Source organism: Nothoprocta perdicaria, unplaced genomic scaffold (assembly GCF_003342845.1).
Source record: "Nothoprocta perdicaria isolate Ctin4 unplaced genomic scaffold, notPer1 scaffold_31, whole genome shotgun sequence".
NCBI lineage: Eukaryota > Metazoa > Chordata > Aves > Tinamiformes > Tinamidae > Nothoprocta > Nothoprocta perdicaria.
Window position 1 is genome coordinate 328,032 of NW_020455544.1, and position 72,089 is coordinate 400,120.

General features: G+C 41.2%; 1 long non-coding RNA gene across 1 annotated transcript; it reads left to right on the forward strand.

Annotated features, from left to right (window-relative positions):
• The first annotated feature begins 20,943 nt into the window (after nucleotides 1–20,943).
• On the forward strand, nucleotides 20,944–22,265 carry LOC112950182. The gene is made up of 2 exons (XR_003249975.1): nucleotides 20,944–20,992; nucleotides 22,150–22,265. It is a non-coding gene; the product is annotated as an uncharacterized LOC112950182 (long non-coding RNA).
• The last annotated feature ends 49,824 nt before the right edge of the window (nucleotides 22,266–72,089 follow it).

A 72,089-nucleotide genomic window follows, 5' to 3' on the forward strand; every position in this document is an offset into this window, starting at 1 on the left:
TTAATTTAAAACAAAAAAACTTTGATGAGCTCTCTGTTTTTCTTGATTTGTGAGTTTTCCAAATATTTTTGTGTTGAATATACCAACTGTATGAAACGCTATTAACTTTGTAATGAGCTTTATATGTAATGATATGAGCTTGGTAAAAATATGCAGCATGCAGAACACTTGGGGTGATAGTATGGTCTAAATAGGTGGCTTTGCAGGCCAAAATGGTCTGTTATATTTCTTCACTGCAGTGACTGAAGGACTTAGTACCAAAATGCTTGCAGTAATCAGTGCACCTGAGTTTATAAATGAACTTTCCAGAAATTTCCAAGGTTGAGCACTCTGGCAAACACCCCTTCCACGTCGCTCACGTGCTAGAGTGTTCCTGTRGCGTGAGTGCAGTCAGAGGCCACGCCAGCGGATGCAGATTGGGCTAAAGCCCCGGCTGAGTTAACACCTTGGCATGCGGTCGGCTCCCCCAGCATGTCACATTTGCTGAGGCAACAAGGGCTGGTCTTAGCCCTRCAAAGACAGGCAACCACGGGAGGTGTCTCCTTGCACGGAGACTGCCTCTGGCTGCTTTGTCAACAAACCCTTGGCCCTTCCTGCTGGCCCTTGGAGGAGCTGTGCGACTGGTTCTGTGCCATCAATGCAACCCAGCGACACATTTACTGCTCCTCAGTGCTCTTCTCGGCTCTTCCTACCTCGTCACCAGTACCCGCTGCTGCCCGAGCTTCCTAGGGTGACTGTGGGAGGCTGGAAGTGCTTGGTGGAAGGGGTCCTTTCACACCTAGCAGATGGGTCCTCGCTATCCTAGAGGAGGTGGTCTGGGGAGCATGGACAGCAAGTGCTGATGAGCAGCGTGGGGCGGCATCTTTGGGAGATGCTTGAGGATGCCATGAGCCTTCTCTGCTGCCGCTTTGGCTTTGCCAAGGCCTTCGGGTGACACTGTGACACTGCAGGTGTCCCGCTGGTCTGGGGAGCTGAACTGCAGTCGTGCTTTGGGCGCTGCTTTGGGTGCTGTTGGAGGTGGACACAAATCACAGGATTTCAGTTGCCTTCCCTTGTTCTGTGTTTCCTGCATTAACTGAGCTACCCTCAACTCCTGCTCTAAGTCACTGTTTACCGGTGGGTCCCTCACACGGCGGTCACGGTAGCAGCCCTTGCACTGCCTGGGATCAATATCAGCATAAAAGTGCTGCCCTTATTAATGTGTTTCCCGCGTCGCAGTTTCTGCTTTCCAAGGTCAGCCACAGCAAATGAGGGTGCGTCAGGGCTGTAGCAATGCGCTAGGACGTCCTTTAACCGCTGCGCTTAAAGCAGGGCATGCAGTGAAAGAAATCCAATGTGAAACAGAGCCTAGAGGAGCATAAGAGTGGGATGCTGAAGTCTCAGTTATCCAGCAAAATTCCAGCTGCTGAAACAGAACTCAAGTCTCAGCTATTTCTGCATCAAGAAAGACATTTGAAGGCATCTCATTGGACTGATTTTGAAAGCTTCTCACATGAACCTTTTCCTGCATGCTTTCCTTTTAACTTCTTGGCCTATGGCAGAGGGTCTTTAGATTCCCAGTGTAAAAAAAAAAAATCAAAAGAAATCCTTATTAACTAAACCAAGAAATGTTTCAAAGTGATTTTCATAGATTCACTTCTGCTTATCCACCTACCCATGGATAAGTTTCCTTCTGCACATATTCCCTGCCAAACAGGACCGCTGACCAGCTGGTTAGCAGCCAGCCAGGGTCTGTGATGCTGGAGACATCCCTTTGGGGTATTCTCAGTGATGTATGTCCTACCGCRAGCAAACTTCATAATGTCAAAGAGCCTGTGTTAAGTGCTTCTTAATATAAGAAGCCCTTCCACGGAAATCCTAATGTCTATATCAAAGTCAGGCAGGAGTGCCCAAAAGAAAAAAAAAGATTAAAAAAAAAAAAAGAAAGTTGGCAAGTTGGCATCTCTTCTGAGCACAGGTCATGAAATAATTATAGACTTAAAATGAAACTATTCATCTTTCAGCAGTAAATCAAAACGGATAGGTAGATATTTTCCCAGACAAATGGACGAGAAAACTAATGAGGTCTGACAGGGTGAGTGGTAACTGCAGCTCTGTGCTTGGCAGTCCTGTGCTTGAGTTTACCCAGTCAGGAGCTGAGGCAGGAGTGGTTCTAACAGGGGATAGCCAGAAACCCAGACATGCAAACTACAGCTCAACTAAAATAGAAGCTTAGCAAATTATTGGACATCTTTCAGCAAGCTATGACATATCTTATCCGCAAGTAGAGTGCAACATAAATTTCTGTTTCTTTTTTTACCGTATACACGTAATGCCATTTGCTATATATGCCAATTGTAATAAATTAATAATATTTAGAAGACTTTCGAAAGAAGCTTTAGTCCCATCTTGTGCTGTTAGATGGTGTGCTCAGACCTTGTTGGAACCTCAGCTTCACTTCATTTCAAAGTGGATCCCCAAAGCAACAGCCACATGTCAGAAACGGTGCCATGCTGCTGGGCTGATCCCGTCTTCTGCCCATGAGCAAGGCCCATTTTGACTGATACACATGTAGGAAAACCAGAACAACTGTATTTAATTCTGTATAGAAACATATATTTTCCTATATATTTAAGTTTCCTTGATATGTGTGTATGTGTGTAGTCAGCTGTCACTTAAGGATGCCATCTCTGAGCCCTAATTTTTATTTTTTTTTAGTATTATTAGCAAGTAATTGAACAATATGATGATAAATGTTTTCCTTGCTAAATAGTATTTCTTAATAGCAATAATAATAATGATAGTAACAATCACAGTGATACAGTTGTAAGATAAATGGATAATTTGTGAATTAACCTCTTGGTAAATCTTGCTCTTCTGCATGTCCATTAGTTGACAACTAATGGCCTTAAAGTTATAATTGTACATTTGCTCTCAATTATTAACRTCTGATCTTGCCAGTCAGAATTATTTTATTGACAGTATCTGAATCGCAAAATCAATTTACTTCTCTTAGGTAAAGAGTTCATTTAATTAAAGTCAGCTTTTTAATAAGGGCAAAACATTAACACATCACGTAGCAGTTAGTGCTTCCATAATTACACTGAACAGCGTGCCTTCATCCGAGCGCTTTCCATGGCAAAAACAAACAAACGAACAAAAAAACAAAACAAAAAAAAAGAAATAAAAAGAGACAGCACTGTGTTAAAAGGCTGATATTTGCAGTTGCTCCACTTCATCATCTTGAGTAATTGTATGTATTGCAGGAAGCAGCGTTAACATGAAGAACAACCGTAGAGCCCAGGACGCTGCTGAGGGCCCGGCGAAGCACCTCGCCCCCCGTGCCCCTGGCACCTCTCCTAAGGCAGGTGAGGATAACCCCACTTCCCACCCATCTTCTGCCAGCTCTGTATCCTGCACACGCACCAGGCTCCTGGTGCAGCAATACAGCAGTTATGTGGAGGACAGGGAGAATAATTTGCAATTAGGGAAGGGTCTTTCACATCCTTATCAACTGCTTTTTTATATATAAAAAAAGCAGTTGTTTAAATCCACTGCAATGGCATGGCAATTCTGTCAGCACCCACAAAATCTGATGACTGCTGGAGATTTGCATCATCTTCAGGGTCAGCCAGGGGTATCCCAGAGATTATTTTCCTGCGTGTTTGCCTGGTAAAGCTGGGATGGGGCTGCTGTGACCTGACGTGTATCCCGAGTGAGAGCCCCGGCCTTCCTTAGCCTGCTACCACAGCCTGTGGCATGAGATCCAAACCAGGCTCGTTCTCGGAATACCCATCAGGAAAAAGAATAGTAATAAATAAATAAMTAAGACATGAGCCAGTGGACTAGTATGTTAATAAATAAATAATGCAGAAGTAAATATTCCATAATGATAGAACAATGTTACTCAGTGGCTAGGTCTGAATAACATAGTTAAGTKTAAAAAAAAGACCTTTTTTCTGTCAAGAATTTTGGCAGTATCATTTGTTATTTGCACATTATGCCATGAATAAGATAAATACAGAGTTATGTTCAGTAGCACTTGGCTTAATAATAATGGTCGGAGGGATTTGGAGCACAACATTGTATGATAAGACGTCACATCATTTAAAAGTAATGTGATGCCTTTTGCTTCTTGTACACACAGAGCACAACCTTGCTCTGGGAACAGCTGGGAAAAGTTGTTTCAGCTTTTGAAATGCACATGCTGTTTTGCTTGCAACCTGAGTTCAGTTGCAGGACTGACTATAATAAAAGGTACCTTATTTAGGTGTTAATCTTTAAGGCATCTTAGGCCTCAGTAGACACCAACAACAGAGCTTTTGTTTAGAGCTTTAGACGCTGGCCCCAGAACTGCAATTAATTCAGAAAGCCTGTAAAGAAAGAGAGGAAGGTGAAGGCATGCCAAGGAAATGAGCTGTGGAGTTTGAATCCTACATCTAAATTGCAAAGTGAGTCTAGATTCCATCATACATGACAAGAGTCAATCTGGAGCATTTGTGCTCCCCAAAGCCTTCTATGAGATTCCCACTAAAGYGCTGCCATCCTTGCCAGCAGAGGACAATTGCACACAGTTCCCTCCAGCTACAGCTAAGTCACATGCAAGGGATTAAGAGTACGTAAGGAACTTCATTACCTGAAGGACTAAGACAGTTGCATGTAAACAGAGAGGATCCCAGTGCCTTCGGTGGTGTCTGGTGTCACCCCAGAGGAGCTCCTTCTCCTGCTCCTCAAGACTCGTGGCCACTATTAAGCTTACAAGGAGGGAGAGCTGGTGCCCCCTCTCACCCCACTTGGGGCAGTTGCCACGTACCAAGCAGCAGCCAGAGCTCYGAGAGGTACTTTCAGGGGAGCCAAAGGAAAACAAATCAAATGTTGCCAACATCTAAATAAGGAAATGTTAGATCTGGTTGCTTAAAGTGTGTTTATTGTCCCGCCTGACGCAATGCTGGGTTTGCGTGCATGCGCTGCGGGCAGCGGAGGACGGGGTGTCTGAGTGGATTAGTGAGGAAGGCTCCCCATAACTCACTGTCAGCAGCCAAGCAAGCGACTTGCATTCAGCCCCTCCTATTTCACTCTATCACTGCCTTTATAACTGCTAGGTAGAGCGCAGAAGTTCATGTGTCACACCGAGATGTGCTGTACTCCTTAAATACCTTTTGGCACAGGGTATGTGCCTAAACTGCTTGGTATGTGCTGCTGCACCTGTCCCAATTTCCTAGATCCCAGGCCTTTCCTCACCTAACGGTGAGGTCTGTGAGTCCTGACTTCCAGCCACTCTGTGTGCCTGGTTTTCCTGCCCAAATAAAAAGGGGGCTAGGGAAGGCAGAGGTTTATGTGCCCAAATCTGACCCCCAGTGTGTGGGAGGCATGGCCTACACCGCTTGATCCATAGTCTGGGAAGTACTTCCAGGTGCTGCATATTAAACATACCCAAAGAACACTCTGGCAGAAAGCCTGGATCTTATGGTACAGAAAAACTGTAATAAGCTGTTGACGATGCATATATGGAGATTACATATACATAATTTTCTAAAACTTCTTCAACTCAGCTTCTTCCAGAGCAGTGGACATCCCGTGTGTTTTTCCTTAACTTCCCCTCAGAACAAATCATTGTTAAATCCACACATATTTTGCATGCATCCTCATAGGGAAGGGGGAGAACAAGCCCGTACACAGCATTTTGAAGCTGAAAGCATCTGACAAGCATCAACTAATTATGCTACTTAGCAAAAGAAAATGAGGGGCTCATCTACAGAGCTATAGACAAGCTGCTCGCCCTTGTGTCCCTTTCAGTCCCATGGCATCCAGTCACTGCAGTCAAGGGAGCTGAGGGCACTATTCATCTCATCCTAAAGCAGCCTCCTAAAATAGATCACATGCACATAACCTAAAAACACCTTTTTCTCTCWGCTGACTGTAAAAAGAGCCTGCTCTTGGTGCCCGAAATATAGAATAATTTAGAATATCCAGAACTAACTGGAACTAGCTACCTTCAGTAACTGCCAAGTCTTATACCAAGTTTGGTTATATCCAGACAAGAAATCATTTCAAGAAAAGAAATCACTTGGAGAAGAAGGAAACAGGAAAACGGTATGACTGTTGACGTTGGATGACCAGTAGGACATAACTCAGTATTTCTAAGCAATGCTTCTCCCATCAGATGTAGCAAATGGACTGAATATTTGCTGGTTTTATTTGTGGTTACTGTTTCTAAAGTTAATTCWCTGTTAATACTGTTAATACAGTTAATTCACCTCTGCAGGGATTTTGTTTCATGTTACAAATGATAACCTAGGTCACTTCAGTCAAAATAGTGATCACACTAACTAGCTTAACTGTCTTTAAAAAGCAATCTGTTCAACAATATTCTGATGGTCAAAACTGATTGCTCATATAAATGTTAAAATTATATTTTTATTGTCATTATCATGTTCACATCTTTCAGATATTCTGTATATCTGCTTCTCTTACAAGAAATTGTGCAGGAGAAAAATCCTACCTATAAAGGGGAGCAATGAAGAAGCAGCTGACAGGTTAGTCAGTCATACTTCCGTGTGGCTTATCTCGTAAAGACCTCATGGCAAATCTGCTCGTAAAAGCCACAGATGCAGTTTTAATAAGGAGCCACACGAAATCTGTGACTGTGGAACTTCTGAGCGATTTCCCCAAAGCTTCCACTTTCTGAGGATCACTGAAGAAATCAGTTATTCCATACCATTGTTTTAACAGCACACGTTGAGGAGAGGAAGGAGCCCTGCCTGTATCTTGGCTTCATTGTAACTGATAGCACCGCAAAGGGCTACAGCAGCCTGCCTAGAGAGACAAATAATTACATATGTTTGTCAGGCATAGGGCATGGGCCAGCACAGTACATATACTGGGCTCCAGCTTCCTCACAGCACACCCCTCACTGACCACTCATAGTGATGAAAATGCAAAGGAAGTATTAAGAAAGTGAGGATGAAAGGAAAAAAAAAATGAAAAAGAAGAAAAAGACAACATCCCATAACAACTTGGTAGCAGATGAGTCAGTGAAGCCTGTTTGAGCTGAGGCTGTAGCCAGTGCCACAACAAGCAGCAATATTAGCCATATGGGAGTCTGGGAGCTGGAAGGATGGCTGCAAGTACAAATCCGCCCCCTCATCTCCTGGCTCCCGAGGGAAAAGGGCACCAAAGCATCTCCACTTCACATCTATCGCTGCTTTTCTTTGAGGCTTTGTCTGTGAGGGCACTGCGCTCACGCGGTGAGTCCTTTCCTCTCTGGGAACGGGGAAGGAAGCGTGACTCACAAGTCAGCAGGATGATGCCTTGGCAAGGGCGAGCCTCCCGCAACGAAGCCCCGAGGTGCCCCGTGGTCCTTTGACACCATTTAGAGCTACCACCCGCTGCCTTAAATTGCACCGAGAAGGTAGCTCGGGGAGTTGCAACACATGAGTCATGCTCTTCATACCAAAAGCTTGGAGAATGCTAAGCCCTCTAGCTCCAAGCAAGCACCAAAWCCCCTTACCTGGAGACAATTAGTTGGGCTTAACTTAGTGTTCTGGTAWTGCTAAAATACAGCCAAATAGCAATAGATGGTAGATATATAGATAGACAAACAGACAGATAGAGGTGTATAGATGGAWGAGCTACAGATGAGTAATACTTCTGTTTCCACTTTTCTGATGATCTTATTTGATAATTAAGATTGATATAAGATCTGATATATATTGATATAAGATCTGATGATATTATTTGACAATTCTGTAGTCCTCCAAGTCTTAGCTCACTTGTCTGCTCCACCTATGGCATTTCTGAACATCTGTATTTATGCTGAACCATAGCAAACTTCTATATGGAAAAGAAGGATTGTATTAGGAGCAGAGGGGGAGTATTTTATATTTTGAATAGCTTTATGGGAAATCTGATCAATTTTGCATGAACATAAACAAAGAGAGAGAAACTTTCTTTTTCTAGTTCTCACCTTGGCAACCTCAAGTTAAAATCTGGAAGTCAAAAGGAGCTTATTGCTCTTCCTGCACATCGTCACTGGTGCGAAGGAGCCTGAGAGACAAATTTTCTCCACTACTCCTGGGCAGCAGAAAATTGAAAGTTCAGTAAAAAAAAAATCATCATTAAAAAGGGCAGACGTAACTGAAGGCTCATAGAGAGCAACACTGGGGAGGAAGGTGCCGTTTTGTATAGTCGCTACAGAAAACAGGACATAATTCARCATCCCTTGTTTGCTCTGCTTATGAACAGGTTCCTGTCTCCCCGGTTCCTGTTCTGCATAAAAAAGTCTGGACTTCCCCCTGGGAAATGTAAGTAAAATGGCAACTTCCACTGAGATACGGTGAGAACAAAAGCTCATAAAATGGACAGTTATTTCTAGGAACTGTTCTGAAAATTTACTTTTAATAAATGTAGTGTACTACACATGATTTTCCTCTTACTGTTCTTTGTGCTCAGTAATTGTATTGTTTGCTGCAATTAATGTTGTTTACATTTAATTCATGGAAGAGAATTAAATGTTGAAATATTTTCAAGTGTTTTAGGTAAAAGAGAAATGAATAACTCTTTGATTAAAGTCATTCTCCGTTCTGTGATTACAAGCCCACATGAGTACTTTGACTGAGAACATGATCCTTGAGGTCCTATTGACCTTAAAAATACCATGCTGAAAAATGTGTATATAGAAGGGTCAGAAATGTGATTTCTTATGTATCTTTTTTACTTGCCCTGTCAGGATTGAAGAATCGTATCACTTCAGTGATCATTGACATAGCAAAAATAATAATAATCAGAATAATCAGAACAACTAAATGACGATGACCAAATACTCATTGAATACTTAGTRAAAAATTATCATATCCACAGAAAACACAAATGATTGTGATAACAATTTGTCAACCAAAAATGGAACTAGAATTACAAAGTAGGAGATGAGATCTGTATGAGATCAAATGTCAACAGAACATATGTGAAAAGGAAAGGATGGGAGAAACAGAGACCCAGATTCAGCTTTCATAGATCACAAATACTGTTGCTACAATTAAATTTTGTCAGCTGGATCCAACAACAGTTCAAGTGATCTAGGCTGAGTTAATAATCGCAAGCGTGAATTTGTTATTCATATCTGAAAGAGAATATTTAACCTCCTAGACAGAAACGTAACCACATTTTATCGTTCACTCTGGCAGCAGAATTATAATTAATTCACAAAATGCAGATTTAAAGGTGGTAAAATATACGTATATAGATATACAAGAAGTATTCAGAAAAGAAAATATATTCATGCAGTACAACTAACCACTAGCAATAAAAGTGTCTCAGGAGCCGTGTGTAAATCTGCCAACTGGAAGACTAAATAAGAAGCTAGAGAGGGGGATTCAGTTGCCTCGAAGGAGCTAGAGAGGGGGATTCAGTTGCCTCTTTTACCATGATGGCCCAGAAGAGCTGGCAATGCCCCTTGGAAGGCAGAGAGGAGAAGGTGGCTGAACCACAAGGTGAGATAAGTGCCCAGGGATCAGGCCTGGTCCCGAACGGCATCCCTCGATATCGTGGAAACTGCCTGCCTTGACCGCCCAGCTAACGGTTCAGAGAACAGTCCTTAGCATTAAAGTTGTTCAGTTAATTTCTAGGGAAGCAAAGTGCTTCCTTGCGGGCTGATTCCCGAATATACAACAGTTTGTRTATGATGCTCTATGTATCATAATCTTGCTGAACCCAGACAGCATTACTAATCTGCATGAAATTGTGTGCTGGTGGGGAGCAGCTTTCCCTGTGCTGTGAGTTATTTTGCTTTTGGAGGAGCAGTAAGAGCTAGGGAATCTACGCATGCTTCTCCAGGCCCATTTCCAAAGACCACATTGGTCCTCCAAGAAGGTGATGGCAAGCAGCCCACAAGCTTTGCCCTGCTGTGGTGGATGGGTACCCAGGTAAGTGATGCTAGTCAGATGGTTGAGTAGTGCCACACTTAAAAATAAAATTCTTGCTGCTTACACCAGCTTTTCACAAAACAGAAATTACAGATTTCAGTCAACTTTGACTGAAAGAATGAATATCCCTCTTGTGCAAGCCAGAGAGAAGGACTTGACCAAAGTGTGTATTACAGTACCCTCTAGTGACTTCTGTCATAGCTGGAGTTCAGTGGCACAGAGGCACTGCCAGGATGGATCTCACCATGGAGTAAATGCAGGTCTCAGAGCTTTCCAGGGTCATGGCTGAACGTGTGGAAACGAGGCTCCGGCTGCCGCTGTTAGGTAGAGCGGGGTGAGTGCTCAGCATCCCTTCATTGCTGGTTTGTGTTGGTGTTCGACTTCCTTAATTCCAGATGCCTGGCTTTTAAAATCTTTGTGAGTTAGGACATGCAATATTCTTTGATCTCACGGTATGAGCTTCCTACACAGCAGGAAGCTGATATTTTTTCATGTCAAAATCCAGGCATATCTTGGAAGGAAACAAAAATAAGCTTTTTCTTCTCTGCCCCAGTTTTCATCACAAAACCTTTGGCCCCTGTTGCTTTTGTGAGATCTTTCCTCCTCGTCTGACACACGAACTGTGGGAATCTCTTTCCCAAGTGTGATTAAGCCCTTCCCAGCACTCTGTTCCAGAAGCTGCTTTGGATTCAGCATCCCTCCATTCAGTCATTCCCTTTCTTTCCTATGAGGTTTAACCCAGAAGCTGGCAAGAAATATTAATGCCACCTGAATGGCCTGGTCTTCATAGGTCATCTTGAAAGGTATGATAACTCTCTTCCTGACCGATGCTCTATAACACAGAATGGAAGGAAAAGAAAACTTCAGCTAGCTTTGTACCAGATTTCTTTGCTTTAAAATGTATTTCTTTGCTGTTCCAGTTTCTTGAAAATAGTCAAAGAAATTTTCTGACTTAGATCACAGGTCACACAAAGAGATGGGTATTAGCAAAGAAGAGAAAGGGTATAATATCTGTGGGGTTCCACATGTGCTATATATTTTCCAAAAACCCTACCTGCAATAAGAGCTCACCACTTTTATGTTTACCACTTTGCTCTTCAAAGTTATAGATCTAATGCTTTAAAACAGAGTTGCCTTTTAACTGATAAAGCCAGCTGCAGTTTAGGCAAGGGATGTTTTTGTGGGGGCGAGGGTGAAGAGGTGTCTCTCGAAGCTAGTTTCAGGCCTCCTTCAAAAACTTTGCAGTACTTGGCTGCTGGAAAAGTGTGCCAAGCAGGATGTAGAAGTATAAATGTGTCTTGAATGGATTTACGGATGGATTCCTGAGGGGTCAGAGCTACATGATGTGGTATTGAGCTATTTTAATCCTGCTTTCTGTCCCTTTATGCCTTTGGTCCCATTCCCAGAATGACTAAGTCACCTTCATGAACTCAGAGCAGAGGAACGTCGCAACCAGGAAAGGAGCAGGCCAGCAATGCTTGGACCCCGTGATAGATCTACTGATGGCAGGTCCCCTCTGTGCCCAAAATTCACAGAGAAAACTGTGCTGGACCCATTTTGTTCATCAGGACGAGCAGCCCAGCAGACGGATCCACCCAGCCCACTCAGAGCAGAGCACAAATCCAGCAGCTCCCAGTTCCTCAAGGCCCCATCTGGTGAGATGGGGAAGCTCTTCTGGGCTTGGGCTTGGGGATGAGCACGCAGCAGCGCGACGGGCAGCACTCATGACTCAACCTTGGTGCGAGGCGAATGCGGTAGTCAAATAACTCACTATGATTTAGCCTAGCAATTCAAAACACTGCACACTCCTGATTCTCTGGCAAGATGCTTCATGGAGGCTATGATATATTTTTTTTCAGCAGTTTCAAACTGCCAAAAATGTGGTATTATTTCTTAAGCAGGAAACAAATTAATGAAGGATATGAGAGGTAAATGAAAACATGTCACAGAATGAAAACATAGTTCAAAAGCTCTTAATAAATTAAAAGTTACAAAAAGCAATTTACAGAGTGTTTTATGTATGTCACTAAGATGAGGTTTTATTGGTGTGATATCATAATTTGGCTGCCTCTGATYCCTTTCTCTTGGCAGGTTTAGCTTGAAAGACATTACACACTGATCATGCCAGCGCAGAAAGGCGAGTGCCAGAGGTCTGCTTTACTTGGGCAGTAATCAAGGGGACTTGTAGGATTACCTAAGGCCTTCCACACCAGCTCTCCTACACTAGAACTTGGGGTCTTTCTTGTTGGAGTTTTGTAATTGCTTCTGTGCATTCAAAAAAATGGTAAAGTCATCAGGATTTGGCCTTCAAACTGTATTTTTTTGTTGTTTTCCAAACTTCCCACAGAATTATCTGTGTTTATAAATGTATCCAGATTTTACTTTGAACTTTCTCCCCTCCTCCTGTCCGTAAAGATAAATGAATTCCTAAACATGTTTGTACTTGCAAATTCATAGATTTATACACTTCATGCTACTTTAATCCCTATTAAACTAATCTGAAGTCATGTCAGGCCAACTATCCACAGTAAAATGGATTAGACAAGGCAGTTGATCAGATATAGAAATTACTCTGGGCACTTTTTCTGTCTAGTCTCCATGTATTTAGAGTACTATTTTCATACAAATAATTTTGTTCCCTTTAATTCCTTTGTGATTAAGCTAATTCACAGACAGCATTGGTTCTTAGCAAATCATTAGTGTGAAGCACAGCAGACAGTGCTTTTAATTAGGGCTTTTCATACTTCCAATATCCATTCAGTAATAAAATTACCTCTGTATTAGTTGATTAGTTTATTTTAATTTACACCGTAGTAAGAGTGTAGAGATGGAGTTGCCACAAAAAATTGTTAAATAACTTTTAAAGAACAGCAGATATGTCCTGGAGGAGTGCAAGACATTTTGCTTGAAAGTGTTATGATATATGCATCATACCTCCTGGCAGTTCTCCTCAGAACAAGGTAAACTTCTGACTGATTTTTAAGAAATTTAATTTGTATTTCAGCTTTATTTTGATTTCTACTGCATACTCTCACATTGCGGAAGAACTATATAGGTTCTTTGAACATGTGAGCATTATATTTAAGATTACTTTGTACAGAGAAAGTCTGACTGCAAAAAAGTTTAAGGCTCATCTACCAATTATTCAAAGAAATTTTATGTTTTCAATGTTATTGACACTTCTTTTAATTTTTACACAAAGGAATACAAAGCTTACTAACATGAACCGTCATTAGAAAAATCCATTTCTCATGCATTTTTAAAACACAACAAATCAGCATTTGGAATAAGGCACTAACRTGCTTAGGTCCTACACAGAATCTCTGTTCATCTGGCTAGGTGAACAGAAATATCTCAATAAAGATATTTAGAAAGGCCCTGTTCTCCACATTGCATTTTAAGAATAATAGGCTGCCTTCCCGGCTCCCCTGAACTCCCCATACCAAAGTTTAGAAATGCAAAGCGGCTTCAGAAGGATTCCTGAGAAACTACCTCAGATAAATGACCACTTGTAACGCCTGAGGGACACAGCACAGTTTGGGTGGCAAATAGTGGGGAGGTTTGCATCCCCTGCCTTTCCTTTGCACGTGGAAAATTGCTTGATCAGGACACGCCTGGTCCTTCCAGCAGGTCTGGGGCTTTCAGGGTGGTCTCAGTTGCACCACAGTGTCGTGACACAGTTGGAAACTCAGCACATTGCACTCCCTCGTTCTGTTTGTCATTGCAAAGCTTGGCACTGGTGTGCATATGGTTATTGATGCTCCCCTAGCCTGGTGAGTAAGGGTGGAAATGAAAGAATTTAAGAGACTTTCTTTTGGTGGAATGATCTCCACTGGTAGCTCCATGCTAAAGGAGGGAACAGCCATTGTCATTTTGTAAGGGAAAACAATATTTCCTACCGTACAACCCGATTTTCTCCTCCTTATCAATTAATGAAACTTCAATCATTTTAAATTTTTCAAAGTCAGATGTGTGCTTCTAGTTGGATTTACTTGGTCTATTTGTTTCAGAAAAAGAGGCTGGAAGAAAGAAATACAATTTTGCCCCAACTGAAAACTCACTGAAGCATTTTCTTTTAAGTGGCCCATCCTTTTGCCACAGAAAAGTCATTAACTGAACATATCCATCCTGTTCATCGAATGAGGGCAACGTCCTCTGGGAGGTAAAAAGGGGAAAGCATGCAATCATGTGGTCAGGCACTGCGTGTTTCTGGCATTTTGCAACTTCAGAATATTTGATTTTTGAAAAATTACCTGTCCCTTAAGATAGAGTTTTCATGCCATGTTTATAACTCTGGCTCTCTCATCTTTTTCCTTTCCCACATCTTTTGTAGCTCTTAGCTGTTGTTTTACATCTACCACCGAACTGCTTCTAGTGCAGCAAATGCATCTACTTTTAAATGTGGATGGCAACTAGCATGTAACAGTATAACTGCAGGTCTAGTAATGACAACCTTCTTAAGACTTTAAGCTACAGAAAGGCATTGCWTTAGGAGAAAGGAGACAGCCTTATGGAAAGTCTTTTGTTCCAAGTCTTAACATACTTGAGAAAGAGAACCATTTCATATAAAACGCTGACACTACATCTGAGTGGCTGCTAGTTATTTTATAGATTCTCAGTATTTGACAAGAGAAAATGCAGAGAAAAATAGTTCCATCCATATCACTGGGTGCTTTTGGATGAACTTGTACTGTGGAAATCATCAAGGTGACAGAAGAAATAAAAAAAAAAAAAAAAGAAAAAGATGAGAACTAGATCAAACTTTGTTGGAATATGTAAGTAGCATCATCCAATATCTAAAATGTGTTGCAGCTGGGAAAACCCTATTAGGCGTGCAGCAAGTGTAGAATTTGCTGGGCAGAAGCTTCCTGGTCACTCTCAGGTGAGCTTTGCACTGAGCCTTTCTGAAAGTTTTAACCCAAACAATGATGATCAACAGAGCTAGTGACAAATGGAAAGGAAGTGGGGAAGAATAGTGACATTTGGTGCTGAACCATATGTGCGTGGTTTGAAAGACATGACTGAATTGTTTTTGGTGCTCTATTATTCTGACATTTAGAATGAGGCAAGTTTCCATTTCCATTAATGTACTGCCAACTCAAAGGGGAACTGTCGCAAATTTGAGACTAAAGAAAGCTGTTCCTCAAACTTCTCCTGTGCATAATCAATGCCCTCACTAAGCAACAGAGTAGTAGTGCAGTGTATGATCCAAATTATTTTTATGCTTTCTGCTTTTTGAATAAAATAATGTGTTAWACCTTATGATGATACGGCATAAGCTTCTTTGATGAAAGACTACACATCTAAGCATGAATGGAGAGCAACCAACACTATTGGTTGATCTCTTGATCAAGATTTTCCTGTTCTTCACCTGGCAAATGCAGTCACCGAGAAACTCAAGGTAGAGGATGTTCACATGGAGGAATCTGAAAACTTTCAAACTGTTGCTAAATAACAAAACTGTTCTGGAGAAAAAAAGTGCAGTGATGATTTATTTGTCTTATTCTCTTTGAAAATAACCAGTTATCTTTACTTTAGCATGAAAAAAGAGAAAAGAGAGAGAAGAGAAGAGAAGAGAAGAGAAGAGAAGAGAAGAGAAGAGAAGAGAAGAGAAGAGAAGAGAAGAGAAGAGAAGAGAAGAGAAGAGAGAAAAGGAAGTGAGAGAAGAGATAGCAGAAGGCTGATTCAAGATTTGGGATGTGACTGGAGCTTTCTGAACCCACAGATTAATATCACCTTCCCTCTTTCTCTTTGAAATGACTACTGGATGCTGAAATCCCCATAATCCATTTAACTGCTTTATAAATATCTCAAATCCATATGATTTGCCTCTCCCTGAACAGTAGCAGATGAGCACAACACTAGGGATGGTGATCAAAACTGAGGCGATGATTTTTTAGAAAATAATCTATGTGAATTTTATTTTCTAATTTATGTTTCCCCATGCAACTACTTGATCCCTAAAGTTTTGCTCACTGTAGCTCAATTTTATATTCCTGAAAAGGCAGCATCTGTTCTCCCGGCATGGAAAAGATCRGGCTCATTGGCGTGAAGATTGCATGTGTGTGATTACTTGTGTGCTTGCTTTCAGTCTTTTGTTTTAATCCAGCAGCAATTTAAGACAGACCTCAGGCAATGAAGCCCAGTTTCTACTGGACTCCTCTTTTCTACCAGCCATGGAGCTCAGCGCTTGCTGTTTCAGCTGAGAATAGCAGAACTGAAGAACACAGCCCAGGTCCATAGCCCTTTCTTCTCTGCTGATTCCTGCAATGTTTTGCAGCCCTCTCAAAATATTTCTCCTCACATGATTCACGAGCTCCCATTTCACCCTCCAGGACCTTGATACTCTCTTATGCGTTCCTCCTTCTCAGCCTGGACCTGCTTCCTTGTTCTTTAGCAGCTGAATTTTGCAGCTTTTTGGTAGTATTTTTCCATTCTGCTAGTGTAACGGTTAAGGGAATGTATAAGAGTTATGACATTACTAATATATCTTGATTTTATATAACTGCATTTATTTCTAGAAGAGGTGCCAGACTGGCAGCCATGGAGTCTGAAGCCCTTCATTTACCCACAGAGCAGGTGGTATAAAGACTCTGTAAAAGTGTGATAATAAAGTGCAAGCTCCCTCAAAGCACCCCTCCATTTGGTCCTAATATGGGACCTTTAGTAAAGAAATGAATTACAGTATGAATGAGAGCTAAGAATAACCACTAAGGGAGAGAGAAACAGTGTGAGTATAAATCACAGAACTTCAAAAGGATACAAGCACAATCCCTAAAAAGTTTGGGAGAACCATGAACAGAACATTGAATCATCCCTCTGAGCTGTGGGTAAAACAGAAATAATAACTAAAGCAATTTGATCTGAGACGGGGAAATAAACAGAACCTGGAAAGCAGTGAAAAAGGAAAGATGAACAAAGAGGGGAAACCTGCCAGCCTGTGTGCAGCGACTGCTGACAAAATACTAGCTCAGGTAATGATGCTTTCTAAGGAAACAGGCTGCAGGTACCACAGCATTTGACTGTGGTTCTTGAACAACTCAAGAAATTACCGGCTGGGACGTTTTCTCATCRTCACCATTCTTGTCTGCATTTCACACGTGGCTGTTTGGTCCCTGGGAACCATCCTCCAAACATTTGCCTTYAAAGGGCACCATCTTCTGCTATGTACCAGGAGGGACTTCTCRGGGTTTGCGCAATCTGCCCGCTTCAGAAATCTCTAAGCCCCAAGTTGCTGCTTTTATTTGTGTAGAACTGCAGCAGTGTCCTATGTTCTAACCAGGGACCTTGTATGAAAGAAGTTGTCATCCAAGAGCAGATCAAGAGTGAAGGTAGTGCTGCTGGATGAAGTCTTGTAGAGAGTAAGGGGAATCTGCATTCAGTTCATTTCACGTGTTTGTGTCCTGTAGACACTCACTACCCTGCATGGTCTCCGTGCATTTTTCCAGTTAGACTTTTTTTTTTTTTTTTTTAATTTTGCCTTATATTTGATTCTTAATGTGCAAAACATGGGAGAATTATGCAGGATCGCAGTTAATCACAACTCAGCAGTACAATTTTCCAGCTCTCTGGAAAAGCTTTCTCAGTCACCTAGGATCTGTTACTGTTTTAAATGAAGGTCACTGTATTTTACATCCAGTGTTTCTATTATTAGGCTCACAGTCAAACAATCTTGCATCTAGCTGGTGGTTATCAACATTTTAGTAGATAAATCATTCGTAAATCCTTTTTTAAAGGTTTTTGTATATATATACACACTACATGTATGAGTGCATATATATAAATGTGTAAATAGTTGTCTATGTATATACAAAATCTATACATCTTTTCTAGGAAGGAAATATTTTGGATGAATTTAGAACTATACAATCTGAAATTCCACTTTTATTAAAATAAAAAAAAAAAAGGGGGGGGGGATTGAGCATGTATTCCTGCCCATTGTTATGAGCAGAGATAAATATTTCTTCATTAGGTTTTAATGGAAATTATTTTTTAGAAGGTCCTTTTTGCCCATGTCCACTATCTCTGTTATCATTTAGATAGCCTGTGGACCATGCTAATTTCAATATAGTTTGGATGAATTCATAGCACTGAATATTCATATGGCGTATGATACAGACACTGAACCCAATTTAGTAAATGAATACTTATAATTTCACCAAAGCCCCTCTGAGAGATTATTATGCAGATTTATGAAGGAATATTGCTGAAGCAATTCTTGGCTGTGTTTTCAGTCGCTGAGGACTTAAAGTATGTAAACCTAAAATAATTTCAGGCTTATTTACTGTCACTGCTTYCATCTTCTGAACCTTCCTGACATGATTTCTCTCACTGTTTTGTAACCAGCATCTCCTCCCCTGTCCTTGCCCTTGAGCACAGAGCCAGCGTCACAACAGCTACGAGTGTTGCCWAGTGACTCCCAACAAGATCCTTGCTGCCATGATGCTGGCAATCTGTTCTCATCCCGCCGCTGCCCGATTCCATTAGACGCAGGGGGATGTGTGGACGCAGCCCCACGCGTGGGGTGACTCACCTGGAAACAGGCAGACCAAGAGGCAAAGTCGCTGGGTGCAGGTTCTCACTCCTCTTCTGCAGGAGGACAACTGCCTTGCTCTTCTGAGAGTCCCTCAGAAAGCGGCAATATTCCAGGTGAGGATCCAGTTAGGGACTCATCCATGGAGGACCCATGGGATGGACACATTGTCAAGTTTAAAATCCATAAAAAAAAAAATATGCTGTATGTTGCTTTCTGTGCTAGTGATTTTGCGAGCAACATCTTTTCAAGAGTGTTACAGACCCACGTATTTTTGCAGGAGCCTCACTTGCTCTCTGGATCACCTTCAGTTTTCACCCCTCTGAGTGTCAGAAAGAAAACTCATTGCTCCTTGCTAGATGTCTCTTAAAATAACATCTTAGTGTCTGACATTGCCACCAAAAATAATAATTAAAAAAATAGAGCAGTATCCCTCACTCTAGCCAATTTTACCTCTTCTGCTGTACTCATTAAGGAAATTAGTCACCACYGGAGTATCTCAGCTTGCTACAGGCACAGGGCCAGATCCTGAATCCTTATTCATCCTGTGTCATTCATTCCCCTGCAGTAGGCACCCTAGGCACCTTATATCAGGGGAGGTAAAACATGAGTAAAGTCTTTGGGATGTGGCCCATGGGTTTCAGAAGGCTCCAGCAACAGTTAAATTTTAACATACTGTAAATATCATGGTTCTTCTCAGTTACAGTTCTTGGTATACACTATAGTAACATATGTTATATGGAAGTGAATCGTAAAGGCCAACTTCTGCTCTTGGATTCAGATCTCCTTGACTTCAGGGAGCCTGCCGAGCAAGGCAGCCTGGTGACACCTGCAAGCGGTAAGTAACCATGGCAAAGCCTCTATGRGGAGCACAGGGAAAGATCCAGCCGACAATTCCTGCCGGTCTTCGCTGCTTTCCGTACCGTGTCACACTGTGGCTCGTTCTATCCATGCTCTGTATGGTGCACATGGGCATCTTGAACTCCTTTTGCAAATTAATATGTAACAGAGTAAGGCAGGTGAAGCCCACAGGCCAAAAAGCGAGACAATCTGTATGTCAGAGAGACAGAGCAATAGGAGGRAAAAAGGGAGACAGACGATGATAGGAAAAAGCAGCAAGGAAGAGCAGTCATTTGAAAAACAGAGCAAACAGAGCGTGAGAGTGAGCCCCAACCAGCTCTCCTTTTGCACAAAATAACATAAAGATTCTCTCAAAGGGTTTTGCTTCCTTATCCTTCTCCACTTTTTTTTTCTTGTTTCTTATATTTCCTGGATTCTCATTCTTTGTTTTACCATTCTCTGCTTTTTTCTTCCCTATTASTCTGTTCCTGCTTGGCTGTCAAATTTGAGATGGGAAGAAGGAACTATCTCTGAAAATGTCAAAGAGTAACTGCAAAAAGGCACATATTTGCACACTTTATGGGAAACAGGTTCAGCTCTACACAGACCAAATCCAAGATAGCRGGGTTAAGAGAAATAATTAAAAGAAATCCTCCTCCTTCCCACCCTGCAATGGCCGGATTATCGCTGGTACAAGTAAAGCATGAGAAGATGATTGAAACTTCAGGATGATTCCAACTRCTCGACACTGTGTGACTGCAAATAATGAAAGCCAAGTTGCATTCCTTGGAGGGTGAGTCACAGCCGTAATTGACTTGACCAGACCAATAAATTGCACGTGGTTTAAGGAAGCTTTTCTTCTTGTCAGGAAATTCCCCTGCACTCGCTGCACTCCACTTAAGAGGGCCAATAAATGTTGTAAGTACGGGAAGGCTTGAGAGGAGTTTTCCTCAGACACACTTGTATGTTTATTGTCTTTCAGAAAGAATCAGGTAAAATAAGGTGAACTGCTACCAAGGGACACTATAGTTAACATTTCAGCACTGGGAAGTGATGACCTCACTCCACGAAACATCACCCTGCTCTTTTCCTGGGAGCCCTTTCCAATGCCTCTCTCGGATGACACAAGGTTTGCAACATCCAAAGGTGAAACTAGCTCTGCTCTTCCTGACTCACCACCAATTTGGCTTAAGTATCATCCTGGGTGCTAACAAGAAGGAGTCTGGAGTGTTTTTCTCAGCTGTTTCCGGGACTCCACCTGGAGACTGCAGGGGCCAACCAGGCAGCCAGTTGTGATGGACAGAGATTAGGAAGGCAGATGATTTTTCAAAGTATTTGAAGAATTTAGATGGATCATCCTATCTTCCTTTATAATACAATACTTGCATAGAAGGTGATGAGATTTTTTAAAGTGTATTAATCTCAAGTACCATTGATCAGCTTGCATAATTACCCTTTTATTTGCAGTAAAACTCATGCTGTAAGGGTGCTAACCTTCTAATTCCCATCAAAATCTATTCTTATCTGCTCCTCTTCCAATTTACCCTTGATATTTTTGTCAGATCTAATTTCTTTCATTCCCCTTCTCCTCTGACTCTAGAAATGAGCAAGAGAAATGGAAAATGAAAAATGAGAGATGAGCATATTCCAGCTTTGATGCTGCCCCTTTCTTTGGCAAAGAAATAAAGGAAATCTGTCCATGAGGTCCTGAAAGTGCAAGGTACGTTTTTGCATGAATGTGTACACAATAGGGGCAAGAAAGGAGGAAATTCCAGATACASTACATTTACAGTGAATACAAATAGCTCTACTCCTAGTAATACACCCAACCCTACACAGTAAACCCATTCAAGCTGTCATGCAGAGGATGCACAGGAATTAGAGAAAAAGAAAATATGAAAGCATCCAAAATGTACCTTCCTTCCAACAATCATTGCTATGAAATGATCATTTTATGGGCTCCTTTGCTTCAGAGTTCATTATCCGCTAACGCAGAAGAAAAGTCTTGCTCTTCAACTGAGGCCAGTCTTTTGACTTTTTGTACATAAAGCCCTCTGCATTGCCTGACATTAAGTGTGGAACTGGATAGCCCATATCTAAAGAGGGTATTGGCAAAGGTGGTTGTAATAAGGACAATCCGTAGACTTTTAGCTGTGCTTTTAATTTGAAGAGAATACTTCTATAATGAAGTAATGTGCTTGAATATAACGCAGCAATTTTGTGTCTAACAAATAAGTAGCTTCTTCTTTAAAAAGAAAATACTCTCTGAGATTTTAAAACCTGGTCTGAGGCATCATGCACAGCAAAAAATCTGTTTCTATGGATTTCTTGGCAGCGTTTATAATATAAATGTAATTTTCTTTTTGTCAAAATGACAAAAAATAATTGCATGCAAGTATATTTCTAGATACAAAAGGTTCAATCAGAGTCTGGTCTGGGTCGTCTAATATCCACTGAGCTCTTCGCTAAGTTCTAACTGAGGTTTTTAGAAACTCTTTCCTTCTGTTTGTACAAACTGTTTCTCATATAAATAGTATACTTTCTGGTAGAAATTTGCAGAGCTGAAGAGCATGCAAGCCTAATGCTTGCTCCTCTCCATGAAAACTTGAGAGAGTAGAAAAAAATCAGTTACTCAAGTATTTATGAAAAGTGGAAAAAGTGATGTGAGTACAGCTGCAGGAAATTCATTTTATAATCTGAATAGCTGCTCGAGGAGATTTTTTAATAATAATCACCTAGTTTTAATGGGGACATTTTCATATTGCTCATTCTTTATTTCTGAACAAACATCTGACACTTTGTTTGTCAGAAGTACTTGCTATATCATTTAAATGAAGCAAAACCCTTCATTTTGCTCTTTTTTCCCACCTCAACAAGATTTGCCTTCTTTGACTCTGAAAAGCCGATGCATTTCTGCTAGTCGATCCTCCCAAAACACCGYGTGGAGCTGTTCAGTAAATCCCCAGCCCGCCTGGCTGCACCAGGAGCGCATCCATCATCGGGTGAGCTCCCGTATCAATCTTCCCCCTGTCTCTGCTCRCTCCGGGACCCAGAAGGAGCGTTCGAGAAGGTGACCCGAGCGCCTCCTCTCCACGCTTATCTGCCGTGGTCCCAGAAGTGATTCATGATCATATCAAATCTCTCTCTGCGGTGCTGTTCCGTCCTGACGGCTCAGGCAACYGCAGGGACTGACTAGAGACTCCGATCAACCATCTGGTGTCTGCCAACTGGAGTGTCTGGGCAGGTTACCGCGAGCGCGGGCAGAAATGTGTTTTCTCTTTGGGTCCTTSCTATGAGGAGCCCTTCCCATGGGTCAGGCGGAACCTTAAGTGGCTGCAGTCCTAAAAGGCTGGAAGAAAGAGAGCCTGGCTTTAAGAAAGGGTATCTGGAGTCAGCTTTAAAGCTTGACTGAATGAAAATATTAGTGAATATTGTGTAGGCAGCAGTTCTGTACTGGCAAGGGATGGATTTAATAAGTGATGGGACTTTTTCCATCAGTTCTCTCAATGATTTTATGAGCTGTTTTTAATTGTGATTTGCCTATTCATAAGTGATTAGAATGCTGTTAAGGGACCTTAAATTTTTCTTTAAACTCTGCTTGTCCTCTAAATAATAAAAAGGAAATATTAAAAGTCTGAGAAACTCATTATACATCTTTTGCCAAATATTTTTTCCAAGAAGGCTGCGTCAGTCCCCACTCTGCAAGGACAGTTTTAGACCAYGTACTTTGAGATGGGCCTTTCCCCCTAGATGTCTCCCTTTTCCCTTCTCCCCTCCCAAAAAAACGGCCCAGCTGGAAATACAGATGATTTTGCCAGGCCCAGTCTAACCACATTACTGCCACGTGAAAAGTCTTATTAGCTGTAAGCCCTTGATAATAAGGTTCTTACCCAGCTGGTTTCCTTCTACCACGACAAGTTTGATCTCGGGCTTGCAGTGTCGCAGCAGGGAACTTTTATTTCCAGGATGGCATCCCTATGTGCCTCTGGAAAGGAGGCTCCAGGGGAATGTCCTCTGGGGCTTTTCGGCCCCTCGTGTCTCTTCCTGGGCCACCACACATCCTTGAGCTGCAGTTTCAATATTCCCCGCTCGCTTCTGGGCTTTGTGGGCCARTTTGACAGGGAATTTTGCCCGTGGGCTCGGAGCAGGCCAGGAGGCCGCTGCAGGATTTTCTTTCCTCATTTCACTGACTTCATCTTGCAATACTAATCTGACCGCTGCTGTTCAGGTTTAAGTGCACAATTAAAGCTGAAGTTCCTGTTTACAGTTAAAATTTATCAATTTGCCTTTTCTGTCAGGGCAAAGCAGGATGAGCGCTGCTTTTCAGTGGCAACGTACACCAGTGGAGGAGGCACAAAGGGAAGGAGAAGAAGCAATTTCTTGTCAAAATGGGGAGGGGAATCACAGAGAAATTCACCTTTCCATCTGATATCATACAGTTGCTTGTTCCAGACATACTGGTATGGACTGAGGCTGAAGTTTTAGCATGACTGGATTTATGCCCAGTTTGTCAGTCTGTTATAAGGACAAACGTCTACAGTGAGGGCCTAGCTTGGAAAACGAAACTGAACCGAACTAAGATTTTTAACTGAGGAAAGAAAATTATAAGCCATCAAACAATCTTCTGAGAGCAGCTCTTCGCGAGCAGCATGTTGACATCTTTCACTGAATTTTTTTCATTCGCTTCATTTTAAGCAGGACGGTCCATGTGTCACTCACGCTCGCAAAGCACAGACTTGTCCAAAGGTAAAAGATGGGACCCCAAAACAACTACAACCGCAACAATAATAAATTGTAGGTGGCAGCTCGGCCTATATTTACTATATACCATCTGCACTGAGCCCTGGKAGACATTATGTTCTACATTCTCTGCCTGTACTACAGAGAGCTCTTCTGATGTGTAAACCATCATTTATCTTGTCTTTGATTCCCTTCATGTGACCTTTTTCAGAGCAAGGTAGTATAACATTCCTGCCATGTCAGGTTCTAAGACCATTTGAGGACAGGCCTCATAAAGCCTGCCTTTAACATTAATCGATCACTTTATTATGGAAGTAAATCAAAGCGGTTAAACTCGGGTCTTCTGGGAGTTGAAGGTCAAACAGTGAAAAACAAACTTTCTTCTGGGAAGAAGGGAGAAAAATTCTTTTCAGCCCTTTCTCTTTGTTCTTTTCTTGCAGGCATGATAAAAATGCCCAATATGGCATCATTTAGGAAAGTAAGAAAGCAAATATATGCTAGCATACACATATATTAGCATAGACTTGACACCTCTCTATCTCTTTACTGCAAGTAGCTTTGTGAAGGCCCTTATGTGCACCCTGGCGAGCAGAGGCTGGAGAGGGAGGGTGGTCGCTTGCACAGGAGAGGGAATATCAGGTGGCTCTGCCTCCCTGTCCGCGCGGCTCGAGGAGCTGCAGGTGGCGTGAAGGACAGTGGACAAGGCCCCGGCAGCTCAGAGCTGTGTGTGCTGGTGCTGCACACCGTACCTTCAGTGGGACCTCCGAGACGTGCTCCACAGACATGAGTGTGGAAGTAGGCAGGAACCAGGGAGGTGTTCAAAGACGGAGGTAAGCATAAAGAAATTTGGCAAAGGAGAACAATCTTCAGCCCTTCAACAGGACTCAGAGRTGGGTATATCAGTAGGCGAAACTGCTTCTTCCCCTGTTCCAGCTAGGCAGGAGGCGCATCCCTTTCTGCCTTCTGGTCTAAAGCTCTCCCACTGTAGGCCAAAGGTGCTCCTGGCCTTGTTTTGCTTTTTAACTCACCTTGGGTTTTCAGGGCTTTACAAACACACAGGCACACCCAAACAACACAGGAGGGTGTTGGTCAGTAATGAGCTTTCTAGTCAGAGGAACCCGCCAGTTTAATTTGTTTCTTTGTGAGGGACAGCTATTTTTTAGACAAAGAAATTTGCTGACATGGTAAGTAGCATGAGTGCCAAGACTGATCAAGTATTATTTATTGTATTTTACATGCAGGGAAGTGTGCTCATCGCTGTACAGAGTACATGAGAAGACCTTGTCCTTATCCTGAGGTGTGTGAAATGTGAATTCAGACATGCGGTGACAAATGAGGCTAAAGARCCGTCGGGAGCAGGTGAGGTCAGGGAAGGCAAAGGTGACAAATAGACTGATGCCATTGGGCTGATGCTCTGCAATGTTCAGGTCTCAGCAACCCTAGTAGAAATGTCATAAGATCGTGTTAATTGGAGCAATTATTGACTCACCCACAAGGTGACCACTCCAGGAAAAAAAAAGTGCATGTAAAGGGAGTGATCCCCAGGCCTCAGAAGCGATGGGGAAGTGTTTATGGGATAAATCTTAAGTAGGATTMAATTCCTGGAGTACTCAATGGAGTGGAAATAGATGATAGAGGTAGAAAGCAGATGAATAATAATAGAGAATATATGTATCCATTAAATATATTAATGGAAGGCCAAGGAATGTGAAAAGAAACTGTCATCTTGAAATATATTCCATTCCATGAAGTCATGTTTTCCTGCTTCTAAGTGATTACTTCTCATTTTCTTCCATGCAAAGGATCAGCAGAAAAGAGCAGGGAAAGATGGCTGCATGATTAATTAGAAGAAAATTGAAATATAAAGTGCTATCAAGTACAGAGCACTGAAAATCTGGAATAGATATATATATATTGCCACATTTCTGTCAATTACAGCAGTATTAAAACTATTACCAGTAGATAAGAAGTGTCAGAGAAAGAATACATTTTCGGTATCATGGTGACCCTTTAAACCCAAAGTGCTGGGAAAGGGAGTGTACTCAAAGATGGCAGGATGCCCTCAGCCAGGGCAAGGAAAGTCGTTTTTCTGAAGAACTGCCTGAAATTTCGCCAGGTTGATTGAATATCACCATGTGTGTCTCTAGATTCCAGCACAAAATTAAGCAAAACAGTCACAGAGTGGTGACTATTATTCTAACCACAGGCACAAAGGAAAATCGAAGCTKTCCCCTAATGAGTGGTTATGTGAAGTGTGTCACTCTGTTGATACAAAGCAAGGGTACAGCTCCAAAACCCTTAGTTTTTTTTCCCAACAAGATTGACAGGAAGGTTTGACTCCAGATACATCCCACTTACAGCAGGACACTCAGTGTGAATCCAAGTGCTGTGGCAGTGGCCCATGTCTAGAAGGGATTGCTGGTTGGATTTGGATGGGCATCCAAATCCTGAGAGAACTGGACCTCTGAAAAAAGCACAAGGAAGATGGAAATATTTCTATCAGGATTTCCTGAAAAATCCTGCTGTTTTCTAGCTCTTACTAGGTCAAGGAAACAGATCGCTGAATATTCTAGTATTCCAATCCCACTGATAATCTCAAAGTCAAGGTTCCAAATAAAAGGCAAAAATTACAGTAGACAAATACAGGCAAAATCGTAGCCATTCTCTGAACTGTCTCAAATCTCAGGAAAAGCTTCTGCTGYGTTTTGGCTTGAGTATTTTGAATGAAAACTTGACTTCTCACTTCATCTCAACAGACCTGTCTGCTGTGTTAGCAGTCAGCCAGTATTGGAGCACTTCCCTCTATATTCACATGTGCATGTAAATAATTCCAGTAATTTCCCTGGACACGAATTCCGCTAATAGTTTGTTTCTACCTGTGATGTTTTTCTCTGTGCACACTCTCTCTCCAGCATGCCATTTCAGCAATATGAGATTTTTTTTTAATCTTCTTGAACACTGAAAATGAAGATGTATCCCCAGATTAAAAAGAGAAAATGCTTGAGTATTTCCTTCAGGATTCCCATTTGGAACAATGCTCTTTACCTAAAGGGTATAAATATGCATCTGTATAACTGTACTGAAAGGCAGTGAATTTCATTAACATTCAGTGTCTGTGGTTTGCTCCTCATGTGACTGCTCTACATGAAAGACAGAACTTATTCTGCCTATTCCCCCCAGGGCTGCACTGGTCCATTGCAGTGTCCCCAAGACTAATATCAGTCAAAGCCTGAGCTTCGCAGTAAGTCTTTCGGAAGAGAATTTACTCTGTATCTGCATTTAGGTATTAGGCTGCACATGTAGCCGCTGCTCCTAAAAGAGTGTTTACAATCTTTCCAAGCTGATATATGACAAAATGTCCTCTTTTTGTGCTGCACAAACAGTGAGATTTATTTAAAAAATAGTAGTCTAAATAGAAAAATTAAACTTAGACATTGGCCTTCAGATTGGCACTCCTAAATGACAAGTCTTGCATCTGAGCCCTTTCATAGACCTACCTGCTGTAGTTCCACTAGCGTAAAATATGTCCTGGAGGGCTATTTTCATGATATACTGCATTCATAATCAATTCTCGTATAATCTATTCCTCTACTTAAAAAATACAACCTTTCAGAAAATGTAAAATGCCATTGTTTAATGAAAAATATATAATAACTAGCTTGGCAAATGTTGTATGTGAAATTTCAACAGAAACCATAAATTATATTAAATGCCCAATAAAAATGTTCAATCAAAAACTCATTTTAAGATACATTGTTAATGAACTGTATGAAATGACACTTAATCAAAACCCGGCACCTTCCAGAGGAGAAAAATTCCCCAGGACCTCACGAGCACTATTGTTCCGAACAAAAGATAACAATAGAACATCATAATTAATAGTCTGCACTCACGTGGCATCCTCGAGGGAATTCCCATTTCTAAATGAGCTCCCCTGTTTTCCAAAAAAGCAGCAATTATGCTGCACGATATCGCTAATGCCTCAAACTGAACTGGATCAAACATTAAAACTTTATTTGTCAGACACATTTCATTTGCTTTGCAGTTCTGATTTGTCCCCTTTTCCAAGTCATTGTGTGAAAAAGAAAAAAAACGCTTTTCCAGCACGAGCTCATTTTGCAAAAGCAGCACAAGATCCTTATCTTATCTTTCTATAGTTTTGTAATTCTCAAATTACATAAGACAAAAAATAATGTCTAGGAAGATATCTTCACCATTAGGAAGAAATACAGTGTGAGTCTGTTGACTTGCACAATAGATTTTCTCATATGGGCCCTTTTCATCTGGGTCCCTATTATGATCATGTCATATTCATCACATGAAACTTTCTAAATTTTCCTTGCCAAAGATAGAAAATGCTACCCTTTCTAGCAGAGCAAGAGAGAAAGATCTTACTAGGACAGCATAATGAAATACTCCAGTCATCCTAATTACTGACAGCATTTACAGTCCTAAAGACTTTCAAAATCAGTTTTGTGTTGTTTTTTTCTTCCTAAATCTTCCTTCCTCTCAGCTACTTGCAAACACTCATTTTCTAGCAATGCAATTTTTCAAAACAGTCATAAGCTGCTATTGTTATTAATCATGATATTCATGTTAGTACAAAGATGGATTTACTGAAGAGCAGAGGAAGCCGTAGACGCCACCGCGTCCCCCTCGGAGCCGTGTTCCAGCCAGCGACGCTCACAACTGGAGCAACTCGTTTTAAGCACCAGCAACACGTGGAAAACATTAGAGCTTGGAAGTGGAACGGGAAAGCCACGTTTTAAAGCTGAGCTCGTGCCCSCCGTGGGACTGCGGGCAGATGAGCAAGCAGCAGGGCTGAGTGAACTGCCCAGCCTTTTCCACCAGCAACCTTCCCTTTCCCTTGGAGCCTCTCCTGCGCAGCCACAGCCACTTATCACTAACTGGCCAACACACCTCAAATCCACRCTCTGGCTTACTTATCCCTGGCAACTTGTCTGTTCCCTTAAGCGCTTTTTGAGGAATTTAGCCGTCCGTCAGGTAAGCGCAGCAGTGGCAATTGGTGGGGTGTGAGGAGAGGGAGCCTGCAGACCTCCGAGTCTGCCCGTATTGAGAGGGCGCCTGCAGAGACGGGCTTGCACTGAGGAGAGGGACATGCAAAATGTCCCTGCTAGGCAAAGCCTCTTGTAATGCATTTTCTATGGGCTCAGAGAGGGCGGTGGAGAAATGGGCAAAACAGGCGGCGTGGGGGATGCGGGAAGGAAGCTGTATCCCTGTGCAGGATGGCACGGTGCACGCCGCAGGACCTGGCTCTGAGCACAGAGAAGCACCTGGTACCATTAAGGTTGGAAAAGGGTGCTGGGATGCAGATTACCAGTACCTGGCACGCCAGATTTCAGCRCTAGCAGTCTGACTTTTTCCCCCTTTTCAGCTATGGGAATGGCTCTTTGGGTCCCTTTTCTGCAGTCTGCTCTGCACCGGGCTTACTCCTACTGTGGCCTTTGCTGCACTGTTAAATRGAGACCAATGTAGTAAACTGATGTGAAAATTCAGGAAATGGAGATTAAGCCAAGGAATYGGTGCGTTTGGCGGCGATCTTTGCGTTGCTGCTGATAGCTCTGCTTTCTCTCTCCTGGTTTTGATGGTGCTGTGGCTCCCTGGAAGGGAGAGCACGCACAGCTCCGGGTGAGGAGCTCCGCATCGTCACACACACCAAGTCCKGGCGCAGCAAAGGGGAAGTCTCATTTTTCAAAGCTGTACTCTAACCACAAGACCATCTTTCCCCTCTATTCATCTATTAATTTCCAGCTTTCTCTCAATTTTCTACACAGTAGATGTGGTGCCATTGCTATGCTTACTCCTTAAATATACAATATAATAGCTCTTTTTATTTTCTAGGCAAACAATGTTTTTCCCAACTAATCATTTAAATGGATTTTCAATATATTTTCTTCCCAGTAATGAATGGCCACTATTTTTTTCTTATTTTCAATTTCAGATACGATCTACTTTCCTCTTCCATTTTTAACCTTTACTTATGATTTCTTTTTCATACCTTCCAGCATCTTATAAAATATAAAATAAAAAAATGTAATGAAACATTCAGAGGTTTCTTCTCCTTGTGGGTTTTAGGAGATGCAACATTGTGCTGAAGTTCCAGACTGCATTTTATTACTTTCAGGAAGGTGCAAAGAATAATAATAAACACCTGCCCACTCTTGTAGCCTGAAAAATATAACATGTTCAAAGGTCCTCTCACCTCAATTTTGAGCCACAATTGGAGACCTGGAGGTAGGTGGGTGGACATTATGATATTTCACTTACCCTCCTGGTGTGTGAAAGTTCTCCAATTGTTTGCTTAAATACAGGGCTTGTACAGCCTCGAGTGATTTTTGAAGTGGGTGAGGAGCTCTTGCTTTCTCACTAGAACCATTAGCTGCTGCCCTGTGGCCCCACATGCCATGCTCATCTTCCCATTTTCCTACTTTTCTTACTAGGTTTTAGTGTCCATGGTTGTCTGACCCTGTGGTAATTTCAGATATACTGCACCAATCAGGCAACTATATTGGATACTACCAGAACACTCTGCTCTATGTAGTTTCCTCCCTCTTCTTCTGCTTAGGATGACTGCTTAACATTAGCCACTGCCTACAGGTATGCCTATACACACCAGGCCAAACTTCAYGTGATGCCAGAAGTGCCACCAGGCCGTGTACCATCGTCTGCAGCCTCTTCAACTAACATTCTGGAAATTAATTCTGGAAATGCAGCAGTTCCCCAGAAATCAGAGAAGCTGGGTACATCTGAAGTGATGCTTGAAAAGTCCTCTGGAATCAAAAGTAAAAAGGATAAATAAAATTGTTKAATCCTCGTTGAAGTATAGAAACATATTTGGATGTGTATACTAGCTGAAGAGWGAAAACAGCTTATGACATACTATTAATAGGCTTTTTGGTGATGATACACTATTAATAGACTTAATATTCTTTTCATCTCAAAGGTACCCTCAGTGTTCATGAGTGAAACAGTCTGTAGGAGGGTACAGTTTGGATGCATCCGTAAAATATTTTGGGAAAGGATTAATGCTTCTAGGTTCAGYTCTCACTGCCAGATGTAAAGGTAAAGGCTATTTCAGGTAATATGCAAAAAGCTGGCCATAGAGAAAAGTCCCTTGAAAGTTTATAAGGTAATCATGAATTAAATTTAATGTGAACTAAATCGTGGTTCACATGTGCTGGGTTTAAGTAGGGCAATAGTTCACTGGCAGAGCACGTGAAATGGCACGCAGCTGCACTCGAGCTCCACGTCTGAACAGAAGACAATGCTGCATTGAGTTTTTATGAAGATTTTAAAAATCTACTGCAACAAGCTGGTGAACAAAGAAAGCATAAGCAGAAAGTGAAGTAGCGGGAATTTTGTGAAACCTCAAAACACAAATTAATGTCTAAAAAAAACCCAAGGAATTGGAAACGTGAAAATCTCAGAGAGTCAATGCAATGGACTTGGAGCCACAGTACAGAAAGGATGATTTTGTGGATGCACAACATTGCATGGATAGAAATAGCAGTAGGTTCAGCTATAGCACAGAGGGTATTCATAAAGGTTACCAGCAGAGAAAAATGATGCCAGGATAAATATTAGTTGATATTTAGTGCACATATTATGATAATATGTGTGCCACAAAGATATTTGAAGAGGTAGAATTTTTCAAGCTTATCACACTTATGGTCTAAAAACTGGCTTCGATATGCAGCTTAGTCATGAATGTGCAAGGTGAAGAAGATAAAATATTTACAATTCTAAACTGCAGATACACTGTCCTGCTATTGCCTGCTTTCAAACCATGCCTGAATCCTAAATTGCTCAAGCAGATATTAAGACTGGGAACTATCTCACTTCCAGCATGCACTAAGTCAGAAGATGTAATGGAAGAAACCAGAGATTCAGTTGATAAAGCAAAGCAGTTTCCTGGGGACTACAAGGTTGAAGAGACTGGTGGTCTCTTCAAAGTGACATAGGGCTACAACAAGCGCCATGAAATATCCTCTTTGCACTGAGACTAGCTGGCAAAATTCTTTAATACTAAAAAGCATACAAATCTCCAAGCTAAATACAGAAGAAAAATAAAAGCATGAAGGAGCTTGCAAAGTAATTGCATCTTAGCCCATGATATCTGAAAATGGCACTTGAGCAAGAATATTATCATATATCCCTATTTGACTATATGCCTGTTTGCWTACAGAGTTTAGGCTATGCTAAATGTTGCAGGTGAAGTATCTAAACACAGCTCAGGTTTAATACTCAAAGCYTCACAGCTTCTTAAATCTTATAGTTTGCAGGCAAACTTTCAAAGCTTTCCTTTGACCTAAGTGCACTTTTTAGAGGACACCATGTCTTGGGCACATTCAGCAATGGTGAAACCATTTCTTCCAGCTCCTGTGCACTGAGGGAGCCCTTCTGTACCCCCATCCTTGGCCATCACTAAATGCAACACCTCCCCATCATGATGTAAGTGAAACCACACACTGTGGGGATAAACTCTTTCTCAGATAAAAACTTTATCAGATAAAAACTAAAGTAATTTCCGTAAAGGCTTGGGACTAAGCCTTTGGGATTTGGGCCTAAGGCTTAGGCCTAAGTGGTCCCAAGAGGGCAGTCAGTAATTAWTAGAAACAACCTCTAATTCTCAGGAAAACATGCTGTGAAACCAAGAGATATACTCAGAACAAATCAACTGTTCCTCCATCAGCAAAATTAGGATGGATTTTTGAATAAAACCTCATTAAATTTGGCAGGGCAGTGTCCTGCCTCCGGAGAATGATGCCTTGCCTACAGAAATACAGCAGTGGAAATGCAYCAATGGAGAGAAACACAGATTCAGTGGACAGAAACATGGATTTGGGGATGGATAGGCCGACTGTTGRCACCTGAAGCACCCTGTGGCTGAGCATAATCATTCAGAGAAGTCACTTAAGGCAGGTGTTGAAGTTGATATGACTAAGGTTTTCATCTAAGCCAGATCAGGGTTTATGTCTGTTGCTAGATACTTTTTTTGGGTGTTAAGCAAAATAAATTGTGTATATATTGCATTTCAGAGCAGGAATGCGCTCTTAAGTCTGTACTAGTTCCAAGCAAACCAGTGATGAGTCACAAATTGGTCTTTCTAGGTGAAAGATTTAGTTAGTCCATGCTCATTGAAGTCAGAAAAATCATATATTAGTTTATACTGCACTCAAAATGTGAGAATAGCCTCAAAATGTTCTCTTATACACAAATGAAAGCACAGATTTGCAGCCTCTATATAGTCTGAGAATACCAAAACTAAACTGTACCTTCTGAGAATTTATTTTGGACTGGGAATGGAAATGGAAGAATATGTTACCTACCTAATTTGTAAGTTTGCTTAATTTGTGTGCTGTGGATTCCGATTCATGAATCTTTAGATTAGATATGATTTGCCTCACTCAAAATTTTTCTGCTTCAGTTCGTAGAGATAGCAAAAGAAACAGGAAATCTCTGTTACCATTTTTTGTTGCTTGTACTCCAAAATCACCCGAAGGCTTGAATATATGAATATTTGCTCTGAAGTTGACATTAGACTTTCCTGTTGAAAAGTAAAACATACTGCTCTGAAATGCTAACAGAGTAGTGCTTTAAATCTATCTTTCAGACTACCTAAATTGCTGCTTCCAGGAAGAGTGGTCTCCAGGGCCAGCCTGTGGCTCCCGAAGCTGCAATAATTTGGACTGGGTGAAGACCATGTGGGGGAGCAGAGGCTGAGGGTAAGTGGGGTGCAATATTCCAGGTAGTCTACTAGATGGTGACATTGCTGGCATAAGTGTGGCACTGTCACTCCAGCTTAACTGAATGCCTGGTGAAAGTCTTCATTCTGTTCTAGAGGACCTTGCCTTTCAGTAGCGGTGTGTGTTATCAGTAACTTCCCCATAGTAGCTTTTCTGATGAGGAGTCATTTCTTAGGTTTAGTTGTTGCCTAAGGCTAGATCCACATTTTAAAATAAAAGTACAGGTTGGCAGGCCTTTCCTCCGAAGTGCCAGCAGGCAGGGAGACATGGGCTGCTCCCCACCAGCTTTTCTTTCCTGAGAGTCAAAACCTCTTAAAAATCTAATCATTAAGGGCTCATTGCTCCTGACTGCCTGACATTACTCCTGAAAATAGCTATGGAAATAACATTTACAGTGCACATACCCATCCTCAACTGCCCATTGCCAAATCCCTGGTAAAGGATGCCGGGAGGTATCTCCCCTACCTTTGGAGGGAGCTTGGCATGCAATGCTGACCGACTACACAGCTGGCTTCAGACTGGGCAAAATGGGTCGTCTGAGCCCAGCAATTTAAATTAGGAGCAGTGCCATGGAGGGAGAGGACAGGGACAGCTGCGCACCAGGCTGCTGCCCACTGCTTGGGACTTGCCAAAGCTTCGCTCTCCTGCAAGAACACGTACGTTGCAGTGTCTCTCCATGCTTTCCTGCGGCTGTGAGTGCTTTTACCCACTAATGTGTTCCCTGCTCCGAAGCCCAGAAAAGGGCAGTTACCCTGCGATGCCCAAATGTGTGCCAAAGCCTCCGGTCTTGGCCGAGCCAGGAGGGTGCGATGGGCTGCCTGCATCCGGGCGGCTGTAGCTCTGCTGGGCGCCAGTGAGGACTGGGTTTTCCAGGACTGGTAGAGAGAACGAAAAGAAGGGAATACAAGGTATCGATTTCTTAAAAYACATTTTTGATGTCCTTCAATATACTTTAGTAAAAGATCCCACATGAGAAGAGCAGAGTTTGCTTTTCGTTCCTTCGTAAGGCAGAGACCTTGCTGCACTCTCTGCAACRAAAGTAGACATTTGTGTCTATGTTTCTGCTGCAGCAATTCCAGAGTAATTCTGGATTGTTTCTGCCTGATCAACAACTGGTTCTGTTACCAACAGGCAGTGTATAAAATGTGCTATGAGGAAACAAGCTTTCTGCCAATATATTTATAAATGTATTAAATACGTTGTTAGGATTTTTTTTTCATTTCTTTCGCATTGTCCCCACATGTCTCTCCTTCATTGTTACCACGGAAATGCACATGCTCACCTTGAATATCTCATTRTGATCTTTTATACAGAGACCTTCAAGGGTTTAAAAGAAAAAAAAGATCTTTTATTCAAAATAATTTCATCGGAGTAGACGGTTTTCCTGCAGCCAGTCTGGGTGCAGTGCCTGTGTTTTCCAGGTGCATTCTTGCTGACCTTGAATATAGCAAATAGGTGTAAATGACATTCAGGCCCCTCTGCTGCTGTCATTACGGGTTCTTTGTTATATTGCCGGAGTCACATTAGCATTACACTGAGAGTACAGTATTGCAGGTGAAAGAGAAAACTGAACCTCATGGATATTACAGTATAACAGCTTTGGCTCAGACTCCCGAGGCACTGAGCCAAGCGATAAYAAAATGTATGTTAAATTAAATACAACCCCCCCTTCCTACATTAGCATTAAGGATTTGACTTCCATTCCTAAAGAAAAAATGTTCTTTAGTTAAGCCTGATTCTGTCTGAGTTTGTAATTAAAGCAACTCAGACAATTTGGGGTTTATTACAAAGGGCAATGGGTTTGTTTTTGTTTTTAATTCTAATTAGGATAGTTTGTAAACAATGAATAGTGGATTTGGGTTTTGTATTTATTTGAATACAAGGGTTTTTTTCCAGAAAATAAAAATTAAATGTCCAACCTATGACTGTAGAAATCAAATTCAGCAGATTTTGGAATGAGCCCTGAATAAGTGGAACAAAATTTACTCAAATCTATGTAAATGGGACATGTTGTAAAAAACAATAACAACAAAAAGTTTTCAAAGAATCTTTTCACAAAGTTTCAGTTATGAAACATATATGTAAGATATTTCCATCATTGCATGTATCCATCGTAACTTCACATTTTTGTACTAGGAAATACAATTTTCAAAATGGCAGTGTCTTATTTAATGATATTTTAGGCCTTTAAAATAATCAGTTTATGTATTAAAAAACAGAGACTGCAAATCGTTAAGCATAAAGTAGTTCTCCTGAAAAAAAAAATATGGAAGGGCCTACAGGAGCAAATCCTGTGGGATCCAGGCTTCTTACTGCAGGAGTTTGTTATTTATTTGATCTGCCATTCCTTTTTAACTGTAGTTGCATTTAGACAGCACAAAGCATCTAGATAGCAAGGTTTTACCTGGAATATAAAAAAGAATTCTATAAAGTTCTTCCTCTCCTTGAAAAGACAGAACAGTGAAAATATGGGGAGTTACGTAGCCATCTATGCTCATGGTGGCAGTGAAGTGGCCTTTAAGTCATTCCTCATCTGCAGGAATGAAAAGAARAAAACACAGGATATGATCAAATTATAATTCTAAACCTAATTTTTCTGTAATGTTCTTAGCTTCTTTTTATTAATTACCAGATCCTGTGAACCGTTACATGTGTCACAGAAACGAGTCAGACAAGATGTTTGCCTATAATTAAACTGATAAAGAGCCTTTGGAATAATGTTGCAGTTTAATGAAAATGCATGAAAATGAAAACAAGATGCATGTACTGACAACAAAAATTGTGAACATGCTTGAGAGATCTGAGGCAGGAGTCAAAAGGGGCACTGAAAAACTCACCCTCTACCGATAGCCTGGTGGGTTCTGCTTGCGGTGAAAAGCTTACCTATCAACCTCCTCTATGGAAAATTTTGCCCATGAAGCTGATGGCAAACGATCTTAGCTTAACCTGAAATTGTTACATTCACTGGAAGATGGAAGTGCTTTTTTGTGCGTTGTCTCTTATTAATTGATTTCTAAGTAGTAATTGAAAAAAAAAAGGTAAAAATTAACATGTAGATTGACGAATTTCAAAATAAAATCAGTGTCATTGATACTGATTAACATAGTATGTCACAACATTGTATGCATCTTCAAAACGGTGAAATACAAAAGGAAAATGAAGACTTCTGTCTCAATATTTTTGCTGCTTAATTTGCTGTTGCTGATTGTTATAAAACTCGCCAAGATGAAAGAAAAATATGTTCTTCCTTTCCAGCACTTTGTTTCTCCGATTGATCTTTGCTCTCTCTTTTTTTAAACTGGGACCAACAGCAGACAATAAAATGAATGTCATCTTCCTTCCATCCATATGGGCATTCCTAGTTCTGTCTAAAAACTCACCAAAAATAATGATGGCAAGCTAAGRGGAAAACAAAAAACCAAAAAAAAAGAAGAGTGAATAAGTGGCAACAGATCTTGAAAAGCACTCCCTCCCTGCAATGGCAAATCTCAGCCTGTGCAGTTTGAACTGAGAAGGCAGCATGTGCTCTCTTTTCTGTGCCATGCAGGAGAGGCAGAGCGGAGCGCCCTGCGTGTCCTTGGTCGCCCTGGCGTGCAGGGCGGCGGGCTTTGCTCAGCTGGCACACAGAGGTGGATCAGAGAAGCACCGTGGCGTAGCTGCCACGGCAGCGCGTGCTCCAAATGCGCACCGCGTGCTGGTGGGGCTGCGCTGACATTTCACGGCCATCGTCAGGAGCTCGTGTTCCCAGGGGAGCGATGGGGCACCTAGGTGAGCAGCCCTTAGGTCTTCGAGCCGCGTGGCCAAGGTCCTCTGACAGGTCCTGTGGGGCAGTTCAGGTGCCTTGCTGTGTTTACTCTCTTTGTGCCGTGGTGGCTGCTCTCCTCATCCCGGCTGGTCCATGTGTGGGACTAGCCCATGCACTGCTTTGCTCTGACTCACCACACGAATCAGCTCTCGGCCTCTCCTCTCTTCCCAGCAAGACCTGGTATTCTCAGAAGTGGGATCAAAGACGTGAACAGGATGTCATGCTACTCACCCTCCTATATCCTTACACAGGAGTCTCTGTGGAGCATCTGTTGCAAGTGAAGATGGATTTTCACCCACTTGCTCAGCGAGGCAGCGCTGATAATTATCGCTTTGCTAGAGCCAGAGGAACTGCATGGCTTGGTCGAGGGAAGCATCTTGGGTGCAGGTGGCTGACAGATAGCAGCACCCTGTGAAGTCCTAAATAGACCCTTAGTAGGTTCTCATCCTCTTCTCTTGCTGTGAGTCCATGTGGATTGGGGMGTTTAGTCAAAGGTTTAAAAAAAACCCTCTTGGTCTTAAACTTTTTTTTTTTTTTTAATATATATATAGATTTTGGGCAGTTCTTAGAGCTTGTTTTATCATTTACAAGTAAGGGACAGACATTGCCAAAACTGAAATAAGGGCATAACCAGATTTAGAGCACGACATGCACAGATTCTAGCTCTGAACAGATACAGCAGGTCACAAGCTCTCTCCAAAATGTGCAGCACTTGGAAAGCTGCAGGCTCTGCGTAAGCTCATAGGCAGCTGGCTTTGAGCTCCTTCCCAACCAGAGCTGCACTGAGGAGCTCAGGGCGGAAATGTGGGTCTTTGCATGGGCAGAGTGACGCCAGTGTCACGTCCCTCATTCCTCCTCCAGCCTGCTGAGATGCTTCCCCAGCCAACATGCCTTTAATTAAAGGACAGGCTCTGTGTAGCTTTGACTATCAGCTTTGGACTCTGCCACCCAGGAGGCACTCCAGCTTAGTCACTTCTCTAGGCTTTCTCACCAGGCTCAGCAGTAGCTCTTGCAAAGAAGTAACATGCCAAACACAATCGGTTAAAGTAGTCATAAGTCTTATGTGCTRTGATCAGGCTCTTTCCATATTTTCTTTGAGCAGTAAGTGTGTGAACAATTCTGCCGAGAAGAGGGGGATGAGCCGTAAGATTTTAAATCACTGCTGATGAATTATTAATTCTCCAAGAAGCTTCTGGGAATTGAAAGTTGGAGAGACTAGTGCATTTCTGGAGGATGATTTAAAAAAAAAAAAAAAAAAAAAAAAAGGGAAAAAGGAAAAAGAGGTAACTTCCAAACATACAGAGATCATTAAAGAATGAGTTGTTGTTCCTGGGAGGGACAGTAGGAGAGACAAAGTGAGGAGAAAAGTACTGATTTTGGAGCATGATAAGCACAGCTGTCTTTTCTGGAAGACTCTGGATTTGCCAGGGTTGTATGCAAACATACAGAGAAATGGGCTTTAAAGACTGGCTAGAAATTATGATACGCCGACTCCTAACAGGACTCTCTTGAAAGACTGCTGCAGAATTGCCTGTTTGCTCTGGTTTGGGAGTCATGTGGTTCCCCAGGGAAGGCAAGCAGAAGCCCATTTCTGTGAAATACATGCACCCRGTCAGGCTGGTCCTGCTATTTCACACCAAACGACACCGAGTCTTCCGGGTTCCTTTACAATAGGACAGCTTAAGCTTTGACCAAACACAGGTAACCGCAGCAGCTCTAGTAATCCTGCCCTAACCAGCGTTAAAACAACACCCTGCACGAAGATGCCAGACTTTGCAGGCACAGACCAAAGTGTCAAAACTCAATGCTCAGTGAACATTAGGCTAAAGAATTTCAAATTTTAGAGGCTGGAACATCTCCATTACCACCACAAGTGGGGGAATGGGGAGGGTCCTATCTGAGCATTTCCTAGCTCCATATCTCCAGGCTCAACTTGTCTGAAGCCCTCATTAAAATGATTGGTTTGATGAACGACATGATGGATGTGATGAATTAGAAAATTAGCATCTTTTAATGGAGATTTCAGGTCAACTGGGTATATTATCCAATTAATTTGGCGCACAACTTTTGCAAGATCCTGCATATTTCCACCAGCACATGAGAAATTCAGCTCAAGCCCTGTTGAGATCAAGGCTTTCTATTCCTTCAGGTTGACGCAGAAGAAGAGAGTGCAACTTCCAACACCTGGACACAAGCAATGGGCTCAAGGCAAATGACCCAGATTTGCCTGTGATGTAAATGGCCATGGCTTCATAGGAGCACTCTAACACAAAGACAGCTTTAACTATCCAGATCCCAGCCACACCTGGGATTAGCTCTCATCCTCGTCACAAGGAGCCATTGTCATTCTCTTGTCATAGCAGGAGAGGAAAGGAAAGAGGAGCTCAAGAGCAACACCTTCATTTTCTTACATAGCCCTGTCCTGGGGAGACACTTGAGGTTTCTGCACCTTTCGAGAGACCCTGAGAACAGAATGTCCATGTGCTGGTTGTGTGGGCAGTGTCTCAGCCCCAGCATCGAGACTTCAGGGCTGGCTCAGCAGGGTGAGGCTTTGGGAATTTAAGCTAGAAGATATACCTGATAAGTGATATATTCCAAAAGATATCAGAGTTTTGGAGAAAGGCCTGCCTCTCTCATCAAACCCAAACAAGGGCACAARTCTTTGCAACTCCCCCACAATTTTAGGTCTGATGGACGTTAAATCAATGGCTTGACAAAGATAAAACCCAGGCATGTACAGGRAGAGGGCCTCGTCCTCGGCGCCCGATGTGCCGGAATACGGCCTCAGCGAGACGGAGGCAGCGTGCCGGCCTTCTCCRAGCATTCTGCCCAAGAGGGATTCCTCCCTAAATGCACAGCAGCTCTCCGGCAAGAAAAACCTTCCAGAAACAACCTGCATGACTGACATATCAGACGGAACATCGTGTCCTGTATTTCCCCCCAGGTAATGTGACTGAACAAAGGTGCGCTGTTGTCCGACGTTCCTTTTGCCTCCTTGTGCGACTGGTATCACTCGTGCCTCAGCAATGCCCTCCGCGCCAGGGAGACGCGGTGAAGCCGCGGCAAGTTGTGCAATGCTGTCAAAGAAATTTATGGGACAATATTTTGTTTTCGGCATGCTGCTCCTCCCACTCCTGCTTTTGTGAGGAATTTGCGCTGGCCAAGGTCATGTGAATTTGAGCGGTGGGGATGCCTGCCTGACAGTCTACCTCAGCAGGCCCCAAAGATGTATTGCCTTTCAAAATGCACAACAGCAATATATTAAAGGCATACCTAGCTTACAGCTATTTTATTCCAGGTTTGACTAGGTTTGCACTCCACACAGACAGAACTTCAATAATCACCCCAGAAGAGAGAGAGAGAGAAAAAAAAAAAGGCTAATTCAGAATAAAAGCATGAATCCATATCAATCATTTGTACAGGTTTATACACACATAGATGTGAACTCAATCAAAACTGATGTGGAAAAGCAATGAGTGGCTCTATTGACAATGAGTGATAATCACAGTGGAGAGGCACGTCAGCAACTCTTCCAGATGGGAGCTTCATAACCAGTGACATAATTTGAATGAGAAATGTCTCAGGAAAACTTAAATGTCATTGCTGTTCATGTTGTCACCACTAATTCCGTCATTTAGATAAATGCTCCGTTACAAGTCTTTAATAGCTATTCTTGCATTCTAAATAAGTTTCCTTCTTTGACGCCCAATGGTGAAGTGTCCCACTAGTCATTAAAGGTAAAATGGCAATGTAACAGCAGGCTAGCCCAAAATCATGGTTCACTTCTTGAGAAGTATTGAAGGAGCTGATACTAGATAGCCATGCACTTTTTTTTCACCTGATCTGGCTTCTCTCTMTMTATATATATATATTTTTTTTTATTATTTTGTTTTGTTTGCCACATCTTTGATCAAGTATGAAGTTCRGCGGTATGAAGTTCAGCCTTATTCCGTACATCAAGGGCATGCCGCAGAAAACCGAGTAAAAAAGCTATGAACATTTGTTCCAATAGTCTGCCTGGAAATACTTGTTACAGGGCTCCGAGCTCTCCAAAGGAGATTTTATGGAGGCATTGTAATCAATATAATTTTCAAAAGAAGGCTTCATACCTTTGCAAGTACACCTTAAAGAGAGATAATACCGGGTCATTTTCCAGCCCAGGCTTCCTTAAGGACATTAATTCATGAGCCTATTTTATAACTGACAGCTGAACTGTGAACTTTGTTTTTTTGCACAGTATGTGCGACTGTGCTCCCAAACCCCCAGACAATGCAGTGGAAAAAAACTGGAAAATGCAGTTATACCTCAGCCCCATCACATGACTTGTCTGTTCTTGACCCCAAGTTCACATTCAACTTAACTAAGAAAATGAAACAGATATATAACAAGGGAAATGGAGCTGGGGGAGGGGAGTAATAATGGCCACATGCTGCAGTACAGAGGAGAACTGGAGCAAAGTATTAACACATGAAAATCGCAATTCAAGGCAGGAATGAATCAAATGGGCTACAATGACTGTAGAAAGACTGCAGTGCATCCAAAGTATTTTCTGTGAGGAGAAGAAAAAGAGGTCACCCAGGGACTGAGAGGAGGGACAGGTGTCAGCCCTTAAGAAGTTGATATAAAAAAAAAAAAAAAGCAAAGACAAACAAAAAAATACAAACCTCACCCTCTGATCTAAACCTCACCCTCTCATCTAATTGGCTTCCTCTGCTGTGTTTTCTTGACCTGCCATAATTCTGCAAGGAGCTCTACAACTTTGTAGTTCATCTGTTGCTTGAAACAAACTGACTCATCAAGTGCTGCATTTTACTGCTCTGTTTACACTACTGTAACAGTCTTTACAGTACAATAGTTCACTGCTATGTCCAAATATATTTAAAAAATAAATAAAAAAATGTGCAGAGGTATCAAGGCAGAAACGTATTTTCACTTTTGGACCGCATAAGAGAACATGCATAGTGCACTAAGTCTGTAGTAGACTTGGTGTATATATCCCATCCAAAGTATTAAGTATTTAAGCTTTGTAAGACATATATATACATAAGATTGTCTGCAAGGCTGCTTCTGTCTTCAAGAAGCCTTAGTATGAAACACAGGATTCAGACTGAAAAGAGGAAGGATGTCAGGGAGAAAAGAACCTGAATTTGATCATAAAACCACATTTGCATATACCATACACAGAGGAAGTGGTGAGGTGGTGAGAAAAAACTCTATAGACTGCACAGAAATATTTACTATAGCAGCTGAGTTAAAGAATATGCTTGAGCCCCAAATAAATTGATCGCCACCRCCTAATTTGGCATTTTGCTTCATTTTCGTCAGAGTTCTTTATCTATTGCAAATGCTTATACCTCCTTTTCACCTGCTGATTTAGAAAGGCAGAGATGAACAAGACCAAGAGAAGCAAGATGTAGCTGTGGGGCAGGTGTGTGCAAGCTCTAAGTGCACAGTTCTTCTACAGGCTCCAAATGCACAGCTCTGTAGAGCAGCCCTCTCTGCCTTACCTGTAACATCCCTCCTGCTGAGCTTAGGGGTTAAGCAAGAGGAAGTTAGGCTGCACGATGCTTTTGTGATGCAAAGAACTCTTCCTTAGMGACTGTTTCAGTGACAACCCAGTGCTATATAAGGCCACATAGGAGCATAAAGAGTATAAGAGCGTAATTTTCGAGTGTAGATCTGCATTATATATCTTAGGGTATTTTGTCCAGTGCTCAGTCCTAGGCAGTTGTTGCAAATGGGCATGAATGGGCATGAATGGGCATATGCGATGGGAAGCACTTGTTATAGCCTAGTTGCATGAACTATTTCAGTACTTAGCAAAGCAAATTACACATATAAATGATAGTCATGAACTCGCAAGGCCAATGCTACTATGATTCTTCATCATGAACCTGCTGGTTTAACGTCAGTCAAGGATTTCGTGGCTGAGGGGTGAATTCATACTATACAACAGTTCAGGAGATTACAAGTGATTTTAGAGGACTTTTTCTTTGCCTTCTCATTGTCCCAGTCAAGTATTAACCTTTTGCAATTATTCTTTCTGCCTCTAGGGTTCAATGATGCTTTTTTTTCTTCCACACTTTGAGCATGGTTTCCAAGTGTTCAGGTACAGTGAAGCCCTCGGTGGTAAACAACTAAAATTCACAACTTAATTTGAACTCAGAATTGACATAGCTGAATAAAGCAAGAAGGCCGACAAATACACATTTTCTGTAGCTGCCGACATAAATGAGACACAGTATTGTAATTTGGCTGGTARGTTTTATAGAAAATCAAAATCACAATTACTATAAACAATAGCCTCAAAAAAAAAAATTATTCCAAAGACAAATAGTTGTCCTTGTAAGGTCACAGTTCCTGAAAGCTGTACAGTATTGTCATTTGCTTGAAAAAATAGTTTGTTGCTCCCTAAAATATAGCTATACTACATGGTACTAATAGCTATGTTGCTTATATGTTTGCACCTTGGTAATGGCAATTCAGTATTTGGCATTTTCAAAGCTAAATATTTTATACAGCGTACTGCAAACACAGACTTTTCCTTAAAATGGCAAGGCACATAGAGATGAGTAACAAAAATTATACTGGAGATGAAAAAGAAGTGAGATTTAAACTTCATGTAGAATACTTCAAAGATAAAACCCAGTAGAGGACACAGAAATGATATAATATATTGCACAGTAGTAATTTTCGTTAATACAAATGAGACTTGTATGCTCTTGGGCTGACATCACTGCAAATGGCAAAAAAAAAAGAGGTTCTGAAACACTAGACACTAGATATACTGGAATATAGAAGATACGCTGCAGTAAGATGTAGCRGGCAGAGAATTAAAAGACCAAAATGGTTCTGAGTAAGTGAAAGTAATACTACAGTTTTAGTTATTAAATTGTGAGTTCCTACTTTGTAGTTTAGCATTATTTACTATTAAATCATCACACATCTGTTATAAAAAGAGATCACAAAATGATATCAAGTTGTCATGCCTAGAAGGTTGCTGCTGTGGCTGCTATGGGAGAAGGATTTTGAGGCAGTCACTTAAAACCATGATGAGAAAACCCGAAGTCAACACAACTGCCACAGCTATCATGGTTCAGCTTGCCTTGTCCCGTTGCCTTGTCTTTTTGAAAGCCGAAGGGATGATGAGCCATGTATGTGTTAAATGCCACAAAGGCTATCATATCATGTCCTGGGGCAGGGAAAATAATCAAAGCAATGATGCATCTCCATCACTGGCGAGAGATGGTGAGGGTATGGAGGAAGGGAGAGCAGAGAGAGGCTCTAGTCTTGCAGTTCTCTTTCATGATCCATCCCAAGTGGCATGAGCTCAGCTTCCACAAACAGGCACAGGCACGAAAACCTTCTCAGATGTTCAGTCTCACTTTTTCCCCTTCTCCCTCCCATGCAAGCCTGAAAATATTGGTCTATATAGAACAAATAGGCCATTATATAGTGTATTAAACAAATCCGGCAACTGTTCTGATAGACTTGATCATTGCATACTTTTGTGTCACGCAGAGCTGTGCCATAAGTTCTTTTACAGGCACCCCAGGCAGTGTCTCCTCCATTTATACACTGAGACACTTCAAAGAAAACTACTGTGTGAAAGCTTAACAAAAGCAGTAAAACCCATTTTGCTGCTCTTCTGTGTGCAGTGGGCTCTGACTTAAATTCTCACAATCATTCCTGCATAAAGACAAGATCAGTCTTATATCTACTTTTTATTTTTTTTAACATTAAACCTCAACAGGCAGAAGTATGATCAGAAATAGAAGCAATGGTTGATTCTATGTGTCTCTGGCAGCAATGGTAAAAACAGTGGCTACACTGGGTGGGAAGAACTAAAAATAGAGCCGTGTCCTCCTCAGTTGTTCAGGTAACACCATCTTCTGCAACACTGCCAAACTCTAGTGCTTAGGCACCATTKTACCCATTGGAAAAATATTGACTGGCTGTCCACAGTGAAATCCATGCTGGCACTGCTGTTAATTAATCATGGTGAACTAACGGATCAAAATTTTGAAGAAAATATGTTCTCTTACACTTTGAAATTATTAATTTTACTGAGCCCTGCTAAAATATTCAACTTCAATCCCTTTGCAAGTCAACAAACAAGAAAGCGGTACAAGTTCTTTCTCAGAGACATTTGTTTTCTAATATAAAATCAGGTTTCATTTACCTTAATTTGTTCTGTTTGCTAGGAATGACTGTGCCTATTATAGCTCAGGCTTGAATTTTAAAATCCAATGACTTTCTCATKATTTTATTAGTATGTTGGTCTCACACACCAGTGGCATCTTTCTTTACCAAGCATCTCTAGATTTCCTCTTTACCTCTGGAGTATTATCTGTAAATATAAATATTTCTAGACCACCTGCAGTCATAACCTTCATGGTAGTTGAGTCAAGCCCAGGTCTCAGCTTTCAATGGGAAAATGAATTATTTCTCTCTATTTTCTAATTCATTCACTAGATAGGAGGTTTCTTTATATCTCTGAACTTCAGAGTGGCAGATCTTTGGAGGGCAAATTTTTCTTTCTCCTCACACTATGAGGCCAGCTGTCCCCACAACCATCAGAACAACTTTGTCCTACATTTGCCTCTTACTCTCTGATTTATTTAGGATGTCTGTCATTACATGTGTACCAATAAGAAAAGAAATGCAGATATCACACACAGTCCTGAATTGCTGAGGAACAACTAAAAATAATAACTGGATAATTACAGATATGGTGCAGGTCATAATTCTGGATTCACTGATGCCAAAGATCCAAAGACAAGATACAAACTCCTAATGAAAGATGAAAAGCTAAGGTATTCTTTTTCTTTGCCCAATTTATTTATGTAAAATCCGTTTCCCATTTATTCATGATAAACAGAATTGGAAACATTTTCTTAAAGCAATAGAAAGTAAGATATTGTCTTTTCCTGAAACAAGAATTTTGGGAGCCCTGAAATAAGGCTCCTCTCAGAGTTATGGTAACAAAGATTGGCTGCAAACAACCTTTGCTGCTTGGTTCACCTTAAATTATTTTTGATAACCCTTTTCCTGTTACAAACAAGATACGTCCCATGTGCGTGCTTGGAAGGCTGACAGAACTGGTCAAAGATGACTTATGAYTCATGAAAGATCACTCCCGACCCCAGACCAGGACATGGGCACTGGCAGCACACTCCGTGTYGGCACACGGGAAGCAGGGAAACCCCGATCAGATCAGCAGGATGAAAAGCCCCATGAGGAAACTCAGCCAATTTATATAATCTTTAAGAAGTATAATCTGAGACTRGTGCTGGTACAACATAAGCATCAGCATCAAACCCCTCTCGGCCAGCRAGATGGCAGAAAGGTGAAGTTAAATAAACTCCTGAAATGCCGTAAAAGAGAAGCTAGTGAACACGACAAAACCACTATGGAYGAGAAAACGCAAATCTGATCTCAAATTGAACATGAATTAAATGAGGATCACAAACAGCTAGTGTGTCAAATGAAAGGGTTTTATTATTGCACTATGCCACAGGAGAAAACAGATGACTTTGCAATACCTATGGGAACAGATAAGCATTAATGACAGCATGAGAAAGATGAAAGAGATTAACTAGCTATTCAGGCAATGTGTCCTTCCTGCCCTGACCTACAATGCAATGCAATGCAACTTATTTTTTACATAAAATACGTAGTACATCCCATAAAATGCTTTATAGGGGAGTCAGGTGAGGTAGAGACACAGAGAAAAGCAATCCACAGAGAAAAGTTACAAGTAATTGTCAGAAAAGTCTGTCCAGCTTCCTTGTTCTTCCTTCTATGCCTACAACTATTTTTAAAAAACTGCAAAATTTTCTTTATGTTTTCTACCCCTTCTGTGTCTGTTTATACACTGTAGTGGCACAAACCAATGTGAGATGCAATGCATTTATTATTGCAGTTTACTTACTAATACAGAACTTACTCTTTTGGTTGCTTCAGAATCAGCTAACAGGATAAACATTCCTTACACTTGTCAGTCTTCAACTTCTTGCATAATAATCTTGATAAATTCATTTTTTAAAGATACTTAAAGAAAGATTTATCTAGTACTCTGCAAATCAAAATTTTGCAAACAATTCTGCTTGATATCTCATCTCAAATCAAGACATAGCAAATAGTTATAAGTGGTTACACCTGAAAAATGTTGCCTAGGTGTTTCCTCTGAGCCAGCCAGCACTAAAAGATTTAATGAGGTCGTAATTTTGAATGCACAAAGTTGCAAGCAGTGTTTGCAATGCCTTTCAGGTGACTGCAGTAATTTCTTCTGGTGTTTTGTTTCATTTTTCCCTGTGAATTCATCATGAAAGGAATATCATAGTGGGCATTTTTTCAATTATAAGAACGGTATAATTTTATCAGAGAGTGCACTGTAATTATGTTTAAAAAACCCCACGAGCCTGAGAGGAAGAGAGGATAAATTGAGGGGGAGACAGGAAGGAGGAAGAGTTCAAAGTAATTTCTTGTTGAGGGAAAAAGGAGGTGCAGACAAAAAGCAGGAGCAGTCAAACCAGGGCACTGCCCTTCTGCTGGAAACACACAGGGCAGGAAACAAAGGAGACAGAGCACCAGGAAGAGCAGAAACCCAAGCTGTCAGTGAAGACATGTGGGACAAATGGTAGCAAGTTTTCACATTTCTAAAAATTAAGCACAATTTTATTGTTGGCCTTAGAGTCAGCAACTGTGTGCGGAGCTAATAAAGGCAGTAATGAAGTCATTGGTTTGAGCTGAGACCTGCAGCGCATCCCTCRTGCCAAGCCCACCGTGTTGTGCGTGTCGCGGCCGCTGATGCCAGTCAAGCGGTGCTTGCACACGCCAAGTCCGAGCTGGGCCCGCGTACACCTATCCAACATGCCAAGCTACATCAGGCAAAATGGAAAAATAAGGAGGAAGCAATGACAGGAATGGCAATGAGCTACCATAAAATAAAGAGCTGAGCAAGGAGCAAGAGCCACAAATCAAGCAGAGTATCGAAATGAATAAGAGGGCAATGGGCCAGGGCAGGGCACGCGTCTGTCTTTGTTCTCACAGCAGCCAGGCCAGCTCGCTGACCACACATGTTTTCTAAAGGCCAAACTACTGGAATGCCCAAGATGGAGCTGGAAACATTTTTTACATAACTGAATTGTATGCATTACAACATCAGCAACGATATTTTAAAATATACCATAAGAATTGCTGGTAGATATTAGCAGTCACTTCMTATCAGTCGTGGATGAAAATGGGAGCTGCAGACATTCTGCTCCATGGCAGGGATATTGCCAACCCAACCCTCCCAACCATTCCAGCCCTTTACTTGGCAGCATTTGCAAGGCTTGCAGCACTTGGGAAATTGGAAGTGTGCAGCAGAAGTTGCCACAACTTAAGGTTCCAGTTTGTAAAATAACATAGTCTGTCTTTTAGTTCTCGTAGAAGAAATACACTTTGTTTGACTTACAGAGGCTTTMACTCGCTATTTTCATCAGCCTCTGRCATTAGGACATACGGACAGTGGGGGACCTCTCAGCAGTCGCTAGATCACTGGTAATGAGTGATGCCTCCTGTGGCTCACCCCCAGCGCTCTTCCAAAGACATCTGGAATTAAAAAATGGAATTTTCTATTACCCAAATTGAATGCTTGAACTAAACCTCTAAATTCCTGTCCGTGACTAGAAGCATATTCCAGGAGGTTTCAAGTAAAGCAGGTAAAAAATATGATGAAATTTCACTTAGGGACAACTAAGATTACCCAAGACAGACTCGCCATCACACCATCACTCTGCCTAAAGATGATAGAAACAAATCTCTCATTTTCCCTTGTTTCCAATACTCTTGATAATTTTATCTCATCAGACACCAAGGTCTTCCCCATCAACTGTATCAGGCATAGTAAAACAAGATGGTCTCTCATTTCATAATTGTTTCTGCATTACTATGAGATCGTCAATGAACTTATTTTCATGATTCTAGCATCTTGTTAAGCATCTCTTCCAAACAAACGTATTATCCTTGAGCAAAGTTTTTGATTATTTGTAACAAAAGAGTTTGAATGTGTTCACAGTCGAGAAGAGATCCATTTATTTTGGCAGGAATTCTCATTATGTAGGACTGATTCCTTAATTTTCAAGCTAAGCACAGTGTCTAAGACAATAGAACTAACCTTTAATACTGCTTCTGTCCTTTCACAGCTGTCACCATAGTGCTATGCTTTTGCATTGCAAGATTATACAAGAATTCTTATGAAAATTACTTATTACATTCACAAGAATGCCAGTGTGATTAATAATGATTAAATTTTTGTAGTACGAAGTGAAGAGCTACTTAGGATTTAAGGATGGAATGCTGCTGTCTGAGGCTGACATAAACGTAACTGAAACTAAGAGCAGAACTGCTGTGCATGACTGATGATAAGACCTGTAATAAGCATGGGAGGAAGTTGTTACATCATTAGAAACTGAAATCATGAATAGCTCTTTTCTCAGTTCTCTTGTATTTTGCCCTGCAGACTTTGAGGTATTATTTCAGTAAGAAAGTTATAAGAAAACAAAAATTACAACAAAATGCTTACATRTACTCTTCTAAAATTCACTTCTTTGTTATATGATACTTTTTTTTTCCAGAGGAGCATCATTCAGTTGTTCTCAGTGATAACAAAGATCCTCAGAGCAAAGCTTGGGCAGAAAATCATTTCCCCATCCTGTATCAGGCAGGATTGCCTTTATCAGAGAGACTCACAGCTCATTCTAGAGCTACCTATTAAACCTCCATGATTTGCTCTTCCACTTTCAGGCGATGGAAAGCCTGTTGCATGACAGAGTTCCTGCTGCTTCATCACTTTGCAGTGGGTCTCTGCACCCTGCCTCTTCCCAAGTAACACACTCCTTCAAAAAGTCATATTTATGCTTCCAAATCCAGTTTATAATAATCTAACCATCATCTTTGGTGTCCAACTTTAGAAACTTTTCAAAAAAAAAAAAAATCCCTGTACCTCCAATAACCTGTCCTCTGAAAACTAGGCTATTTCTTCTGAGTGAGGGCTCAAAACCTGAGATGTCTAAAAATAAACATTGGGCTTAAAAAACCTAATCACAATATTTTAAGGTGATTTAACTGTAATGTCTCAGACTTATGGCAGCATTCTCAAGGGGTTTATATTTCGTCATGTTTGTGCAAATGACAGACAGAAATACTTATAGAGGGACATAACATTCTGCATAGCCCTGGTGAATAACTCACTATTTTTGCAAGGAGGAAACAGCTTGCAGCAGCTGCTGGAGCAGAAAGGCAGAAATCTTAATAAATTTAGTCAAGAGAGGTCAGAATAAATCCCCAAACAATCAAAACTGTTTTAATTTTGAGTAATGTTTTCCTCTAGGACGTAAATTATTCAAGCACCGAGACACCACTGCACAGCTAAGAACTTCCCTGCATTTCATCTTGGGAGTGGTCCCTGATCTCTCTTTGAAGCAAAGAAAGAATAAGCCTTCACTAAGAGAAGTTTAGAAGCCTTTTAGAGATGGACTGGCCAGGAGGCAAGGAGGGAAACGGTTCCTCTGATGGGCATTTCTTGCCTGTCTGCTGAGGTGTGAGAGARGAGCTGAAAGAGAAACGCTGTGGCCCGCCACCCCTCTCGCATCTCTTCCAGATGCTGAACCAGAAGGAAGCTGCTGGCACATCAGAGAAATGCTTCACATGTTTGCAGAGTGCTTGACCATAACATTAATAATATCATGCTTAAGTTTTTCCCCTGCAAAAGGATTTTTTTTTTTTTCACCTGAAGATGTTTAGCGAGAATGCAGCATCCCTGGCATCTGCTTTCCCTTCTAGCACTGCAGATGCCCAGAGGCAGTGTCAGAAGAGCAGTGCTCTGCCCGTCCCTTCATGTGCTGTGCCTGACCATGCYCTGGTGTGGTCATGCAGCCCTGCTCTGTTCACCCACGCACTCTTTAATCTACCAGCAGATTGTCGATTTTTACACTAGGTTCGAAACTCCCATTTGGGTTGGAAGCAGCCAACACTGACTGTGGACCAGGGGAGGCTTTTATGCTGCTAAATCATTCGTCACAAGCCTGACAGGTAGACACAGTGGTGAAASTGCGCCTTGCAGTCTTACATCTAAAATGCCTCTGCAAGTCTGTCTTAGCAGCGAGGAAAGGCAAGGAAGAAGACAGACATACATATATCTAAGTTAATATATTTGTGTGTGTGTGTGTTAAATTCCTCATCTATAGAAGGGAAGCAGATTCTGCTCAGCATGGGTCTGCAAGCTCTCAAATTTCCCTTTAGCTCCTATCCGTAAGGCAAACAAGGTGGTTAAGCTGGGCTAAGAAGGGAAGGCCTGACCTGCAGGGCAGAACCATAACCCTGCATCCAGACCCCGGTCTTGCAACGCAGTGTGTGCGGCACCGGCCGCTTTAGGAAGGGAGTCGAACCAGTCCATGGATCAACCGCCAGGGCTTGGCAGGGATTAACGGGCAGTCAGCACACCCGAGGAGCAGCTGCCCACACCCAGCAAGAGGTGACAGGAGAGGTTTGCTGGAGATCCCCCCCTGCACAGACTGAAGCACCTCGCTCAAGAAGGCAGCCGAGAAGATCTCTCCACTACTCCTGCACAGACTGAAGTACCTCGCTCAAGAAGGCAGCCGAGAAGACCTCTCCACCTGGTGCTCAGTGGCCAGAAACTCTCTTGGGATTAAGATGGCCTGCATAGCTATGAGCTCTTTTCAAAAATGATGGCAAATTCGGAAAATAATAATCACAGCATGGAGTGTGTGAAGATCTGAACCCTCACACTGACACCACCTTACCAGGACTTGACAACAAAATGAATGCAGAAACCTGACTAGGACCCAATGATGCTCCTCTGCTTCAGCGCTGCATGTTTTGCTACTCCTGTCTGCGCAGCTTCCTCATGCTCATTGGGGCAGGAGAGCCTTGAGAGCGAAACGGGAAGTACCCAAGATTTCTAAACTTCGGCTAATTATCTAATGAATCAGATCACCGATGGGCTAACAGTGCTCATCAAGGGAACTGAGTCACAGCCAAGCTTCCACACTGGGTGGCAGATCACTGGCCGCTGTATCGTAAACAAGACCTGAACACCACATGGGTGGTGAATACCAGAGTATTAAATACATTCCTCTGCTCATGGCTCGGAGTTCCTTCAAGGATTGTTTTCTGGAAAAAAAAAAATGGCCTTGCAATGTCTGCTAGATAACACTGCATAGCTGTGAGATKTCGTGAGTTCTGAGCTGTTTTATTGGAAAATAAAACCTTCCTTCAGCCGCTAATGAGAATGAAGAATTTATATTTAATAGAGCTTAAGTGGTAGTGGAGAAATATTGTGTCTTAAATTGAGGCCTCAGCTCCTAACAGGCCTTCTCAAACAGTGTGAGAATGTTTATACAGAGATGAAAATCACTGTAGCACCTAGCCATCTGCATGCCCCTCCATCTTTATCTTCTTCGTGTGAATTATAATGGAGATTTGCAGGCATCTGTGGTCTGCGGAATAGCTTTGTTTAAAACCTAATTGCCGTGTATCAGCAGGCATTCTCTTCAGCAGAGGCCTGAACAGCCTGTACAGATAAATATTCTAGGTGGCAGCTCCTTTCCCACCTGGCAAAGCATCTTCCTGCTTGGGCACACGGAACAGGACAGAGCAGGGCAGACCGGCATGGATTTTGTGAGGCAGCAGAAATTAGGTAGCCTGTCGAGCTCTCCGTCACACAATTATTGTAGAAACACGAGTGTTAAACCTGTTATGATTTATTTTTTCACATGAGATTTATGTAGAACAAGTTTTATACAGTCAATACTACAATCTTTTATAAGACTGCTGGGAAAACAAACAAGAAAAAAGAGATAGCCGAAAGGAGGTGATTTGATACAGGTGACACTGCACCAGAGCTCTTTTATTTCTTACTCCATATAGCCCCTGAAGACTTGTTTAATCAACAGCAGTATCCAGTTTGGTCACTGCATTCCTTCCTTTTTTTTTAATTCTGGAAGTGCGATTTACGAGCTCCTCTTAAAGTGTCGGAAAGGGAAGAAGTTTATTGAACAGGGAAGTCTTGAGCTCTGCCAGAATTTCTGAGCATAGATCTCTCGCCTAGTGCTTCTCCAGAGGGAGTCATCTGATAATGAGATATATGCGATGGGTACGTGACTGCAAGAAACAAGGAAGTATATTAAGAAAACAAGTTTTCTCCTTGTCTTCTCCTGAATTTTGTGCTGTAAATTTCTGTGATGGGCTCCATAGAAGTGAACAATTCCAGTGCAGAATTTGGGATAATCTCATGTTTGACAGGCTTTTTTACTTTCATAAGGATCTGTTTGAAGTATGTCATTCTATTGAAAAATCTTCAGTGATAAGAGGTCATGATGATTTTTCTTTCTTATTTGCTAGTCACAAGCTACTTCACTGTGTAGTAAGAAGGTTAAGGCACYGGAATTGAATAAAAGAGCCAGAATGTTCTAATTCTAATATTGATGATGAGGAGCAGCACATCAAAATTTTAGCTATGACTTCTGATCCTAGAACATAAATTCATGTATGTGTTAGTCCTGTTCTGCAAAAGCCGTATTCAGCCTTACCACTAAAATGCATCGGAGGCTGTTGAAGGGTAGATTGATTTAGAGTCCCAAGGCAGCCTGCCCATGATCCATAACTTTGAGAAACCRAGAAGGTCGCAGGTCTTTCAAGCCCACACTCAGTCACAGACGAATAGAAGATGATGAACACACTAAGGAGGTTAGAGCCTCATTTTTTGAATACCCTTGAGCACATGATAGCAGAGTTTTTCACTGCTCTAAGAAAAACCCGATAGTCAAGTTGTGATTTAGAAAGGCTATAATTCTTAAAATTTTCACTCACTGCTTTGGAGAGAAAAATAACAGGAATACTAATTGGCTGATGAGCCTGAGGAACAACTCAGGCAAATTAAACAAAAGGAGATTTATTTTTGCCCTCAGTTCTTTGACCATCTTTAAAATCTTGCCAGAGGTTGCTAATATTTGAGGCTCCTAATAATTAAGGATGTTAAATACTTTCTTTTTTTTTCAAGTGAAGATTAACATCTATTACTAAAATGTTCTTCAACTATTCAAATAGAAATATGGTCTGGAATGTAAATGCCAAAGTACATCCTCTTAGTAATCATATTTTAAAAGCCTATCAGGAAACTTGAAGGTATGGATCACCAATAGCTCTTTTGTCACAGTAGCTGTAGAAAACCACAGTGGATATGTTAGGCTCCTCAGTTATTCCCTAGGTCACCTGAAAGTTTGTTTCTAGAAGTATAATTTTCATTTTCTTTCTTGTTCTTTTTTTTTTAAGAATCTGTGCACATATTTCCAAAAAGAAGAAATGACAGTGCTAATGAGCAGGCTAAAATGAAAAACAAATTAGTGGGTTTTATCAGTGCATGACAAACTTCTCCCATACCAATCCCACCTCTTCATTGTTAAAAATGTGATAGTGCTGTAATCTGGGTGAAAACTTTTATTTCAGATAATTTCTTAACCGGAATTTATTTGCTTGTGGAAGCAAAAATCTCACTAAATGGAGTGCTTGAGTACATCAGTTAACCCGCTGCAGTGAAATAGGACTGCTTGTGTGCTCCAAAATATGCTTGTTCTTAAATGTTACATTCAAGTGAAGCCAAAGAAAATAGGTATAGAACAGAGACAACAAAGGAACATGAGTGGAATTATAAAGGTTCAGTGCAAGGAGGTGAAAATGGGAAAGTTGAATCAGTCATTGGGGCTGGGTGCAGGGGGGAGAACCTGAAAATATTTGTCATGGGAAGAAAATTTGAAGACTTTTGAGTTCATTCTCAGTGCTCTTTGTTCTGGGTGAATGTTCAGAGGGAGAAAGTTTTAAGCAAACAGAAGGTAGTATTTGCTGAATGTGATTTTTGTGCTAATCATTGACAGATTTTCTATGAGGTGTTTCATTATATGGATTCCATTCATCCCAGCAGTGAGCTGAAGTACCCCTGGATCTGTGGAGTCCAAACAAAGAAAGATGCTCAGACAGAGAAGAGAAGACATAACGCAAACTAATAAATTAAATCATTAATTTTACAGCAGAGAGATCTGTGAATTCTAGGTGGCTACATTCATTTCCCAAGCAGAAAGGCTGATGGGYTTTTTCAAGTAAGAGATGTGCAAGAAATGACTCCTGCAACGTGCAGCGCTCGCTGCGAGTGCAGCCGTGCGGGGTGCTGCAGCAGAGCCGGCGCGCGCAGCGCAGCAAACCCAGGGTTGGGCGCGCGCCGCGCTTTCCACCAAGACCTCGCAGTTTGAAGGCAGGGCCAGATGTCTTCGGCTGGGTTTTCCCGGCAGGGAGCTCATTTGTGTGGAGGCAGAAGGTGCTGGTATGAGCTTCCGTGGTGCAGCTGTGCACAGAAACTCCTGCCTCGCTTTCCAGCTGTTGCCACCTCCACCCCTGCTCAGAGGTTACCACCTATGAGTTTTTCCAGTGAAACTGTTTTTAAGGCTGCTTTGTAAACCAGATATACTAAATGCTGCCTGTAGCCTTCACAAAATAGCTGGAGGGATGGTAGAAAAGAAAAAAAAATAAAATAAAAAGAATTCTATATGGAGGAGGAAATTCAGATTAAAATGCGCCATATAGTCATGGTATGTCATTCAACCATTCACCAGCTGGGCTAAATGTCAAAGTGACTGACACTCAACTCATGCAAAACTCCCACATATTGGAATGAGTGATGCATAAATAGTGACTTCAGGGCCAAGTCTGTTCCCTGGGAGGTGCTGAACACCTTCCACTTCTCCCGCATCCTGCGATACACGTGTCCGAATCTKCCCCCAACCCTGGCTGCATTCTCTACCATAGCAAAGACAGCAAACGTTTTGGTTTGCTTCATTACCAAACACAATTTTTTTTAGCTATGGCATAAAGATATATGTGTGCTTTTAAATGATTTTAAGGACAAGGTAACTTATTCAAAATAATGGATGCAATTTGCTTCTCATCTGTAATACATAAAAGAACTATGCCTCTGGTRTGATCACCAACAGGCTGAAATACTGTTAGAGGCTTGGCTTATGTGTCTGTAGCTATTTAATGTCCTTAAATCTGTTTCTCTTCTGACTAACAAATGGTGTAAATCTCTCAATGACTTAGATAAACCCRTAAAAGATGCAGAAATATTTGGGCACTAGATTCAAGGAGTCAACCATACTTGGCTGTTTGTCTCAAGCAGCAGTGAGAAATCCTTACCCTAACTTTGTTTGAAGCCTGAAGCCCTAGGGAGACCTTCATAGTTTTTTTTTKTTGTTGTTGTTGTTGTTGTTCTAAGTTGTTATAGTTGCTTTTCTGATCTTTAGAAATGGAATTTTTAGAAACAGAGATAAAATTAATGGATGTTATTATTCTGCTTAAAGCTAAAGCAGCTTCTTACATTTCAGGGACTCCACAACTCTTTCTGAKAGTGGTTTCTTTTCCTGCCATGTAACTCTCAATATTGTGCCAGGCAAAGTGGGGGTGGGTGGTGGGAGAAGAGGGCTCAGCGTGGTGTTTAACAGGCACCCATAACTCTGCAGCCCACTGGTTCAGCAAATTAAGGGATGTTCATTGGTAGAAAATTGGTAAAAATACATATAATCTGTCAGGTAAATCTTACAGGTAAAATAATACCTGTAAAAATACCTATAATCTGCCTTCTGTAAAGCCAGCACCATTATCGCATAACCCGGAATTTCTTCTCATTTGTTAAACACGTCATTTTCTGTAACCCATTTGGATAACGTTTCCATACATATATATTGACAGTCAACGGCACATTTTTTTCAGAATCTGAAAACATAGGCAAAAAGACTTAAGTTTTTATATGAACTTATTTTCTTCTTTCCTTCCTRCAGGGCACAGCATAGCAGTGACTTTCTGCTGCTCTTCCTATCTGCCCCTTGTTGCGGGCGCTCTTTTCCACTACTTTGACAACAGCTCTCACTTAACATCCACAGTTCCCACGAGCAGCAACCCCTTGGCTGTGCTTAGGTGGAATCAAGGTGGAAGGCGGCGGCACYGACACGCCAGCAGCCCGTGCTGTCTGCAAGCCGCGCTGCACAGCCGGTTCCGTGTCTGCTCTCCCTGGAAAACGGGGCTCCAGGGCAGATCCCAGCCTTGGGCAAGGGCTCCGTGGTGCCTGCAGTTCCTGTCACATGGAGATCCTGCCTGTGGTGAGGGTGCTGTCTCATGACTAATTCCAAATCAAAGAGCTAGTGCATTAACATTTTAAAATATATAGTGAAACTGAGAAAAAGAAGGGTTTTCCTTTCTCTACTAGCATCTCTTTGCTGCAAAAAAAAAGGAACTTCATGCAAAGAAGATAATATTTTGTTTTAATTTGAATAAATATTTCCTTTTGAATATCTTCATTAAAAAAAAAAAAGACAATCTCTGTTGTAATCAACATATGCAGCTCTCAGTCCATTTGCAGAGATTTGCTGAACATTTGGGGAGAAATCTTTGATGTCCAGTCTGCAGTAGAGTGTGACACCTTATCCATTAGCCCGTGCAAGAGCCACATTATTCACTGAATTCTTTGCAAGCAGGAAAGCAAAGGTCTTGCAGCCACACTTGGCGGCCAGCAGCAGTGGCTGGAATTCTAGAAAATTCTCTTTCCCTTTTCCTGTTTTTCTGAATTTGAATAAAAGAAGACACAGAAGAAAACTGACTGAAATATTAAAAGAAAGATCTGTTTTAGAAAGTTCTGATTTGTACAGAAGGGGGAAATACAGAATATCACAAGGGCAGCCTATTAAAATTTTTTTTTTCCAGACTGATATTCAAATTGAAGCAGCTTTGATCATACATATGGTTTTCCAAGAAACCTCCAAAGTTTGGGGCGCTATCTCCAAATTAAACGCTGAGGGTTGTTCATTTATGGGTTATTGCACAGATACTCAGTTATTCACTTAGGAGTTCTTGCACAGATACTCAGTTATCCTGAAGTGACCCGGCAAGGCACCACCACAGAAATACATTGTAGATTTTATGAGGTCAGTTTCAATTATATCCAGTCCGTTACTTCTAACACACTTTCCTCTGAGTGCTGTATCAAGTATTTGAAAAAGTTACTTTATGTTTGCAGTGATATTCTCCAGATTTTTAATAAAATTCCTTTATAAATGCCTATTTATCAGCAGCAGTCATATGCTCAACTTTTGTCTTGGGAAAGAACGAACTTCCCGGAAGAATTACTTCAGGTTGCTAGAAAGATTAAAAACATAATTTAGTCTTATATAAACATGAAGTCTGATTTTAAAAACCTGCCCTTCAAGATATATGGTTTGTTCCTCGGTCAAAATTAAAACAAAGAATGAAAACACTTAGCTAAAAGGTTTGCTTTCCATCTCCTACTTGCTCTTTATAGCAAAAATCCACTTATCTTGGCTTCCCATATAAGGTATTCTACATCATCTAGAATTATAGATGGGTGTGTATAAAGGTTGTGTCAGCATTTCCATTATAAAACCATATTTTAGGGGGTTTATAACTCAGCCATAAAAATTCACTCAATGCTGAAACTTGGCATGCAAAGTCCCAACCTGGAACACGTTTTTATCACCAACACTTGAAAAAAAAAATGTTTGGCTGTTTTTCAGTTTTCTGAATGACATAAAAAATAAGAAAAATTTAGGTTGAGGATAGGGGCAGAGATTGTATTTATTCAAGACTTTGCTCATCTATGYTAAAGGAATGAGATGCTGCAGAACTTGAGCTCAAGTGTCTCATCRTTTATGAATATTCATTCAATGCAGGGATCAGCCTTCCTTGCACAGGATGTAAGAAACACACCCATGCTAGGCTAGCAAGGCTTCCTATGTATTTAACCTATCTAAAAGTGACGCCTCTTGCATTTGCCCAGATCTGAAGCAGTGCATGGGCACAGGTAGGAAAGTCAGAACAAATGCACGGTTAAATAACCTTTCCCGATGGGAAACAGAAATCCAGGCAAGCAACGGAGCCCATGGTTTTGCACTGAAGGTAGATGGGCGATGTCAGCRCGGCTCTTAGATAACCCAGCAGCAGTGGCGTGGGGCCAGATCCCTGCTGACAGGGGAGGCAATCCTGAGCGTGGGCCCTGAGCAGTGCAAAGGGGCTTCCTCAAGGTATGACAGCTGCTGAGCTGCTCTGTTAGCTATTCATAGCAGCCACAGTGTGCTCAAATTCACCAAAGACAGTGAGAAATACCCCAAAAAGCCAATCTTTGGACATCATGTAAATCAGGGAGCAAGGCAAAAGGACACTAGAAGGAGTAGCAAAAGAAGTGATGTGTCCTTTTCAAAAGACACCAGGTTCAACGCTCACAATTTATATACACTGTTGAAGCACCCTGTTTCTAGGAAGACTCAGAAAAATGCTCAGGAAGCAGAGGTGGCTATATGGGAAAAGACATCCTTCAGAAATGACAAATCATGTCCAAAAACGRATAAGAGCATAAATCCTGACAAGTTAAATTTTAAACCTCAGTGAGGCATGCCAATTTATTGAGGAGCAACTTATTAACGGAACTCATTAAGGGAATAAAAGTTAATAATAAAACTTTTTTCAAATGTATCAGGAGCAGGAAGTCTGTCAGAAAGTCAGTGGGGGTGAATCCTAGATCAGAGAGAAAAGGTGTGCGCAGTGAAGATAAAACTCTCAAAAATGCTATATAAAGTTTTCTTAGCAGCTCTCTCTGTGGTGGCAGTCAAACAGGCTCCCAAAGAAAAGATAGGTCTGGGAGAAAGGAGTCTCAAGGCCTACCTCGACCTGGGTCTGTAGAAGAAGTTTCAGAAAAAAAAAAAAAAAAAAAAAAAAGGGGGGGGGGCAAAATTGAATAGTACTAGGTTAAGGAAAACTGCAGCGACCTGTTCAATCCCATCACTAATGGGGGCAGGGAAACTATCACTTAAATCAGTCTTTGTGAGTACTGCCAGATATGGAATACTAGGTTAAACAGGCCTTTGCTTTGTGGGAGATCTTACATACTTTTAAATCACTTTTTTTTTTCCTAAAAATGATATTCCAATATGCAATGTTTCATTCCTTCTATGAAAGCTGAGCTCCTGGCAACCTAAATGATCCAACTACAGCAGATACTAGCACGAAAAATAGCTTTTTCTTCCTTGAGTCTTCTTGATGGAGCTTCCATGCAGTGAACTGGCAGAAAGAGGTAGTTGTTCAGGTCCATGTATGTGAAACTCTCAGATTTCTGCTCCCTTTGCCCCTAGTAGACCCCAGAACACGGCACTGCCTTGCAAGCTACATAGCTGAAGGGGGAGGTCTGCCAGAGTTGCATCAAACCCGGAGACATCCCTTCCTCTTCGGCTTGCAGGGGTCTGGATCCAACACCATCAATGCTCAGAGGCCTCATCCCATTAATCAACATCCTCTTAAATCRAATTCCCCTCTGAAGCTGACCAGAGAGAGGACCCTGCAGAGCGGTTCACAGCCACGGCGAGTGCTATGCAAGGAGACTTGCCCGGGAGCAGCAGAGCAGAGCTGCTCCACTGAGCTTTGCCCAGACACGTATCCCTGTGCCCGGCCACCCTGGCTTCCCCAGGCCTGGCAGCAGGGAGGTCTCCTGCCCTTTTACCCGGCAACTTTTTTTTTCTCCTAATAGATTTTCACCTTAGAAAGGTAGTTAGTCAGCGAAGCAAACAGTTCAAAGTCCTGATGCTAGATGACTACTTATAAAAACATATTTTTATTTAAAAATAAACACGCTAGTGATCTTTGATCTTGTCATCTAGCTTTCTTCAGTGCAAGGATCTAATTGCTTTTCATTCCTGTGGGCTGCTCTTTGAGCTGAGGGAACATCTTCATCTACAGCATTTCACTACTGGGTCACCCACTGCAGAGCAGTGAGGGGTTGGTTTGGTTTTAGGCCATTAAATAAGCACATGTGCTCTGCAGCACTGTAGAGCAGAGCAGACCCACTGCTAATAGGGTGGTAGATTAGAAGCGTTATTGCAAGCTTTGATACTTGCTTCTACATAAGGAAGACACAGAAAACTGGTGTATGGGGACTGTAGACTGTACCCTGGTGAAGGCTGAGTCTCAGACCACTCATGTCTCAGACTAAGATTTTTTTCCTCCTTTCTTTTCTTGTTCTTCCATTGTAAAGGACCTTATATACTTCACTGGTAGTGAGAATACCCCACACAAGTTCTTCATAAACACTATTTTTTCCTCCCCTATAAACTGCAGAAGATGTGCAAGACCGTGTGTTGAAGGACTTTGCTTTCTTGATGCTCTTTGTCACGGCCCTAGTGCGAGTGCACTGCTGATCCTTTGCATTTTGTATGCCCACATTTCTTTCCTGTGGGTACAGGGGCAGAAATGGGGATCACCAGCTCCTAGCAGCCTGCAGACAAGTCCTGCCAGGGATTTCACTAGTAGCAATTCTGGTTCCTTGTTCTGCGTCTCCCGAGATACAGCACACTCTTAAAATAAGATTTTACGTCTTCCAGTGAGAATACATTTGCCATTTTGGATGAAGCATTCCTCCACAGAACTACTCTCCCAGAGCTGTCTGTTTGTTATCTCAAGGCTTCATGGCAGTAGCTGGTGCTCACTTAGACATGAGAGAACATATATTTCATGCTGCTCAGGAGCAGGGTTACTATTGATTTTTCTGGTCTGGTCAGATCAAGTCTGAGGTAGCACATGTCACTTTTTTTTTTTCTTCTTCAGGCCACATCAGCAATATCTAAGCATGCAAGGGGAGACAAGGAGCTACAGGAATAAAAGCCCAAAATGCTGAAATCCTCTGCAAGTTTTAGTGATGCATTCAGTGCTCTGCCTTACAGTAGCTTCTGCTGTGGTTTTATTCTAGCCAGCTCTCTTATTATCCCTTACACTATGAGGTACACTATGAGGACAGCACTAGGAAGTGCTTGTTTCAGTAAATACTGAAGTTCTCCATGTATCACTGGGGTCATCTCAAGCATGGGATTGTCCCAGGCCAACAACAGCCATTGCTCTTGCTGCTTGCCTAGTGAAAAGATAAGTATCAAGGTAGATTAGTTCTTAGGTGCATTGACAGGCTTCTCTCCTACCACAGATAAGGTAGCTTTGCTGTAAGTTGACCCTGCCCTAGAAAAATGCAAACCACTTTTTTACCTTCAGCCTCTGGTGGAGGTATGTCCCAACATAGGGAACTTGCCAAATCAGTCACTTGGATCCCTAAGTAGCAGCTATGACCTGTAAATATTGCTCCATTTCACCAAGGAAAAACCCTCCTATTTTCCATTTATAAGTAAAACCTAGATGAAGAACACTATATGCCCATATATACACATATAGTCAGTTCACAACAAATCTTTGGGTCTGGGTTAACCAAACAGAGAAAAGTAGAGTCTTGTTTCCTACAAGGAATGTACAGGATGTCTGTATATGTGTCTTGTGCCCATGTCTTAGTAAAATGGAGGGAAAAAAATTATGGAATGACTATAATGGTTATGTACAAGCTCTGCAGGATGCAGAGAAGCCTTAGCTAAATATCTCAAGTCCTTCCCCAAAGTGATCCTGGAGGCAGCGTGCGCATAGATGAATTTTAAGGAATGACTGAKGAATTTGTGGTTTCCATGGAAACCAAGACCACAGTCCAGATTGTGTTAGAGATRGTTTTGGAGTTGGAGAGGTGAAGACTGGAGATGCATCATGAGCCAGGCTTTGCCTATGGACAACCCGGAGCAGATAAAACACGAGGGCTGCGGATGGTGCAACAGCGGTAACAGTAACACATCCCCCTAGCCAYATAACACAATCTGGGAAGCTTTTCACCTGAAAATGAAGTTCAGGTCAGGATGATTCTCAAAAAAAGGTCTCTGAAAGCGTGTAAGTKGCTGGGAAGAGGCACCCCAAGGATGGGGCGTCCTGGCCTAGAGTGACAGCCACTGAGCACCATGACCATACGACTGAAAGGGGAGAAATCTCTTCAGAAGCTCATACACTTTGGAAATTTTCTTACAAATTGTCTCTGTTCAAGTGAGTTTCTCCGTTTGTGTTACGTGGATGGTAGACCTGAATGCAGTGTAGGGAATAAGAACACTTAGTTTTCTCATGAAGTGCAATATTGAAGGCCTCCTTTGAAAAAGGAGAGAATAAATCAATACTGTACGTTCTTCTGAATTCAGATAATATTGGATTTATTTTCAGGACTAGGGCCGTATATTACAGTCTCATTTGGAGCATAACATCAGAGGAAAGTCAGTCTGCATTTGATTTTTCCCTGTTTGCCTTTTTGTGTTTTTTGGCAATGAACAGTCTGCACTGYGTCCAGATTATAAGACAGAAGTAGCACAAACAGCAACAAAAGAGAAAAGTTGCAAGGACTGCTCATATTGTTAAGTGGTATCAAGTAATAGATCATATTTGGAGAAAAATACAAAGGAAGGTTTATCTGAAATAGCTATTCACTTTTTTTTYCCCCCAATGTATCATTAAGACTTCTAGTTAACTTCTCATCTGCTTTCTTCATTTCCTTCAGGCCACGTTTAGACCAGGATTACTAGTGTCACATGGCAGATGTTCACCACTCACATTATTAGTAAAAAATTTTTTTTTTTTTTTTTTTTGCAGGAGCAGTTTCTTCCTGCTCCCCTTCAAAAAAAAAAATCTAATGTCTAGGAGTCAAAGTGCAGTTTTTCTAGTAGTGGTCTAATACTTCAGTAGTGATAGGGCTTTTACAGACACAGGCACATCAATCACCAGTCTCTCTTCTGCCTCTTACACTCATGCCAGAAAATGCTGCTAGTATAGACATAGCTACATTACTATTTGGCATTCATTTCTTTCCTCTCATTCACATCAATTTTAAGCAGGAAAGACTTACAAAACTGGATGAAAAAATAACAGCTAGAGATCTACATTTTTATTTAATTGTAGAAAGGAAGGAAGAGTCTTACTTTAATATATGATAGAAATATAGCAAGTTAGTAGCCAAAAGAGACAATCTGATGCATTTGTTAAACCGCTGCTCCGTCAGAAGAGCATTTCCATAGGAAGGAACCATCCCTCCAAGTACTGTCAATCTTCATTACTCTAGGATGCTCAGCTATGGAAATGCAAGTCAGATAGTAACATAGGAAGTGACAACGTGATTAATCTGTGTCACAGCTCCTCCTTTGCTTCTACTGTAGGAAATGGCTAGACTGACCTGTACGTAGAAGAAACAGCCACTCTTCTGTTTCTTACGATAAACACATTCTCCATTGCACCGTCCCTTCATGCCAGCAAATCAAGAAAGTGAGGTTAATTATTGCTTTTTCTAATCTAGATATTATTAGCAATGTCACTGCGGATCGGAACAGAGGATATAGAAGTTGCACTGAACTGAGATGAACATCTATGGAAGTATGTCCAGTGAAATCAATAACTGAATATTTCCTGAGATTTTGTTTTATTTTTCTCTAACACCATTGTCTTCCTCGAAAATATGTGGTGACATTAATCAGAAGTTAAAGCAGAAGTAAACAATTAATCAAAAATGATTTATATGATAGAATGTTTGCCCAAAGCCTGGATTAGATAACAATAGCAGATGTTTGCTTTGCAAATGGAAACCAGTACAGCTCAATCGACTGTAAAACTGAATGCCAATCATGTTGTACACTGAATGCTATGGACAGTTAAAGGAATATCTTTTTTTTTTTTAATGAATATCATATACACCTCAACTGATTTTGACTGGGTGATTTTTCTGCATTACATATTTATATGTACATGTACCTTACATGCTGCTGTACATTAAATCCAAAGGGGAGGACTAGAAGGAAATGCAGGCGTGATGAAAACAAGGGACCATAATAGAAGATAATAGAGACCGTTAGAGAAATAGCAGTGAAGCACAGTAACATTAGCCAACATCCCTGCCTAGCTCCAAACAGCTGGAAATATTAATTCTTCCTTGGTTGTATGGAGTGTGAATGCATATCACAGCTTTGAGGTGCAGGATTAACTAAGATAAGGGCGGAAGCTGACAATGCCAAGAGAAATCACAGAAAGCAGGCTTTTCCTCCATCTCCAAAATGGAGAAATCCCACTGATCGCAAGGAAAAATTAAAGTTTTTTTCAGAGGAATTTGGATTATCTTGGTCTTATCTTTCTCTCTTACCTTTTAGTAAGTAAACTGCTTTGTTCTGAGGAAGCAACTTGTGTATCCTTAAGCACTACTATCCAGAATTCCCAGGAAGAAAGGTCAAACAGGTATCCTGTCTAATGTGTGATGCTTACTCTTTGCAAAACCAGGAACGATCAACCCTGGAGCACTGGAACTACCTAGTTCAGATCAGAAACAGGTGGAAAGGCCAGTCTTGTGGTCTGGTGGCCTTAGGATGGCTAAAGGGACTTAAAATTCACTACAGCATCTATCCGTGACAGGCAAACTGGAAAAGTGATAGGGCTTTCATTAAATAACTAAAATAATGTTTCTGTTCCAGACTTGATTGCTATGTAGGCTGCTTTTTTTCCCAGTGGAGTTTCATCAGGACACCAAATACAAATGACTCTAGTGACTAATGAAGTGACGTTTTCCGGGACAGCACTTCCACAACCTCCCTTCGACACAAATCCACCTAACATTAAAATATACTGCAGACTATAACTTCCTTTATAAACATTATACCAGAAACAATAATTCAATGGCTAAAAGATGTGGACAAGACTTGTGCAATTTCTACCTCCCATGTAATGCTTGTCACTCACACAACAGTTGCTGCCCATCTAACTTTAATTTTATCCCCTAAAATTTGCAGCAGTACATTTAAAGGTCAAAATAAACATCCAGGAGATATAAAATCCCATTTCCTTTACAGTTGAACTATCTCCAAAGTACTAAAACATGAACATATGCCACAGTATTACTCACTATATAAAAATACATATGTTAGTAGATATACAGTATAGTTAAAACACAAAATTATACATGATGTTGCAGGTTTATATACGTATATGTAGATTGTATCAACACATCCAGTCAATCAAATCCTATATATAAAAATATTTTCTTATTCTCTACCAGACACTAGGCAAAAAGTTATAGAACTTTCAAATACATTCCTTTTGAAAAATTCATTACATTCCTAAATGACAGGTTTTTCAAATCAAAAGTGAACACTGTATACAGTGTTTCCAATTCCAATGAGTTCAATGAGATCTCATTATATGGTGAATCTCTGATGGTGATTATGTGGTGAAGCTCCTGAACCTCCACCTTGAGCTTTCTGAAAGTCTAAGTCTCACCCTCATATCAGGGAGAAACAGTGAATGTCAATTTTAATACCCGAAAGTTAATTACCAAAGATGCCAAGAAGAACACAACTTAGTATTTTGAAAATACAACTCTTAAAGGGTGAAAGTTACCAATAATTCACCCAAATTTTTTGATCCTTTTGTTTTCAGGCATGTCTCCTTCATAATTGCTCTGGCCCACCAACAGCACCTGTCCCTGCTGTGGAATCAAGCCTGAATGACAGATATCGATTTGTTCTTAAAAAATTAAACACTCCACTAGGCAGTGGGACGAAACTTGTATTCCACACATGTATTTCTTTACTGAGCAATGAATTTCAACTGAATTTGTTCTGTGAGTAATTTTTGGCAACCAATTGCAAGGCAGCCCTGAGGCTTCCTCCCAAGTATACAGAATACGGGTGGAAAAATGCAGAAGTTGTCGCATACAGAAAGATCTTTTGTGCTCTTGACAATCTATCTGAGCTTTGCCTAGGCAAAGAGAAAACACAGAATTTGCCTTGTCAGTACCTAGGCTGACAGTGTTTTCTAAATAATACCATATTTAAACAATCGTGTCTGTGCGTAACATTTAGCTCCCAAACCGATGGTGGATGATGAGTAGTCTGACCACAACCAGGCCTCCTGGCCTCCTTCGCTGATGGATGTTTGGCACTTTGCTGAAATAGGTCACATGGCTTTGTGTCCAAATATTGCTTAAACAATTAGAAACTTAGAGTAGCTAGCAAACATTACCAGTCCTGTCCTTTAGGCTCCTCATCCAGTTCGGGTAATTTTTAGCCACTTGATGGATTTTCAAAAGAAATTTTAAAAATTTTCAACTCTGATCCAAGCTGTTTTGAAATAAGTAAATTCTTAACATTAGAAAATAAATAAATGAGGAAGGTGAGAATATGTGCAAAGCCTTTTCCCTGCAAGAGAAGTGTTCCACTATCCACAGCTAGCTTAGGCAGCATTACTAGTTAGTCAATTCCTGATTACTTTTTTTTTTTTTTTTAACAATGGAACATGATTTAATGAGTCAACACTTGCCTATTTCTGACCCTCTAAAGCCTCCAGGTTACTATTCATAATGATGAGAAGAAGCTCAAGTATTCATTGCCACACAGATCTATATCTTGTTGGACACCACAAACAGTGTAAGACTTTCCCACTTATGTGCCTGATAATTTTTCCAATGTACCGAAGTCCTTGAATTTCCAAGGTCAGAAAATGATTAATCTTATTAATTGTTTGACACAAGGAACTAAGCAAAACAGCTTTTGATTTTATAAACCAAAGATAAAAGAATGACTTCTTATCTTTGTAATGCTTTAGCTGCATGACTTCGGGGTTCTTAGGCTATGATAATATAATGTTTATTAGAAGCCAAAACAAAGATTTCTCTCTTAAAGAAATATTAGAATGTAGTATAGAAGGCAATCTGAGGAACATATCCTACTCAAAAAGGAAGTACAGTACTTGCAAAGTACTAAATGAAAAAAATGCATTAAAAAGACAGTCAGATGGGTGATTTCCTTCTGGGCAGAACAGGGATGGTGCCTTACGCACTAAGTCCCTCAAGAAAGTGTATAACAAATCTGAGGGACTTTTATTGAAAAATGGCCATGGGCAGCCATATTTTGGTTTTGGCTAAGACTCAATCATCGTGTTTTGATTTAGAAGGAGAAAACCCAAACCACCTGTGGTTTTCATTTTTAATTCATGGCCCACAGGAATACAGACTTTACACTTTCCAATTTTTCCTACCCATGTGCAGCCTGCTAATCAGAAAAATAATATTTTTAAGCAATTCCTGCCCTTGTGTAGAATTTTCAAGAGAGGAAAGTGAAAATATACAGGGGCCCTTATCAGCATTGCTGAGGAACACATAGGCGGGATCTTGCAAAATCCACACCTCCCACCATGGCTATCACAGGTGACCCTTTCTGCTACATATGGTGCTGTGTCAATGCATTCCAGCTTGAAGTTATGGGTTACATTATTTTCCTAGTGAGTAGTGATACAAAGAGGGTGAGCTAATAGTAAGCCTAAGGTTGCCAAGAGTGCAAGATTTCACAAGTAATGCTCATTTTCCCCAGGCATACTGAGTTGGTGTGAAGGAACAAGGGTCAACCATCCTGTTCAATGAGGGTCCAGGTAGCCAGAAGAGGGAAATGGGACTGCTCCCTTGGAAGAATAAAGGAGAGCACGACCCAAATGCATGTACAATTCCCAGAGCTGGCTGGGGTAAGATCCCGAGTGAASTGAGAAAACATGAGACCTGATCAATGTAGGCAGATGGCAACTCGGGTGAAGGACACTCACAGCTCTGCCTCATCTGTTTATGCCTACAAAGACACATACTCAACAGCAAGAAGCACCCATAAAGTTTCCCTCCTATTTTAAAGCAAAACATGCATTTTATTTGCTAATCTACCAGAGCAGACTTTCAAAGCATCCATCCTTTGTCATGCAATGAAATGCTGACATGCATTTCTTTTGTCTTAGCCCACATCTAACTGGATCTCCAGCTGGCAGATATTACTGGCAGCTCTCCTTGAGAAAATACACCGGGTGGAATCCAGATCCCTTTGAACACAATGGGAGCTTTGCCATGACCTTCAGCAGGCCTGAATTTTGCTCGCTTCCATTTGATAAGGGCAGCAAGCTAATAATAATAATTTGTTTTCAAAGTCTCTATCAAAATATATGTACTTCCTTTCTAGTTAGAAGTAGGCTTCACTTTTTATGCTATGACCTTCGAAAACTAATAACAAGTTTAATATTTTAAAATGCACATGCACATTCACATATGCGCATATATATAAAGTATGCATAGACACAATTGGTATAAAACACTTTTCAAGTACTAAATATGCTTAGTGGAAACTCATTTTGCAGACCATTATTTTCCCCCTTTACAGTCATCCCTCCAAAAGAAAATAATAACAAGTTAAACAGGGAGTACACAAATGTATATACGACTGAAAATCCTGAATCTCTGTTACTCTCTTATGCATATTAACATAAACTTAYTTATAGTAATAAAATACAAAAAAAAAAGTCCTAAATGAAGCAACTTTTCTGGGAAAGTTCTAATGAAGCAGAGAGTAGCAATCAGTGGCTTTTTTATGAATAATTCTAAGGTCAGAAGCTCGATCATACAAACCAGTCATGACAAAATTATAGCTTAAGGCTCCAGCAAAAGGAGTGGGAATTCCACAGAGACTCATTGCATTAGTAAAATGACTCATATTCATGTTTGTAGGTGCAGATCCTCTGTTGTAACGCATAACAACAGCCTTCTGTAGAGTCTCTGATGTAGCGCGCAACAGAAGTTTTCTAAGATGCTCGAAGGAGCAAACGAGGGAAGTGAGCTTGTACCTAATATTCACACATTTTGATGCTCTCCTTGGATCACTCCTTCGGGGTTTAGGCAGGCAGGTATCCATTTGATTCTGATGGCAGTTTTGCTCAAAGTTAGGCAGCAAAAAGGGGTCCCTTGCTCTTTTGAGCATTTATTTTCCTTTTTTTTTTCAATTGTCACAGTGATTCATCAGCATCAAAATACTCAAGAGTATGTTTCACTGGCATAGCAACATAACAACTATTTCTCCAAAACTGCCTGAGAAATAATAGAGGACTGAGCCTAGCAATTTTGCGAGATGGATAAATATCACCCAAGTGCTATAAATGAGGAAGCTGAAGCACAACATACTTGACAAATGAAGTATTTGTCAAGAAGACTGAGCAATGTCATGACAGAACTAAAACTAGATCTAAGATCTCCGTGTTTCGAGGAGGAAACGGCTTGGCATAGAAGTTTGCCTCAGGTTTTACTGACTACAAGGCATCATAGATATTCCATTAACTCCCCACAGCCTCCATTCAGCCACTGACCCACTTTACATTAGAGCAAATGTTCCAGCTAAAGAGATTGGGTTGAAATGCCATGTAGGGACTCCATCCATAACAAGCTGGGCTCTTGGACTGTATCAAAAGCTGAGTTTTCAATTACCTCTATGCCTTCCATTTCTCATTTACATCTGGGAAAAAAGAAAGAAAAAAAAAAAAAGAAAAAAAGAATCCACAGAGGTAGTAAAAGCCAAACCACTTTCTGGTTAATGAATAGATTTAGGGTGCTAGACGGATGCTGCCAAAARGGCTGGGGTAGCAGGAGTGGAAACAGTGCAGAGGAAGCCAGAGAAGAAATGATTTTAGAAGCTGTTATGGTCCAATGTTAAAAAGATAATAAGAAGCTATTTGTACAGACAGGAAAAAGTTACACATACAGATTAATTAAAAAAAAAACTTTACAAACATCTTTATATAATATAATTGAAATTCTTCATCATTTTTATCATGCTAGCTTGCTTACATTCATGTGGTTTTCGTCTCACAGATGTTCTAGAGGATAGGACATGTAATATGGCTCCATAGTTTTCTAACCACAGAATATCCAAAATATATAACCAGGAAATCACTTGCAGTCTGTGTGGGGTTTGGCAGATGGTATTTCTAAAAATGCAAATATCCAATATGGAGGTATTGGAGAAGATGGATTTCACAAGGGAACAGTGCAACTCTTTATATGGAGTGTAAACTTTACACAGTACTCCAATATAGAACTGGTGAGTACTGTTAAAAAAAAATTCCAATGAATATTCATTTCAGTTTATAAACATATTCTCTTCAAATGTTTCAATACCCTCTTTGTGTTTGCTTACTGTGCATGTTCTAGCTATTGCATTTACTGGCAAGAATGTTTGTAGAAACAGCAAATTTTAAGCAAGTATTAGAGAAAATGTATGGGAAATGAATTTTTAATCTGGGAATACAAGTGCTTCCTCCAGAAAGTTATTCTAAACAGGTCTCCTTAGCCATTTGAGGAAGGGGAACATATGTGAGCCACAAGTTCTGAACTAACTTAGATTGAATTTTGCTTGTTGAATTCTTACATACGCTAAGCAGTACATGATTTTAAATTTTGGCCCGACGAGACACAAAGCTAAAGTACATTCTTATGCTAAGCAACTCGCATGTGAAGGAGGTAAGTAGGTTAGGAAGTCAACTATCAGCAGACCTGTATTGTGATTTCCATCTAGGTCCTGGGGGCAGAGAGAAGGAGGGATTTCTTGGTGGAGGGCAGACTCCCAGCCCTCCCGCTTCCACTGTTAACACAGTTTTTCAGCTAGGAAAACCTTCCCCAGCCTGATCTTGACTCCTGAGGCAACAGGTGATGCTTCTGG